The following is a 72,089-nucleotide window of genomic DNA, read 5'->3' on the forward strand; positions in this document are numbered from 1 at the left end:
CCTGACTCCATTCCAGAGACCCAGACCAGGGCCCTGGAGAGGTCCTGCCAGCATCTTCTCCCAGACCACTAAGCATCAGAATTACCAGAAAGGAGGCAAGGGAAGGAGTTTCTCAAACCTTGGAGGCACAGAGCATTGGCCCAGTATCCAAAGCTGCTTGGACTGTGCCACTAACCTCAGGCAAACCTTTCCATCTTGTTACCCATTGAGTCCCAGTTCCCTCGCTTCTAATGCGCCCCCACTTCCGTGGCAGAATAAATGTTTCTCTTCCAGGGAGCTGGAAGCATGTGATACATAATTTAATCTGGGCACTTCAACTGTGCTATGGCCGGCTAATTATGTATCTTTCTCCCTATAGGCCATCGATGTCTTAAGGCAGGAGGCACCTTTCAGTCTCCCCTGGTACCCTTTTAGCCCCGAGCCTCCATCATCTTGTCTTAGTTGTCTGAATGCACTGGAGGATTCTAGCAGACCAAAAACAACCACATTTCACACTTGTCTTAAGATGCCCACATTGCATATCCACCTGCTGCAGTGCCTCTGAATAGATAATCCCTGCCCCTATGTAAGACCAGAGGACAGTAATTGGAAAAGTTCTCTATGCTATAGATCTCTGTTCCACCCCTCCCAACTGCTGCTGCTGAATCATTTTCTGACAACGGCCTAGTAGTGTCCTGTTGACCGATGAAACCTGCAGTGCCCAGAATGCATAGCATCTCTCGGGAAAGATCGGGAGGATTTTGTCCAGATGGAAGAGGTGATGCTGGGCTCTGGAAAGAGGTGTGAGCTGCAGAGCAGTTCTGAGGGACGCTTGTGAGGAGTGAGAAGGAGGTGAGGAAACTGCTAGAAGCAGCAGTTGCTTCCCAAGACACTGTGAGAATTGAAGAAACTCGTGGAAGCCCTCAGAATTCGTGTCAAGCTCTTCTCAAGGATGACTTTTGATGGCGTTCCCTGGCACCATGGTCTTGAACCGTGAATGGATGAGGAACGCTTTGAGGACTGTGTGAAGTTGAACATCCCAATACGTCTGTACTCTGACATAGAACCTTACAGAGGTGATGTTAAATGAGGTGGCAAGCCTGAGGTCTTTAATACCACAGAGATTTCTCACTACATGTGCACAAAGGGAAGGCATCATGAGGGCCCAGTGAGCAGGCAGCCACCTGCAAGTCAGGCTTGGTCACCAGACACAGATCCTATTGCCACCTTGGTTAGACATCCAGACTGTGAGAAAACAAACATCTGCTGTTTCAGCTGCCAGTCTGCGGTTGCCTGCTGTGTCAACCAAGCTGACTAATGTGTCTTTGTGAGCCATGCCTGTCATGCTCCTGCCCCAAGGGAGGGGCAGAAGTCACAATGCAAGGGAAGAGGAGCAGGCTGTATTGAATTGGGGGTTTATAAGCAGCCAGTGAGGGAAGCTGCCCCAGCTCTTTCTCAACATGCAGTAGGGCCAGACAGTGAGAATTTTAGTTCCCACTTAGAAATTTTGTCCTCCCCCACCCCTCGTCATAGAGAAAGAAGCAAGAAAGAGACCTAATCAGGGGGAGAGTAATCAGATGACTTAGTGTACAGTAGGATGGCCTTAGGGACCAACATGTAGTAGAGTACTAGTTCCCAGTTCTTGGAGTTCCTGAGAGCCATGAAAAGCTCCCACTCTCTCTCTCTCTCTCTCTCTCTCTCTCTCTCTCTCTCTCTCTCTCTCTCTCTCTCTCTCTCTCTCTCTCTGTATGAGTATGTGTGTGTGTGTAACCTGGTCCTGAAGCCACAATAGGAAAGGGCTAGAAGGACTTGACCACGGTGCAAGCTGCCATGAGCATCCCAAGTCTTTATCCACATCCCCGGAGCAGGATCACTTAGAAGCTGAGGTAGAGACCGAGTCCAGGCTTGCCGCAATGACTCTGTGTACCCTGTGTCTACTCAGCCCTATGTAGACAGTCTGAGGTCTTGGTAGCCTCAAGTGCTATGGGGACGTTGCCCTGCGTGCAGGTCGCCTTCCTTCCTCCTCTGTACCTGCTTTCAGCACGGTAAGCCTACCGTCTCTCAAAACACCACTCTTGCTCCATATTTGTATAGCAAGTGGAGCCAAACTTGGGGCACTGAGTAGAGATTCCCATGTGAACTGTGACTCCTCAAATGTGTTTCTGTCCCCTGATAATGTTGGGGGCTTACGCATTATCAGGTCAGTGACATTGCAAAGAAACCTTCTGTGGTCTGCTCAGAGACTGGTCTCATAACTGTTGATTGTTTTATGAGTTAGGATTCAGTATCTCAACTATGGGCAATATGAACAGTTCCTAATAGCCACTTTCCTGGCACAGTGCTAAAGTGTGTTTTAAAAAAAAATCCCAGTCCAGTCTAATAGGAAAGCTTCACCCTGCACCACTGGTCCAAGCTGATTTCTAAGAGAGGACTGGGAACGGCTTTGTTATTCCCTGTCCCCTTTCTTTTCTATAGGCTGCAGTCCTGGCTCCTTGGTGTGGGGGTGGGGGAATACACATTCTCTCTGTATGATTGGTGGTTGTGTGGCCATGGGAACCATAAGTCCCTGAGTAGAAATGTTGGCTCCATCTCTTGGGATGGATTTTTTGGTGGATTCTACAGAGTCCCCTGTTGTCCCTTCCCTTGGCCTGGAAGACACAGTCTTGTTGGCATGCTCTAAATTGCCCTGGTCTCTGGGCTACCTCTATTCTTCTTACTGGAGTTGCCTTGCCTCTGGCAGGGAGTCCTCTTAGCTGGAAACCTTTTCAAAATCAGATCCACCCTACTGAAGCTTTGCCTTGCCCATGGGAATCACCTGCATTCTCTCTCTCTCTTCTCACTTTTGTCCCCTCCCCCAGCTGGGTCTCTCCAGACTCTCACCTTAAGCTTTCCCTAGAGATCAGCACCGTGGAGTGTTCCCTAATCAGGAGCTTCACCCTGGCTTCTGTCCTGGGCTTACTCAGTTTCGCTACTGGTAGCATTAAGACGCAGATTTCTGTAGGGTTCATGAGAGCTGAATCCAGCTTCTTCCTATGGGAAACCCCCACATCTGTCTGGAACTGGGGAGTCCCTCTCTCTGCTGTAGAGAGGCCATGGGAGGGTCACTGGATGCCTTTCCTCTCAGGGATCATTCCTATGAGTCCATCAGCAGTCCTCATCTACGCCTTGGAGACAGGGCGGCCTGAGAGAGCACTGTTTTTCAGCTTGCTGCTTGGGGAGTGTGCAGAAAATCTAGCTCCCAGGCATTTGTAAGTGGCTACCTGAGAGTTTCGTTTACTCTTCATCTCAGCCCTAAATATTCACAAAGTGTGCAACTTCTGGTATGTCGAACCTTTGTTTTAGAACTTTTTCATCAAAATCCTTTCAGAAAAAGTTTGTTTGTTTGTTTGTTTTTAAGAGAAGTCCTCAAAATGATGATGATGATGATGATGACGACAACGCTAACATGCTAAATTAGAACTTTAATTTTAAAACATGAAAAATTTGGACTTTCTCGTTTCAGTTTGATTACCCATACGTGTGATGTCCCAGAGACATCTGCATTTTGACCTAAAGATAGGCAGGTGGGCAGACAGGCTGATGGACAGGTGGGAAAGTGAGAGGTAGGCAGACAAGGAGGTGGGCAGGCATGGGGTGGGCAAGAGGACAGGCAGGGGGTGGGCAGGCTGGCAGGTGGGGAGGAACAGGGCTTGCAATGCTGTGCCACTTGAATAGTCCTTCCTTCAATTCCTGCCAGACTCTTTCTGAGACTCCCATGGCTGGTGCCCTGAGAATTTTACAACCCAGGGAAATGGAAAGTTCAGAATCAAGATGGTCAGAACCTTTATTTTGTGGGAAACTAGAGACCACCAGTATTTGCCTGGACAGATTGCCTTTAGGAAAGGGAGAGTGGCTAGAAAACAGTGTTCTCAAAGTGATGTCAGGGCAGCAGTTTTGGGAAAGTGTGTGTGCCTAGCGATGCCCCACTGGAGGAAGCCTTCTGGCCTAATAGTGGCTGGACCATCTCTGGTCCTTTGGCAGGTGCTACACAGGGGGCCTGGCACTGCTAGGTAGAATGTGATGCCTTAGCACACTCGGGCTCAGAACAGAGCTCTCTCATGAGGCAGAAATGACAGAAAAGTCCCCTCAGACCATCTTGCTTGGCTCACAAGGGGCTGAGTAAAGCCTGTGGACCACAATCTCACATCAGTGGAGAGTCAACCGTCAGAGCCCCTGCTGCCATTGTCCCTGCTCCTGCCCCTCCCTGTGTGGGAAGGGGTGTGATGGGGAATTCTGGACTGAGCAACCATTTCCGTGTGGTCAGGGCTTTGCTGTGGGCGGCAGTGGGAGGCACAGCTGGCCAGCAGGGGCTGGGGGATATCTCTAGGGGACAAGGTCTGGGCCAGGGCAGAGTGTGTCAGCCAAGTGGAATCCCGAAGGCCCCATTTTCAAAGCCATTTCCAGGGCTGAGCTATGTCTTTGTCTGCACTTGAGGACCTCCCACTTGCCGCCTCAGCCTGGGAAAAATGTGTGCAGCCAGGGCCACCACTGTGGCCTTGAGAAGCAGCAGGAGTGGAACAGGCAGCTGCTCCTCACTGAGCCCCTAAGGAATTGGCTGCCTGGCCCATCACCAACCTTTTGCTGGAGTTGGCTTCTGCTTGGGTGGGGAGAGTGGACAACACAAAGATGTACTGGATCCACATGGCCTGTCATGCTTCCTGGTCACTCACCATAGGGTTGGGTGCATGTCCTAGGTGGCAATGTATTCTTCAAAGGTTTGCTTAGGCTTGTAGAGCCTTGGTAATCCCCCTAACCACTCCAAGCCTCAATCTCCTTTCCAGAGTGGACCTGCTGTTTAGGATTCCGTGAATCAAATGAGATCAGGAGTGCTAAGGTATCTGGCTTACCACATGTGCCCAGTGACATCGTGTTTCTGAGGTGGAGGTGACTGTCAGGTCCTCTCTGGTCCAGTGTGCTGAACCCTGCACCCTTAGCAGAGCCTGAAGTGCCTGTGGCAGCCTCTATCCTCTGGAACCAATTGACAGGCCACCATAACCTGAAAGATTTATGGGCTTTCTTGAGGTTGGGAATGAGAACAGAGGGAGGAGGAGCTGAATTGTGGCCTAGCAGAGACTGGAGGGACTGTCTGGTGTGAGGCTGAGATTCTGTGGCTCAAGACGCCTCTGCCAGGCTTCACCCCATTTCATACTGTGCCAGGAAGTAACTCAAGCTGCAGGGGAGCACTTGTAACACTTCTGGTTTCATGGCTACAGGCTCAGGAAACTAGGGAGATGGCCTGGGCCATCATCAAGGAGATATCTGTCCTAACTGCCATTCCCATGGTGGTGGTCACTCTAGGTGAATCCTCATGGAGGCTTGGGTAGGGACAGGTTAAACCCATGAGGTCATCCTCCAAGGGTGCTCTACTAGGTGAAGACATCCCTAGTGCTAAAGATATGATGCATTCTGAAGCTACAGTCATAACAAGAATAAGTGGAGTGACTGTAGATAAGATGTGGGCAGAGGGAACAAGAGATGTGGGCTCCACCAATCCATTGTCATGGGAACACCAGCACTCAGTCTGAGCTTGGACCTGGGACCCGAAGAAGTACTGAGCTAACTCGTGTCTCCTAGCTGGAGTGGGATCCCTTTGATTTCTGCCTCTAGAGCTCTGCCCAGGCTCTACTTTGGACCACAAATCCCTGGGTCCTCCATCATCAGAAGGACCAGTCATCACTCATGCAGTCTCCGGGCTCCCTCACTAAGGGGAAGCATGAGGTCAGCAGTGCTGGTCATGGGCAGACACTTTTTTCCCTTCAGGACTGGATTAAAACCTTCCTTCAGGAAATCTGTCTATAATGGTTCCTCGGATCTCAGTTTACCATCTAGTTGTTTTGCATTGAGTAATAGTCTCTCTTTCTCTCCCTCTCCCTCTCCTCTCCTCTCCTCTCCCTCTCCCTCTCCTCTCCCTCTCCCTCTCTCTCTCTCCTCTCTCCCTCTCTCTCTCTCTCTCTCTCTCTCTCTCTCTCTCTCCATCTCAACATCTAGAAAACCTAGACTAGAATCTAATTCTACCAATGTGAAACTCTACAGCTGCCCTTCCTTCTCACCTAGCCTCAGTTTCCTCATGCAGAATTGTTAATCTTCTCTCATATAACCTGTCAAAATGACTAAAAATGATTAGGCCCTTGTAAAGTTTTTGTTTGCTTTTTTTTTTTTTGGGAGTGGATCTTTCTTGATGGATAAGTCAGGCTGTCTTTGGACTTGAGATCCTTCTACCTCCACATCTTGAGGTCTAGATTTTAAGACTATGTTCAGCATGTCTAACCTAGCAATTGAATTTATTCTTACAAGGCAGTCTGGACCTGAAGCCCAGCACGTGCTAATTACTGTGGTTGTTATTAATGTGTTTCTCCTAAAGCTTACATGTTTCTCATGTATCAGGTGCAAAGCCAGCTTCTGGAGACAGCTGAATAGGAACCTCTCTGCTATGGGACCACTCCCATGACAAGGATCACCAGGAAGATTTCGATAGGAGGATGCTATCCTCCATGGTTTGAACTGAGATCAGGGTCAGGGATGGACATTCCAGGGAGAAGGGAGAATACTTGAGTAACTCCTGTCTTGGAAGGGATGTTCCTATCCCACCTGGGATTGAACGTGGATGACTGAGAGGGGTCTGAACATCTGTTCAGTGAGAAGGATTCCTTTGTCAAGCCACAGGGACATGAAAACCAGTCCTTCAAATGGTGTTAAAAGCCATTGTGGGGGGTTGGGGACTTAGCTCAGTGGTAGAGCGCTTGCCTAGCAAGCGCAAGGCCCTGGGTTCGGTCCCCAGCTCCGAAAAAAAGAAAAAAGAAAAAGAGAAAAAAAAGCCATTGTGTCTGGCCTTGGGAAGGTTTGCATAGGGACTTCACCACATGTCAGCTAGCATACTTAAAATAGAGTCTCAACACAGTGTTCTGGCTGTGAACTGCCATGCAATTAAACCTACAGATAGAAGGCTACCTATGATCTCAGAAGAATAGTGATATGGGACATACAAGTGTCGGGTGACACATGGAGAGGTAGATTCGCTCTCTCTTTGCTCTTGTGGTCCTGTGATAATCTAAGGCAAGCGTCCTGGTGGTGGGCACCTGCCAAACAGCAGGCAGGTCTAGGCAGATCAGGAGGATCTGTGTCACTCTCTCCAAAACTAGCCATACTGCTAAAACTCATGCATCACATGCTAAATCAAACACTCAGTGTGGGGGAATTGGAATTCTTCAGTGTGAACCTTCCATGTCAGGTACATCAGCCTGCTGCTCAAATGTTCATCTTCCAATGCCATGGACTCCCGGTTGGGTTAGCAACATCACCATGGCATTGGAGGCACTTTGACTGAATCAGAAGCAGCACTTCTCCCACTAAGTCATCCAAACATTCCCTACATTACAAATTTGCAATGGCAGTCTCTACGGTATGCTTAACAGAGAATGTATTAGGGCTGCCGTAACATTTAAACAATTACCTGCAGAAACGAACTCAGTACACCTGTCACTGTACCCGGAATTACCACCCAGACACACCCCTTTGCACCCAGGGGTCCTTTCTCCTCCTGAAATATGCTGAGGTGAGCAAAGAGCCCAGGTCACAGCCCACGAGACACTGGTGGACAATCTCAGGCACCAGTCCAGATGTGGTGCAGCTGGCCAGCAGCAAACAGTTTTGCTTAACTTCACGGTTCTTTAATGTTTCAAGATTAGAAAAGTCACAGAAACACACACACTCTCTCTCTCTCTCTCTCTCTCTCTCTCTCTCTCTCTCTCTCATATATGCACATGCACATGAAAATAAAACAGTAGAGTTTTAGCTTCTTTTAACAAAATAAAACTTGGTAATAGCCACAAGTGTGCCCACTATCAGTTAAACCGAACAACAGGAGCCATGGCAGGGTGTGCTTTCATACACTGTTCTTGCTACATCATTAATGGCTCAAGACAACCTTCTGTGCTATCTAGTAACAGACTATTCGACTTGAGGATTCTGAGGACACAGAGAGGACATGTGACCCATGCAACTCACACAGCTGGTAGTGGGGGCGGGGGACACTGTGTAGCGGCTCTCCCACCTTGGGTGCTATAGAAGAATGCCTACTACATGGAACTATGACACAGTCTTACCACCATCTTCCCAACACTGAAGTTCACTCTCAGGGCTTATGTTAGTAGATTTATGGATGCAAGATTTTCTCTGTGCCCTCATCTGCCTGAGTCTGGTCAGCATTTGTGTACAGTGCAGTTCAGACACGTACTTCTGTCTGCTCTGGGAAGTCCTGAATGGGCTCTAGGGTGCCTCAGCTCATTGAGCTGAGAGTGTAGATCCTGTATCTCTAAAAAGCTGAAAGTATTCTGCAAGAATATTTCTCAAACAACACATCTGGCTAAGGCTGAGCGTTTAACTCAGTGATGGAGCACTTGCCTACCATGAGCAAGGCCTTGGTTTGGTCCTTGGCAGAAGAAGGAGAAGAAGGAAGAGGAGGAGGAGGAAGAAGAGGGAGAGAAGGAGAAGGGGAGGAAGAGGAGGAGAAAGGAGAAGGAGGAGGGTAAAGAAGAGGAAGAAAGAACCAAGCCTTTGGTAGATTAGGACGGGACAGTCTATTACAGCATGTGTTGGATGGTACAGATAAGGATTTGTTGGTCATGAAACCTGTTTCATCCATTTGTAGCCACTTTATTCTTAGGGTCGGCATTGGTTAAAATCAACCATCAGTTATAAAACAGGCAGACAGCCTGAATGGACAGTCCAGCCAAGATAGAGCCCCAGAGCATGTATTTCTAGAGTGCAGACAGGGAAGGTGACCCAGAAGCGACAATGAGAAGAAAGCTGGACACTTAGCTCCTATCCATGCAGAGGAGAACAAGGAACATGGGAGAATCATCAACACTGCTATGGGGTTAGCATAGAGTATCCATGGGAATAGGGATAAGGAAGGGGAGAAGGCTGAGCATGTGGGGAGAGAGCTTGTTAAAGACAGTCATGACTTAAACTGGTCCAGAGTTGGGAGCCATTGAATGGAATCAGATTAACCAATTAGAGAGCTCTGGAGAGATGAGAAGTCCAGATGGGGGTGGCCTAGAGATCCTGGACACAAACAGTTGACAAAGGGCACAATGAAATGGAAAGGTGGTATCTTCGATGTCCTGATTTCAGATGTGACATATTATTTCTGCCAGTTTCTAGTCTATAAAGTAGGCTCTGTCTGAAGGACACAGTGTTGGAATCCATGACCATTTCTGAGTGTGGGCGAGCCACTACTGTGTGTAGCTGCAAGAATGGAAGAAGCTGAGGTTTCAAACTTGGGACTGCCACCGTGGTTGACATTGCGTGGAAACTCAACTGGGCTGCCTGGAGAACTGACTGAGCAGATGCGAAGTGGGAATTAGGGGCCATTCTTAAGGGTAAATGAAGAGACTGGCCTTGAGGTATCCTTTCGGCAACAAATTCCATGTCACCATGCTCCAAATCCTTCTCCATCAGTAGGAACTCAGAGAGATGTTTCAGGCCAGAACTGTGTGTTCCTTTCAGAGTGGCCTACAGAGCTATAGGGTTGTCCTGGCAGATATGGAAGATGTGTGCATTATATATTATGTCCTTAATACCTGAAAACTGGAGTCCTACCACAGGGTATGGACCACTGCACTGCCCCATGTTGCCGTGCCTCTGTGAAGTGTTGTTTTTTCAAAGTAAACACTAAATGAAGCACAATTTATGACCCCATGCTCTGGTTTTGCTTCTGAATGTAGCAGAAACTCAAAAAAGGATGTGTTCTGGCCTCTTCCCCTGGAGATCCTGCCCTGGGCAGTCCAGTGGTCAAGGCTGTCACACAAGGTTCACCAAGGCAGTGTCTTCTTGAGTCTTACCTGTTCTATCTCCTTCTTTGTTCTGGCCCTGTCTCCCAAAGCCTTGAGACTATAATCCTAGGGAAACACAGCTAATAGCTTTGTGTTCCACTGCCAGTGGATGTCGCCCAGCTCTGGATGAGCTGAGTCAAGATGACAGGAAAGTTTTCAAAGAGAGCCTAGTGGAAACCAGTTTCCAAGCTCATGGTAGCTCCAAAACACCATGGATCTCCATGAGCTCTACCCTTAGGGTCTCATAGGGTTGTAGACAACCTGGATGGCACCATCGAGGCTATGAATGAGGACAGCCCTCCAGGGTCCTCTCTTCTCTCCTGCCAGGAGGGTCTGACCAGGCACTCCCCTGGGGAACATTTGTAATCATTTGGAAAATAACCCTTCTCAGACCACCATCACCATGTCCCCTGTGTGTCTGTCTTTTTTTTTTCTGTCAACTGTGACAAAAGTTCTGAGAAACAATTTACAAGAAGGGGGATTGGATCTGGCTGCCAGTTCAGGGTTTTCAGTCCATGGTGGACTTTTCATGGTGGACACGTGCACTTTTCACACAGTGGCCTTGGTCAGTGACACACAGATGAGTAGAACACACACTGCCATGTCTGGATGCTGCTGGGAGCGTGGGGCATAGCAGCCCTTTTGTGATCAGTTGTATAGCAGCCTCTAACACTCTTGGTTGTTAGTACAGGTCCACGATAACGTTCCTTTTCCTTTCTTTTCAGGAACATTCTACATGGTAAAAAATGAGTAGAAGCGTTCTTCTTTAGGTGGAGTCTTCCAAATAAGAGCACCTCCACTTCCTATCCTCTTCCTAGGCCCCTGTGCCTCTCATAATCAGAGTCATGGTGTTCTAGGGCTCTGGTTGTTCCTAAACGTAACCTGGATTCTGCCCAGAAGCTAGTCAGTCTTCCTGTTGGGTTTGAGCTGGGTCTGGTCCTCAGCTCTTTGGTCCTGTGGTCCCTCAAAAGGGTCTAGCAACAGGTTGCTCTAAGTAGTCTGTGACTGCACATAAGGGAGCATCAAGACTGGGTGCTGGTGGATCACACATACACACACACACACACACACACACACACACACACACACACACACACACACACACACACCAGCCAGCAGGGGAATGGAAAGAGGGAGAATTGGGAGTCAGAAACAGCAGGGCCAGGGCCAGGCAGGGGAGGCTAACAACAGGAAGCTGACAGGAGAAGGAACTGACAAGGAACTGACATTGCCACACTGGTCAAGTCAGTGCAAGGGATATGATGTCATATTTTCTCAACTCTTGCCACCCTAGGATCTTGACTTAGTCTCATGTCTACATTTTGTTATGAACTTGCTAAAAATTATTTCAATTTACAGACTACAAAAACCTGAGTCTCAAATGCATTCACTTGTCTAAGAAAGATCCCAGATTTAGCAGACTGGGTTTGCAGGCAGTCATGGACTTGACTTCTAGGACCTAGAAGTGAGTGTTGGGTCCTGGAACTGGTTCCAAATGTGCCTCAGAGGAGGACATAGACAGTAAGTAATGTCCAGGAAACAAACAGCTCCACTACCAGCTGTTTCCTACTTCCCTAACTGACCCTGGAAGAGAAGACTCATTCCCTTGAGTGCCTGGAGGTGGTTAGCTTGGTTTTGGGAAAATGGTTGGATCTGGCATGCTCTGGGGGCAAGCAGATTGTAAGTTCCTTCTGACTAGCCAGCCCCTCCCCCTTGGGTTGCAAGCAAATGCAGCTGGAGGCAGGTGGGTTTTGCTTAGTCTTCTACTGCCACAGGGCCCCAGCCCTCCTCCTTCCTTCTCTGCCTGTCCTCTGCAATTAGCAGTCTACCACCCAGCCACAGCAGACAGCCTGAACTTTTCTGCCTAGAGCAGCCTTCCATGCCTGAGGCCCCTGGAGATTTTCAAAGGTCACAAGAAAAGGGCTGCTTCTCTCGGTTCCAGCTTACTGGTCTGCAGGAGTGCTGCATTCAAGGTGCCCTGTTTGTACGGGAGTGTAGAAGGGATCTTACACATCGAGGCCACAGATGTGCAACTCAGAGGACATCAAAAGGATGTCCTTGGCCCTATCTGCCATGTCTGCAATTGGCCCTGTTGTAGGATCAGTGGTTCTCAACTATTGTTTAGATGTAGAGACTTAATCTAGTTGGTAAAAATAGACAGAAGTAGCCCATCCACCCTCTCTACAGATGGGTAGATGCTGGGAGACTGAGAGCGCAGAGCCTTTGTCTCCCCAGCCTTCCTAATAGCAGAACCAAAGGACCCCAGTCCAGTTTCCCAACTATCTAGAAACTGCTGCACCACCTCAGATCTTTCGATTTACCAGGGAGGAAACTGCATTCCAAAGATAATGGAGTGTTTCTGCCTTCTCAACAACAAATAAACATAAAACAAAACAAAACAAACAAACAAACAACAAATGAGGGGTGGTTTGAGTGTACTGAATTTGGAAATCCAAGTTCCTCTTCCAGCTTGGGACAATCTTGTTGGAACTCTTCCTTGCTTATGCTAACTTACCAGTTGTGAAAGACATAGAATCAGGTAGGTAGTCTCAGGGTATCCTGCATGGGGCCCTGTGAGGAGACAGGTCAGTGGCCACCAGAAAAAGAGACCCCCAAGTATAAACGGGGTGTTAGCACAGCTTGTATAAAGTGTTATGGTGTGGTTTGAATAGGAATGGTTTGAATAGGAATGGCCCATAGACTTATGTGTGTGAATGCTTTAGCTCATGGGGAATGGTACTATTAACAACCGTGGAACTTCTTGGAGTACGAGTGGCTTTTTTTGTGTCACTGTAGGTTCTGCCTTTGAGGTCTCAGATGCTCATGCCAGAACTGGTATGGCATTCAATTCTGCTGCCTTTGGAATCAAGATGTAGATGTCTCAACTCCTTTCCAGCACAGTATCTGCCTGTGTACCGCCATGTTTTCTACTGTGACAGTGATGAACTAAACCTCTGAAGTGTAAGCCAGATCCAATCAGATGTTGTCCTTTAGTAGAGTTGCCTTGATCATGGCGTCTCTTCGCAGCAATAGAACCCCTAACTAAGACAGAGGGTAACGCAAGAATCCCCGCTTTGGTCCAGCCTGAGCAATCAGGATAACTTTGTAACTTGAGTGGAAAAGAAGAGGAAGTCAGGGCAGCCTGTGAATGAACGAGGCAAAGGGCTTTCTTCCCAGGGAATGCTAAGGTCCAGAGGAGCCTGAGAGCTGAGTTCTGTGGATGAATCAACATGGCGGCAGAGAGGGATGCAAGACAGGGAAAGGCTGGGAAGGATGCTGAGGCACAGAAGGCCAAATGGAGGAACTCAAACTTCATTCCTAGGCAATCTAGGAAGCAGAGTTTTAGAGTCTATGCAGTTGAGGATGGGGCCTTCTGGCTGCTGTAGGATCTGAAGTTGAAGTGTGCAACTGGAAGGCAAGTTAAAAAACACTTGTTACAGTGGTGTGGTTACTGGTGAATGCTGGTGAGCTCCCAGAAATGGTTGACTAGGTAGAAAGACCAAAAATACTGACAAGATATTTTAGGGAGGTGAGTCTGGGTGTGGGAAGGGATATAGAGGAGAAGACAGACAGACAGACAGACAGACAGAAGATAGTCAGATACATGGCAAGTTACCTAGTCTTGACTATCATGTAAAATCTGGGACACAGGCAAACTAAGGAGGCCCATGGCTAGAGCAGGGACCCCAGGGCAGGTTCTATATGATGGGAAGGTCACCTAGGCCACAGAAGTATACCACTGCCCTTGCCCCAGACAACTTCCCAGCACACCTGGAAAGCCTTTCCAACATGAAGACTCTACCTTTCCTTCACATGCCAATCAATAGAAAAGCTCAGGCACTGGGGGCAAGCTGGAATGGAGGCCTGTGTGTGGCAATCAGTTCAGGGTTCCACTTGTCCTACTAGAACTAGCACATGTGTCTGTCACAGTGGCTCAGTACAGATATTCAGAATACAGTAACTGTCGTGACCTGGGGAGGTTTATACATGGTTACATTAATTTTTTGGTGCCAGAGACTGAGAAGTCCAAGGTCAAGGTGCTGGCGGCTCCAGGGTCTGGTGAGGCCCACTGACTGGCCGTGAGACAGAGAATGTACTCTCATGGAGTAGAAGGGCCTTGTTGTGTGAAGCCCATAACACCATTTGGACAGCTCTGCAGCTTAAATTACCTTGCAAATGCCCACGCTGTAATGGAGTAGCATCACACTGGAGATTAGGTTTCAGCACAGGAACTTGAGGGGACGTACTCATTCCAACCACATAATGGAGCAAAGAGAAAAGGTAAGCTGAGGTCCGGACCCTGGGAGCACATTTAGGAGCAGTTCTAGAAGCCCAGTAAAGAAATTGCTAAAGTCAGGTTGCCCCCGGTTGCCCTCTCAAAGCAAGGGGTTAAAGATTTCTTTAAAAACCCTACAGTGCCTTGGAAATCAGCTGAATGGCCTTTCTATACAGCTCCTAATGTCCCGGGTGCACTACCTGGCGTTCTGATGAGATATAAACGGTGGGTTTTATGGGCAGCGGCATGGGCCAGTGGGCTAAGGACAGGCCAGGGAGTCAGCAAGGACGCAGCCTGGGCGCCTGGTGACCGCTTGACTCAAGGTGTGACCTTGGGCTGGTTGCTTAACCTGTTTACACCTTAGTTTCCTTGGCTGAAAAATGGGAGTTCTGACACCACTGGGCCTCACAGGGGGGCCATGAGCAGATCTAATTGATGGCTGAAGTGCACCCTGGATGTCTGGTGCTAGTAAACAGCTAAGTAATTACGCGGCGCCTTGAAGCTGGCAGCCCACACGCAGGGCACTCTTCCCAGGCTGAGGGGCCTCGGAGTGAGGCCCAGAAAGCCTGGCTCAGCTAAACGTCAGCCACTCACCTCACCAGCACCTCCCTGGTGAGTCTCTCTCAAGGTCATTCTTCATCTCCTGGAGAGCTGTCTCCTCGGGCACTGACGTCTCTTCCCTCAGACCTGTTTTTAACCTTCTTTTCTGCAAGGTGTGGCATTTCTCTCTCTCTTTAAATTGGCAGCCTGATGAACAATACCATTCACGGAGTGGCCACTTTGTGTGAGACATTGTGCTTGGTGTTTCGCACCGTTCGCACAGTTTCTTTGACAGACTCTTCCCTCCGAGGACAGTGTAGGAGGCTCTGCTTTTCCTAATCAACAGACATGGGTGTAGAGGCAGGGAACCAGGGCTCTGGGCACTGTTTTCAAGAGTCTGTCCCCCACTGGGCTTTCTTCATGGATGAGCTTGGAACAGTAAAGAGTTTGCCCCCAAAGTTCTCTGGCTTCTAGGACCTTAAGCTACCCTTTTTGTCTTCCCTGTTAACCTTTCATTTCACGGGGTATAGAGGGTAGAAATAAGTGAGACGTTGTATTTCTGGGGTGCAAGTAACCATGCCATCCCTTCTTGTTTCTACCTGAACTTACTGTTAAGGCTTGAAGCAAGTCACCTGGCCTTTCTAAATGCATTTGTTTCCACTGATGTCTCTTTTTGGTTCTGTGCAATTCTGACTGCAGTAAGGCTATGAATTGTACCTGGGACACCTACTTCCTGTTTATTCTCAGATAAACTAAAAAAAAAAAATATTAGGTACTTGCTGTCCCTGGCTAGGGTAAGTGATCTCATAGACAGAAACTATTTTATGTATAGTTCTCCATTATATTGTGTGTGCCTATAAGCACACACACATGCTTGAACATAAAAATACATGCACACAACTCAAACACACACACATATGCTCAAACACACACATATAAACACACACACACACACACACACACACACACACACACACACACACACACACACACACACACACACACACACACACACACGCACAAGCACGCAATGTTAGGAGGAGGAGTATATCTCTGTCCCCAGGAACAGAACAGAGTCCTGATGACTAGGCAGAAACGTGAGTAGCAGTTTTGGGGTGATGTGTATCCTAAACTGACGGATGTGTTCTCCTACCATTTTAGGTCTACCTGATGAGATTGTCAGTGGGCAGGAGTTTCTGAGCTGTGTTCCAGGGAACTGCTGCCTGAGAAACCATGTAACCCATCAGTTCATCGAAGGAGAGATAAAGAAAGAGCTGGGCTCAGGCATGTACTGTTCAAACCTTGTGAGGAGGATTGCCTTGGCTATCAGGAAAGAGCCTTCTACTGTGTGTACCCAGAGTCCTAGAGGAGGCCAGCAGCCCTCCCCTCCTGGAACTGAGAAATGTCAGCAGCTCTCCCAGCTGCTCCAGAAAGTCATGGAGAATCTGAAGGGACAGTGGACGACACCACATCCCCACTGTGAGCAGGAAGACTGATGACAATGCTGTCTAGTTTCTTATTTCTCAATCTGTTGATGGCAATGTGACATTTAGACGCTAAACTGCCCAAATTCAGGACAGGCTGGGCAGCCCCGCTCTTTGTTTGAGCATCACCAGGATAGCAACAATAGCGCATGTATGCTGCTAGAGAACGCTTCTCATCCTTTTCACATAGCTCCTCCTCACTTCTCCTTAAACTCGGAATGGAAGGCTGGTGACAGCAGCATAGTCCTTGGTGACCCATGAGGTGGGTCCAGAGACCATCCCACCGCCCTTCTCTTCTCCTCCTCCCAAATTCCAATGCTCTGAACTACACACAGCACAGCCACGGTTCACATTCCTCCCTCTTAGCCCTGAGGAGAGGAACTGCAGGAATGCGAGCCTCTGTTAAAGCTTGCCTTCCTGAACCTTTCCAAGTAAATGGGATCAACCATCACTTCCTATTAGCACAACTTGGCCTTTCTAGCAATGACGGGCAGCCACAGGCTGCTTCCTGGATCACTTAGAGTCATAAAAACTGTGCTGTGGGCTCCTCCTGCATCATGGAGGCCTCCAGGGAACAGCCAGAGAAGGCTGGGAGGAGCAAAGCATTGAGAGCTCTGTGTCTTGCACTAAATTGCATGTTCACCCAGTGGCCCTCCCTGAGGCTCAGCCTTCTCTGCTAGCTTAGTTCCTACCCATAAGGTGGTACCTGGACTCTTTCAAAGACAGGAATAGGAAGTCAAAGCAGACAAGGTGAATGACTGTCACCTCTGGAGCCTGTGCCAAGAATTGTTTTCAGGTCCTATGTAATTCTGCATTGGCCTACACTAAGTTTAAAGACAAAATTAACTAAAGCGTTTAAAGGACATACAAGGGTACAAAACTGGGATTCTATGAGCCATGTGCTTCTTGCTTCCACAAAAGGCTGTGAGAACGCCTAAGGGGGAGGGCTCCTGTAATGTGTCTTAGGTCAGTGGGAGTAATTTCTTCTAGAGAGCAACATGAGGACAGAGTCACTAATGTGTGTTGTGTGGCAGTCACAGGAACACACCTGGGGCCTCCGTGGTTAGTGGTGAACACACGAGATGTGTTCCTCTTCTTCCCAATGGATCTATGTAGATACTATTTCCTTTTATGTTCCCAGTGAGGCCTGGCTAGAACTCCAGATATGGAGTGTACAGGCTTCTGCTGAGTGTTCGTTGTACCACTCTGCAACACAGATAGTAGGGCTGCTGCCTGACCGAAACGGAAAGAAGACTACACCGGAGCCCTGATGCAGTCACTGTAGCTCGTCTGAAAGCAAGGATAGGAGGGGAAGACCTGCAAGCCATCCCTCCCTTTCCACCACGTCTGTCCTACATCATAGGCACGTTGTACATGGAGGCCAGTAGCCAGGCCACTCTGACAGGAGTGCATTACTATTGCAGAGAGGTCCCACCTTGGCCTGCATCCTGGAATCCTTCCTAGAATGACCCTTTGATCCTTCATTCTTTGGGTACAAATTTCTGCCAAAGGAACACAGATGGAGGGAGGAAAAATGAGGGTTGGATTTAAATAGAGAGGAAAAATGTTCAGAATGTCAATATGTTCGTGCTGGCGAAGCTTATAGTAATATTGGATCATTATAATGTGTTTTTGTGAAATACACACACACACACAGAGAGAGAGAGAGAGAGAGAGAGAGAGAGAGAGAGAGAGAGAGAGAGAGAGAGAGAGTTTAAGGGGTAGGTTCTTATCATCTGTGAGCTATACCTGGAGTGTAAGTGCCCTTTGGGGACATCACATCCAAGTCCTGGAGGCTCCTAGACCTCTTATGTTCTTATGTGTTTTTCTCATGCAAATGCTCTCTCTTCCTTTTCTCTCCCCCCCCCCCCCCAAATCCATGACTGAAACATGCTGTCATGTGTTATGTAACTGGCTTTAGAGATGTGAAATTTGCATTTGATAAGCTGATGTGGAGTACCAGTTGGGGCAAGGGGGCATTTCTGGCAGTGGGAACCGCAAGCAAATAATGGGCTCCTGATTCCACTTATCTTAAAGGCCTGCTTTGACTATAAGGCCTCGTCTGTGTCTTTGGAATAACCCCCACAAGGCTTGCAGGTGCGGGGTGATTAGAAGTCCCGGATCCGGCTTCCTTCATACTCCAAGCATTCCCACACCCAGAGGAGGTATGTTGAGAAAGGGTGTGGATCTGGCAGTAGCTGAGTTTGTGGGGAACAGGCCTGTTGACCTAACTGGGATGTCCGGTCCTGCCCCAAGGGTGTCCAGAGCCCAGATGAGAGGGCTGAACCTGATAAACCGCACTGGCAGCAGAGAAAGGTCAGGCGGAGGAAAAGAGGAGATGTTGAGAGGAATGGACAGCAGGTTTTTGCCTTTGCCCTTTCTTCTCCTGAGCACCGGGGCTTGGAATTCGAAGGCCCTAGAATGTGACATGGCCTGACATTTAGCATCTGAGTTTATGGGAACCAATGAAGTGACAAGAGAAACCACTGTGCCAGAGGCTAACCCTAAAGTGGACGGAGCTTTCTCAGACCAGTTCATTGGGAGTTTATGGACTATGTGGGGAAAACTTCTCAATTCGTAGTGTTGGAATCTTCTTCTAGAAATTTAAGTCAGGGTTACTGTCAACATCATCAGGTATATAAGTGGCATAGTCGGGACTAGAACCCAGAACTTGAAACCTCTAAAGCCTTATCTTACTGACCCCCCCCCCAGAACTGTGGCAATAACCCCAAAGGTCAGGACTAAACTCAATAACAAATACTGTGCAGGCACCAGATGTAGAGACTCCATTTACTTAATCCACTTTCTAGGTAACAGATGTTCTTCAAAGGTATGTTTACTGAGATCCACGACACAGGGAATGAGCCTGGCACCCTCCTCCATCACCCTCTCTGAGTCACCCCTCCCCACACGACCTTCCCAGCATATTCCTTCCATGTACACACTGCACTCCCTCCGGCGGAATAATGCTTGTTAGCAGGTCAGGGTCTTTGTTCCCATGCCTATTTCACATCCTCCTTGTCTTGGGGGCAAAGCCTTATTGAAATGAAGCAACGTAATGAAATCTTCTGTAAACATCATGGAGTGAAAGCGGGAAGACGAGTCTTCACTCCTCCGTGAACCACATTAAATATTTCTTAGAAGATGAAATGGCCCTGGGTTGCTAGAAAGCATTGCTGGTGAGTAGAGCGTGGGTGAAATAGAATTAAAGATTGGGGGGGTGTGGTTGGACACATTTAGAGAGAATCTCTTCATCTTCCTTACTCTGAAAGCCTGGATTTCTGCACCACTTCAAGGAAATGGAAACTGGAAATGCTAAATGATGCATTACTGGGTGGGTGTGGTTAATTCAGGAAGACAGCTGGGCACGCCCATCCATGGCCCAGTACTCAAAGGAAAAGCATTGGATCTACATCAAAGGACAGTGAGTGGATGCACACTTATATGTTTTAAGTTAAAATGAAATGTTGAAGGTGGATAGTATAATTTTCTCTGATTTCTCTCTTTAACCAACTTTTTCCATTAACTGACCAACACCAGTCTATACCGTGTCAGATAAAAGGGATCTTGATCTAATAGCTAACAGTTATTGAGCAATTATTTGGTGCCAGACACTATACCAAGTGCCTTTCATGTAGCATCTCTTTTAATCCTTACAATCTGCCCACGAGTTAGATACTAATAGCATCCTAGGGTGGCACATGGGCCAGTTTTTACAGGTCCTGGGCTCCTCTACCTCCCACTTACCTTCCTGTCTTTTGCCAGCCAACACCCCATTACCGAACTGCACCTCTGCTCTCCAGCACCTTGACTCCTACAGCTGTTTGCTAGAAGGTATGGAGTTCCCAGACTCCTTTGGAAGAGCCTTGATGGAACCACAAGAAAGGGACAGAGTAGCTTTAAACTGCTTCAACACAGGTTCCAGGTTTCATGTATGGAGATGAGGAAGTTGACAAAGAAACCTGAAGGTAGGAGCTGTGGCCCAGAAGAGCTTTGGAAATAGCGCAAGAAGAATAAAGCTCAGAATTTGTCCCCTTGCTATGATGTGGGGTTAGGGTTAGGTTGAGAGAGGGTCTCTGAAGAAGTCCACCTTAGGCAGTCAAAGCTGGGAGGGATTTGACTGTTCCTTACAGCACGTGGTCAGAGGACAGCTTCCTGGTTCATCCTGGGATTTATAAACGAAGACAGTAATGTTAGCCAAATGAACAAAGAACAAATCTAGGGTCCTGTGGAGCTCACACTTCTATAGTAGAAATGGATTGAAGGAAGGAGTCAAGGCAGAGGTCTAATGCCCATTAAGGTCAACATGATAAGAATTAATGGGATAGTACAGGATAGCAATGGAACTACATGCTGGGGAGGGGGACATTTGCCGTATATGTCTCTGGCAAGGTACTTAAATCTAGGATGTGCAGTGAACTCTTACAGTACAGGATGATTATATACATATTCCAGTTAAAAATAGGCAAAAATTCTTTTTGAATAAATACCTCACAATGATTTCAACTTCACTGATGTTCTGGAAAAGGTGAAATCAAACTACAGTGAGATAGCCCATCATCTACACTAAAGTAGCTAACGTTGAAAGTTCTGATCTGACTGATGTTTATCAGCAGTGGTCTATGAAAGGTGCCTAAGTGAAACACTGTCCGTAGGGAACTTAAATACAACAATGAAAACCACTGGAAGAAATATGCTTTTCCTATCACCATGTATCCACCATTCAAAACAATGTCAGTGATAGGACATTCCTCTCCAGCTAGGCCAGGTTGCCCCACCCCCACCATGATCCCTACTTGGCCATCTAGACCAGGTGGTGATACCGCATAAGTGTGAGGATGCTAGCCAGGCCAAACTCCCCTTAGAGACTTGCTTGGCAGTTTCTTCTACAATGAAAAAGTCACACTTCTGTCTCAGTTAATTTTCTGTGCCTCTGATAAAGAACCATGGCCCAAAGCAACTCACATAGAAAAGAATTTATACTGGCTCATGGTCCCAGAGGGTGAGTCCATTACAGTGGGCAGCAGATAGCTAGAACAGGAACTCGAGAGGTCACATCTCCAGTACATACAGAAACAGGAAGAACAGGAAGCAGAATAAAGCACAAAACAGGAACAGGAAGCAGCATCAAAGCCCACTCCAGTAACATACTTCCTCCAACAAGACTGTGCCACCCTAAGGATTCCATAAGCTCCCGAAACAACACCACCAGAGAGGGACCAAGTCCTCACTTACATGAGCCTCTGGGGGACATTTCTCATTAAATGACAAACAATCTTTATATAGTTACCCAAGAGAACTGAAAACACATGACATAATGTTTGTAGCATCTTTGTAATAACTCCGAAATGGAAACAATCCAAACATTGGTGGATGGATGTATCAGCATGAGGTACAACCATATAAACCACTAACACATAGAGAGGAAGGAGCAAAGCATCCTATACTCACGGGATCACGTACCTTTGAAAGGCCACTCTGAAAGGACACTGGGGCAGAAGAATCTCTGTCATTGCTTCCCTTTGTTGGAAGACCAAGAGCAGGAGAAACTAATCTACAACGAGAGGAAAACAGGACAATGGTTACCAGGGAGCTTTCTGGTTTGGGAGTGATGTCTGCCTGGGAGCTACTGTTATTGCCATGAGGTTGCATGGGAACACTTTTTGCCCAAGTTCATCAAAACCATGTACCTAAACCGAGTGCACTTCATTGTGTGTGTAAGTTGTATTTTCATGAAGGTGACATCATTGAAATAAAGCAGGGAAACCCTCCTGATAGGACCAGGATGGAAATTGATTAAATCAGTTATGTGTTCCAGATGTGTGTGTGTGTGTGTGTGTGTGTGTGTGTGTGTGTGTGTGTGTGTGTGTGTGTGTGTGTGTGTGTGTACTCCTGATGGAATGCCATCAGCATTACAGATCCATCTTTGCATGATCCTATCTGGATGTGTATTACCTGTAACTCATGTGAAGAACTGTACATATTTTAACCCCTTCATGTGTTTCTCTAAGTAACTTTATGCTCTTTTTATCTTCTAATATTTTCAGTTGTTTCAAGTCCTGTTATTTGAGAGCTGGAGAGATGGCTCAGTGGTTAAGAACACTGGCTGTTCTTCCAAAGAAAGTTGATTCAATTCCCAGCACCTACACGGTGGCTCACAACTATCTATAACTCCGGTCCCAGGGGATCTGATATGTTCTTTTAGTCACCTTAGGCACTAGGCATGGTGTACAGACAGACATATAGGCAAAATACTCAAACACCTAAATTTCAAAAAGGCAGTGATAATGCTAAGTATTATTTAATCTATGATTTGAATTATGACAACAGCAATAATGATGACGATCATAATAATAACAGCTAACATTCAGAGACTACACAGGGGTCAAATACTATGCTAAGTGACCAAACCGTGCTATTATTACCCAACTGCCACATAGTCTTGATCCTCTAAGATATTGCCTTCTTGTTGTAAATGGGGCAAGAGTTCAGAAGTGACAACTGTAGTTCTATTGGACTGTGTAATCTTTATAATTCAAAACCCGCCTTTATTAACACAGTATTATACAGATTTATGATCTATGATGAGGTGTTTTAGCTAACTGTGCACATTGGGTAGGCATCTTAGAGTTTTAGTGCAGCATGGAGACTTGGTGCTGGAGAAGGACCTGAGAGTCCTGCATCTTGATTCGCCTGATGCAGAAAGAGATTGTGTGCCCCACTGCGGCATAGCTTGAGCATAGGAGACCTCAAAGCCCACCCCCACAGGGATACGCTTCCTTCAACAAGGCCAAGCCCACTCCCACAGGCCACACCTTCTAATAGTGCCACTCCCCATGGGCCAATCATTCAAACACAAGTCTGTGGGGGACATACCTATTTAAACCCCCACAATAGTTGACTAGCATGCCCAGCACCTTAAATATTTATTGTTTCTTTATGATAAGAGCATAGAGACGCCTCTTCCTGTACTATTTTGAGATGCAAAACATGTTACTGTTAATTCTACCCTAGCATAGGATCTTCCGGGTCTATCTACACTGTTGATAGTGGCAGGATTTCGAGGTTTGCAAATGTCTGAATATTATTCAGCTGTGTATGCGCACATCCTTTATCCACTGGCCTGTTGGTCGTCAGTGAGGTGGACGAATATCTTTGCTAGAGTATTAGTCAATCTCCTGTCACTGTGATAAAAGACCATGAACAACATCAACTTGGGGGGAGGGGGAAGGGATTTATTTTGAATTATGGGTCCAGAGAGATAGAAGTATTCACAGCAGAGGACGGCATGGTAATGGGAGATAAGTGTGGTGATGGCAGGAGCAGGGAAGTGACTGGTCATATTTTCCACACATGGAGGAGAGAGAGAGAGAGAGAGAGAGAGAGAGAGAGAGAGAGAGAGAGAGAGAGAGAGAGAGAGAGAGAGAGCAGGAAGTGGGATGAAGCTATAAACACTTAAACTCACCTCCACGGATACACTGTCTTCAGCAAGTTTCCATTTCCTAAAGGTTCTAGAACTTTCCCAAACAGCTCCACCAATTGGAGATCAAATGTTCAAAGGCACAAGCCCGTGGGAGACATTTCTCATAGCCACCGCAGCTAGTATACACAGTGCTGCAGTTGTCACAGGCGAGTTGGACATGCTGGTGACATTCCCTCTGGTAAAACTCCAGCACTGGGATTATTGGACCATGCCATAGATCTGTTCCTGGCTTGTGAAGATCTGATATATTATACAGATGGTTATTTTAATTACGTCCCCACTGTGTGTGAAGTTCTTTCTTCCTTCGTATCACCCTCCTGCCATATCATCTCTTTTTTCTTTGGTAATCTAATGCTGTGTTCATGATACAAAGCCCCCAGGCCTCCATCCCTGGAGGCACCAGACCTCAGAATCTGGTGCTAAGCATACATGTCACTAAGGAGCACATGTGGTTCTTGCCCTTCCCTTCTCCACATGAGCCCACCTCACTGTGTTTCTCCTCCTACAGACAAGGCCTCCTATTTCTTAGGCTGGCTTTCAATTTGAAATTATGCAGGGGATGAGGTTGAACTTTTAATCCTCTTGCCTCCACTTCCAACTGTTAGGATTACACACATGTGCCATCTGTGTCCGATCTCTGCGGACCCCAACATTGAACTGCAAGGCCTTGTGCATCTTACGCAGGCACTTTACCGACCGAGCCGCACTCCCACACCCTAAGCAGTAATTTTGTAGATGATGTGGGCTATTCCTATGCCTTACGCGTTCTACCAACTGAGCTACACCCTCAAGCTCCCACGTTAGCCTTCTTTCCTTCCACTCTTTTGCTGTTCTGTGATGCCCAGCGGGTATGCAGGCTCACTGTGTGAGGAGGACCTACTAGGTTCCTTTGCAGGATTGCAACCACCTGCCCAGTCAGATTCCTTCCCGTCCCAGGGAGGGGCTGGAGGCAGAAGGAATTCCTCCATGACCTCCTACTTCTGACTCTTGGTTCTACTTCTTTCTACCATTCCTCCCCTAGGATTCAGTGAAGTTTATTCTTTCAACTGTGACCCTGACTGTATATATCCCCTGGTACATTCTAAAAGGAGCCTGTGTTCCTTCCATGTCTACATTAGTTAAAGAAGTTATGCAGGACTCAGCGGTATCCTGGAGGAATTTTCTCAAATCCACTGTGGTTTGCACTCTGAGTCTTAAAGTGCCAAAGAGGCGACCAGACCTGTTTGACAAATCAAAGCTAGACATAAACAAAGGCACAGGGCCGGTGAGCGGGTCCGCACTTTAGGTTGGGCCAGCCTTGTATGTGAGACCTGTCTGGAGGTCTGGGAGAGGACATAACAGGATAGAGCAGGCCCCTTGCTGAGGAAGTTATATCCGTAGAAGAGAGGGGAGAGATAATGGAATCCAATAGTGTTCCTGCGAACGTGTCATCTTGCTACTGCTGAAACCCTTTGAATGTGTTAAATCCTTAATCAGAGTAGCCTAAAACTGCAATGACTACATGGAGACACGTTAGTCCAGATAAATCCTTGAAGGTTTCAAAGATCTGAAGGGCCCACGCACTTCTCTCTGCTGCAGCTGCCCTATGCCCTCGCCTTCGTGATGTCATTATTGAAGTTTCGCTCTCACCGTGCATGGTGTAAGTTGACATTGACAGTTGTAGCACTCTCACACCGACTCTGGAGGGTTATTAGCTTTGAAGCTATTTGGCCTTGAGCACTGAATTCTTTTTTGAGCTCACACTGGCTTATAATATCTGAGAAAGCTTGCTCCATTCTGGCCCCAGCTTGAATTAGGAGAGGAGGCCGCTTTCCAACTTGGAATTGACACCAGCAGGGACAGAATGGAGAATATTATCCATTTCTGATGGGCAACAAAGTTAGTGTTCTTGGGTCCCCCGAGACCTTCCCACTGAGTTTCCACTTTAACATCAGAGTTCGCACTGCAGCCTGGGCTGGCCTCTGACTGTAATCGCTGCACAGTCTCACAGCTGGACCCAGAGGAGGACTCTCGGAATACATGGTCCTCTGGCCTCTAATCTGTTTGTTATTAGGCAGTTGGAAACCCCTCAGTGGGGCTGGAAGCTGATGTCAGAAGAGTATAATTCAAGTGTATGTTTTAAAAAGAGCAGGAGGGGGGAAGGTCCCTTCTGTGATAATTTGCATGTGGTGAACATACGTGTCTGGAGGGATTAATTAGCTGAAAAAGGGACTGCCAGTGAATTGGCAAAAAGGGTGACCCTGGGAGCCTCTGACTCACTCTCCCTTCTCTCTATGGCTTTATGCAAATGTTCTGGAAGCTGAATCTAGGGGAAGTCTCCCACCATCTCCATGGCCCTTCATGACCAGGCTCCAGCTAGAATGGTTTTCCAGAATCAGAAAAGGCAAGCTTATCACTGCCCACGAACCATCTATTCTCCCCAAGCAGCTAGAGAAATACAATAGAACAGTCTCAGTTTCCCCGGGCACTGCCCATGGTAAAGGATGAGCCTTTTGGAGACTTCTGGAATGCTTTCTTACAAAAGAAAATAAAGAACTCCCAACTTTGCTGGCTGCTGATTTGGGGAGAAGAAAAGTTTTCTTTGGATTATCACTTATTTATCTGCATGTTCTTATTTGTCTCATGCCTATCACTTATTTATCTGTCTGTGTGAAGGTCAATCTTCCCCAATACTATTGACGTCCATAATTCATAGACTGCATCTCCCCTGATAAAACTGGTTTGGAGAATGTACCAGCCTCGGAGCTTAAAGAAACCCAAATTAGATAACTTCAGATTAGAGCCTGCCTCTCTGCTTCAGTTGCCTGAAATGAAGTCAGCACCAGGGCTGAGCTTCAAAGCTAAGGAAGTAAACATGCCCAGGAGAAGAAGCGAACGGAGGGGAGAGCATGTGTCCCCCTGGAAGCTGGGATCACGGAGAGCAGCTGGAGGGAGCGGGTTAAGTTCAGATCTCTAACAGAGCAAATGAATCCTCCTGGTAGCTTTCAGTAGGACTGTTCCTCCTCCCTGGCAGTAGTCAGCAGGGAGAAAAAAAATACCCTGGCATGTTATTTCTTTGATACTCAAGAAAATAAAGAGAGTATTTCTTAAATCCTAGCAGATGCCCCACCCATCATTTCTGAGACCGTTGAGGACATTAATTAAATCAAGGACTACCAAAGGCATGATGATGAGTCTTAGGGTCAGTGTGATTGCAGTAAGGAAATACATTAGAAAAGAAATAATCTAATCTTTAAAAACACGGATGAGACCCATGGCCTGTTCTTTAGTTCACAATCAGAGAAAGCCTGTACAAAACAGATGCCTGCACCCAGATGATTTGCATGCAGACTAAGGGAAGACCTGGCTGTCTGTACCTGCAGGACATCCATGCTGTGAGTGAGTGGTACAGTTGCTGACATGTTCTGCATTCACTTATTTAAGCAACTGATGGGTTGGGTGTTCATCATGGGTTTGCATTCACTCAGTGGGGCAAAATGATAAATTGCGCTCAAAGGTTTCTCTTTAAAAAAAAAAAAACAAAGACAAAACTCAAGGCAAATTGGTGAGCTCTGAAAACCAATCTCTCCTGTGTCTGTTAATAATTTCTAAAGAAAAGAACAGCCAGCGGTTGAGTAAATAAGCCATCCTTGATGGCAGTTGTAAAGCTGAGTAACGCTATGTGTGAACGTGCGTGCTTGTGCGTATGAACCCATAATTGTTGACTAATTAATCCTAGGACTTAGGAAGTACTACAGTGGAAGGTGATTTTGCACTTTACTGTGTTATGCATACACAGATAATGACTTAAAAAATTAACTAGTCTCTAGTGTTAGAGGTGTGATAGCGAACGGCAAGTGGAGGGTGAGAACGGCCTGAGAGTAATTTAGTCCTTTATTAGCCACAGCTGAAGCAGTAGAATGGGCCGCTGTAGGAGGCGGGGGGTATCTGACCAGCAAGTGTTGAAGGGCCACCCAACAAAAATGTTTTGCTTGGAGTCCTTCATCAAATGTGGGGAAGAGGACTTGGTGGATTTGGAGTCATTTTCGGCCAGGAGCATATGATTTTCTGAAATAGAATCTGCACTATTATCTTAAGTGGGAGCACACAGAAGCCAGGCGTTACCTCACATTTTAGGGCAATCGCTGTAAGTGGGAGCATGAAGGGTTGGGATCAGATGATGACAACTTCACATCTAGCATAGTGGTGAGAGTTGAGGAGTTGAGGTCCGTCAGACTAGGAAAGTAATGCACATGGACTGCATGACCCCCCCCATATACTTTATTTAATAATCTGGTCCCATTTTGTAGCCTGTGCTTCATGAGTCTATGGATTTGGGGGTTACCTTTGAGTAGAGTAGTTGGTAGCTTCCATTACACCTTGTTCTTACACATTTGTCAAAGTCCCCTACATCCCATCTAACACCTCTGCCCAGGGCCCCGGCCTCACCTTTTCTGTCTTTTAAGTAGCTGGACCCCTCTGCATCATGCAAAGCTTTGCTCACCTCAACAGAACGAGTCCTGGTTTTATAAAAAAAAATAAGATGCACATGCTCGCTGAAATTTGGTTGCATGTGGTAAAGAATGGAGAACCACCATTCTAAATGTGCTGTGCTGTGGAATGCCTGACCTATACACAGGAGCTGGGGCCAGCTGTGCTTTAATCTTCCCTGCTCTGGTCTGCAGAGAACCTTCCACAGAAAGTTCCTGAGGCCCTGTGTGTTTCCTTAACAAGCCAAGCTTTTCCTCGTGCTAGGTGTGATTTTCAAAATCTTTGCTGCAGAACAATGAAGCTGGCAGAGGCTGAATGGGCAGTTTTGGCATGTGGATAACTTAATCAATGAAGTCTATGATATTAAATGGTGTTCAATAACATTTTAGAGCTGACCCAACATGCATCTGTGTGCTCTTACAGTCCCAGATATGGATGGTCTCATAAACAAAGACCTGCAGGCCTCCAGGGTTAGGTGCAGATGTAGGTTGAATCTCCACTCACCAGCTCTGAGTAGCTGGAAGATGGCCAGCTCGTCATCTTTCTTCCTGGGCAAAGCTCTGTCTGCCTGGTTTACCATAACAGAGGTTCAGTTCAGACTTTACGAGAGCAATGGGCTCTCCTGATGTTTTTCCTTCCACATCCCCTACTTCCTCCTGACAACTGGCAACACTCTCCTCCCAAAAGAACATAGCCGTCCACATCCACTTTTGCACTGAGTATGAGGGGCTCAGCTAGTCTTTCCAAAGTCTTTGATTTTAATTCAAGGGATACACGCCTTGAGGACTTCTCAAGAGGATATCTTGAAACTTCAAATTGCTCTTGCCTTTTTTTGGGACATTAAAGCAAGTTTCTTGTGCCCCTAGGCTTCCCGGAGGACACTTCCAAACACCAAATTTGCTTTGACTTAAAGGGAGTTGACATGTGTGCACTCAATAGAATGGTAAGGAGCCATGAGGATAAAGACGTAGCGGGTCACAAGCTCACACTCCATCCACATGCACAAATTCCTTGTATTTCTAGACACTGATCCCGGCTTCCTTAATATCACCCCATTTGTCAATTAGCTCTATACATGTCTCCCCTAATTTAAACTTTTTCATTAATGTTTTTTAATTAAAAGTTTCGTTCCTTTTCAGAGATGGCTTAAGTATTCCCTTTTGGAAATCTCTGTCCTGTTTTGGATAAATGCTCCTTCTCCATTCCAAGGTGGAGTGAAATGATTAAGGATGCTTCAGAATGACTTGGTAGGGAGGATCCACATGGGGTCCTTTAGATCTTTACTGATGTTCACTGTTGAGTGGCCTCTATGGGCTATCTCTGTATACTTGGGCTTCTGAGGTAACTCTTGCCTGTGTTTCCTGGTCTCGGAACCTCTGAGAACACCTCTCTCCTGATCATAATATTCATCTACTGTCTAATACATACACAGCCCTAGACCCCCAATTTACTCTCCCTAGGGTACCAGGGAACTGTATTAATGGATAATCATTCTACCCTCTACTTTCACAGCTGCCCCATTGCTGTTCACTACGTTGGCTGACACTGTCTGGCAGACTTCTTTCAGCCTTGTAGTCTTCCTCTGGAATTCTCAAAGACAGTATGATGTTAGGCTCCTGATGCTGTCACCTTGCTTGGGTAGATTTAACATGACCTCTCACTGTCAGGACCCATTGCTGAAGGGGAGAGTGGAGGACCCAAGGACACACACTTCACTTCTCATCGCTATCCCTTCTGAATTTGTGATCCTAATCCCTCAGGCTATGAGCACCCTCTCCTCACCCTCTCACGATGGCCTATAGTAAATGTCTAGGATCTATTCCACCAGGTATGGCTCTCCATATACTAATGGGAGCTAAAGGAATTTAGAAAATCCCTTTCTTTCTCAACAATGCTTAGCTTTGAAGACTATTTTCTTGCTTAGGAGGTCAGGGAAGTCAGCTTTGAGATTCAAGCTGATCAATGGCCTCTTTGTTCTAGGCAGTATCCCTGGGGCCAGAGCCTCGTGCCTCAGCCTTGGAGGTGGAAGGCAGCAGGGGAAGGTGATTTAAGATGAAACTAAGAAGTTAGAAGTGTAGTATTTGCAAAATATGGTTCTTAGCTTTCATGAAGCACAGTTAAACACTCCCCTTTTAGGAAATGTCCATTTATACAATTTTCCTGTTTGAAATGGTCCATAATTTTCAACTTCCTTCCTAAACTCTTTCCCCAGAGTTCTTCCTATGTACTTTGAAAGACTGCCTTTGAAGGATTTCATTTCACAGGTTTTCACTGTTTTTCTGCTTTTTAGCAAACAACACGGAATCAACGGTATACACGATTTCTAGTTATCTGTGCTCTCCCAAGGACTCAAGCCTCTCCTTGTACCAAGTGCCCCTTATACCCCTGGGTCCTGTGTTATAAGGACACTGTGCAGAACAGAATTCCAGTCTTGTGCCTGACAGGAAGTGTGGTGTCTTGGTGGCAGCATGCTGGGTGGTAACTGTGATTATTGCTAAGAAAAAGCAGCCAACTTAGTTTTCAGTAGGGGAATCAGCTCTCCCGTTCTTTGCATGCTATCTCCATGGTAATAGCCATGACCCCAAAGAAAGGGGCCCAGCGTTGAGAGGAGCAGGTTTTCCTCATGCTTGTCAAAGCATGTCAGTGTTCTCCGGCGGAGTGTGGTACAATTCTCCTAATGCAATTAAGCAGAGCCTTCTTTTTTTGTTTTTTTTTTTTTCTCATGGAAATGCACACTTACAAATGTCAGGCTGGCTTTGCGGTCACCAGACTGGGAAGGACTTTTGTTACAGAACCCAAAACCTGGCCTAACTGCATGTTTTGCAACAGAACCCCAAAGTTCTCATGAACTTTTCAACTGGCGAGTCTGATTGGGAATGTCATAGATGCACTTGAGTTCTTTAACAGACGAGTTTGAGTTTGGTATTGTACTCAGTCTCTGCTTTCATTCTCCCCAAAGATTTCTAACAGGGAAGCCTCATGCTCAAATCACTCTCCCCAAAAGTCACTCTGTCAAGAGAATGTACTCTCCAGGAGGGCTTCAAGTAGAGACTGTTTGGCCTCTGTGCATCACAAACCACCAGTTCTGCCTGTGTTCTCTTACCTGGAGCTGGGCCCCCTTGGCACATACAAATCAGGCATACACTTTGAGGAACACAAATATTTGCAAACTTTAGCATCAGCTCTGGGTTAGCTACATGTGTAGAGCACAGTGCAAAGGCAAAGGGAGGGCTCCTTCATCAGAAACAGGGGAACATACTATTGATTATCGACATGCAAAGCTGCTTTTCCGCGTCATGGTTCGTTCTCGTCATCCCTCATGACTTGTGGGTTGTCTGTTTCTGTTGGCTGCTTGACCTCACTTTGCAACCTTGCTGGCTTCAGCCTTGTGCCAATCCTCCTTTCTCTGCTTCCCAAGTGCCGAGTTATAGATTAAACTACCACGTGCAGCCCCAGAAGCATGGCACTTGCTACTTGACATCATGTTAAATGAAAACAAAAACAAACAAACAAAAGCCCAAAGGGAACATTAAAACCTTAACTTTGGAAAACACTGTTGACTATTTCTGTTTTGTGTTAGAACATTAAGAACATTTAACTCACATGTCACTGTCAAAATCACACAATTCACATTTCAAAGCTTGCACATGCGTCTGGTCACTAACATAGTGGAAACACTGTGGACATCTACATCAACTGTTCTGCTTCACTTCTTGATCTGTGTGCACTATACTGACATGCTGCTCAGGGCTAAGGGCTGGGGGAAGAAGGGCTGAGAGGAGGAGGGAGTAGGGTTTTCCTATCCCTCCCTTACTTCAGTTACCACTTTTCCTGGGAGTGGTTGCTTAATAGACTGAGGCAACAAAGGTATGAAAGGGTACGATAGGGTTCATTGGCTGTTTGTGTTTCTAAGAATGTCATTGGCTCTTTCTGTGTTTGAAACAAACTCTGGTTCAAATGAAAGTGACATCACCTGTCAGGGCTGTCAGCAGCCCCCATTAATCTTAGTTGGAGATGTAACACACCTCACACTCACTCACCTTGGGTTTTGCTGAGCTCTCAGACATCACGAGCCCACTGAACGTCTGTGCCCTGGAGCACCCCAAATGCTTTGTGTCAAGGGCAGTAGAGAATTGTCTCTTGGGCTCACCTAGTTGCTGTTGTCCTGCCAGGTTTCATTTTCAAACCTCCAGATTAAGGAAAAAATATCAAGAATTTCCAAATGGTGACTGGAGAGCATTTAGCCATGTGCCCGCATACCTCTGAAATGCATCCTGAAATGACTGGGAGGTACTTGTTTCTCTTAGCTTGGTAGGACTCTCATTGAAAAACAATCAGTGGCTCCTGTCATCTGATGCCACAATCCTTAACATTTCTTCGAAGTCTCTCAAACATCCTAAAGACTGTAATGGTAACATATAAACACCTTTAAGATGACTATATACGGTGACACATTCCCTTCTATGACATGTCACCCATTCAGCACTGATGCAGTTGTTGACAATTGTGCTATGGGTAAATTTCTCATCTTATTTGCTTTTCTTGCTGCTATGACAAAATATTCTGATAAAAGCAAATTTTATATTGCTTTAGCTCATGATTCGAAGCATAGTCCATCATAGAGGGGAAGTCAATACAGCAGAAACTTGAAGCAGCCGGTTAGATTACATCTACCACGAGTAGAAGAAATGGATGTATGCATGGTGATGTTCAGCTTGCTTCTTCCGGGATCCTCTGTCCAGAGAACACCCCTGCCTACAATTAAGATGAACCGTCCCATATTCACAAACCTACTCAAGATAACTGTCACAGTTATGTCCAGAGGACCTCAGGTGATTCTGGATTCCATCAATCAATATTAGATATCACAACTTCATCCTTTGTCACCTTGATACCAAACACATCACTTTTAAGCCACAACCTTCCACATTTTGTCCCCATAGTCTCACGTTTATCTCATAATGTAAAATACAGTCTAAAGTCACTAGCAGTTCAAACACTTTAAAAACTCAAGGTATCATAGCCGTGAGCCCCCATAAAATGAAAATCAAGTTACATGCTTCAAACAGCACAAAGTAAACCTTCCTGCTCCACAAAAGGAAGAATTGGGGCACCACAAGGGAGGTCAAATCAGGACAAAACCTAAAACTCTCAAGTCAACGCCAGACCTGCAGTTTCATGTAAGGCGACGGGCGATGGTGGTAACACAGCGCACTAGGCTTAGGTGGTCCCAGGAGTCCTCTGGCTTTGCTTCCTGCTGCACATATAGATTTTCTCTAAGGCCACCTCCAATCCATGCCGAGAGCCTTTCTCGAGTACATGTCCCATTGTCCTGGATTCTCCAACATCCTGAGGTTTCTATGGCAGCTTAGACCTTATACAAAGGTCTCTCAGGGCCTCTTCTTATGGACTAGGACTCTTTCCCCATATGCACTGCCTGGCCTCAGTTACCTTCCACCTTCTCCTCAGTCTTCTGTCTTTCACAGCTTTAAAATCAGTAGCACAGGATGACACTGTCAACGTCTCCTGCCAGCTTCCCTTTAATGGTACCAGACTTGGTAAGAGTTAGAGCTCTTCATTGTCTGCACTCTGTGGGTCCTGAACTTTAACCTCTTCCCTCACCTTTCTTCTGCCAAGCAAATTAATCCAATGTCTTTAAATTCAACTTCACTCCAGTTCTCAGGACACACCAAAAATGAGAGCACACTAATGGGTAAAATGCCGCACTACTAGCCTCTGACCTGCACTCCTGCCAGAAGAATGGAAACTGGGTGAGCCGAGGCTCCACAGTGCATACTTCTCTTGGCATCGCCCCTGCCCTCTATTAACCACTCCTTCCAGCATTCGATCCCAGAATACCAAACGTCTCTACATTCCATCTACAAAACAGTTCCAAAGGCCTAAGAACCGTATGCTCAAATTTATCACAGCAATGGTCCCCCTGCTTGGTACCAACTTCTGACTTAGTTTTTTTTTTCTATTGCCATAATAAAACACCTTGAGGAAAGCAACTTAAAGGAGAGTTTATTTTATCTCATAGTCCAAAACATAGTCTATCATGGCAGATGTGGTTTGAATAAGAAAGGCCTCTCCAGGTTCATATATTTGACTGCTTAGTCACCAGGGAGTGGCACTATTTGAGAAGGATCACGGGGTATGAGGTAGGTGTGACCTTGGTGCAGGAAATATGCCACTGAGGGTGGGTTTTGAGTTTTCAAAAACCCAGCTTAGCAGGTCTCTCTCTCTCTCTCTCTCTCTCTCTCTCTCTCTCTCTCTCTCTCTGTGTGTGTGTGTGTGTGTGTGTGTGTGTCTGTAAATCAGGATGTAAAACTCTCAGCTACTTTTTCAACACCATGCCTTCCTACCTACCACCATATTAATGGACTAAGCTCTGAAACTGTAAGGAAGTCCCACATTAAATGCTTGTTTTTTAAGAGTTGCCTTAGACATGGTGTCCATGTTTACAATCACCCAGTCTAAAATATCTTCTTCTTCTTTACAAACTTTACCATTTAGGAGGGGACACCAAACTCGAAGCAGTATCAATGAAGTGGGAGCACTACCATGATACCCCTGTGAGTCACGAGGTCACAGGAGCATAGAGATGGCCTGGGAGGCTCAGGGAAGGTCGAGGAGGTCTGACAGCTCTGGTCTTGATAAGAGATCATTAACAAACAACCAGAGGTCCTTTCTGGTTCTTCCATTCTGTGAAATACTTGAGCCTGCAATCAGAAAAAGTTAGTGTTTTTCCTCTATAAGTTGGAGATAATTAGAACTGATTAGTTCATTCTTGACGTACAGTTCTTTCTAGGGAATCCGTAGGATGCTGTGCTGCTGGTAGATGCTGGGTTATACAGTCCTGAGACACTGTCACATCACCTGAGTAAGAATAGTCACTTCTGCTCTGTTGGGCTGTAACTAGAATACCTGCTGAGTGGACAGGGAAACCAGAGTATCTGCTCAGCCACCTCCCTGAGACTGTTCCTGACCTGCCCTCAGGCTGTGTTCAGTGGGTGTCAAGAGAACTGAAAATGATCCCCTGGCTCAGCCAGTACAAAGCAAATAATTTTTATCCCAGTGAAAAGAACTATGGAATCCTCCCTGCCTTCCACAGACAAGGCATCCTCCCTGTCTTAGTCTTTTCAGTCTGTGGAGACAAAAATGACATGGCTTGGGTGGCTAACTTCCAGCATGAATATATTTCTCTCCATTCTGGAGTCTGTCAGTCAGAGCTCATGGAGCTGGTATAACTGTGTTCTGAGGAGTGCCACCTCAGGATTGCAGTAGGAGGTCCCACCCTTTACCTGCTGGCTAGCAGACAAAGCTTTTTGGGGTTCCTTTTACATGGGCACCAATGCATTCATAAGGACTCCATTCTCATGGTTCAATTACACATGCAGCTATAATTCAGTCACACACTCCCCTATAATTCACACACATCCCAAAGGTCCCATTTCTCAATACTACCAATTTGCAGGTCTCAATTTCAACAATGGAATTTGGGAGAATACAAGCTATCAGTCCGCGATGTTCCACTTCCTGGTGCCCTGTGTGTATTGGGAACTCTGGTGGGCATCCCCACTCTATTCTGAAAGTGGATTGCCAACCTTGTTCATTTTTTCTTCATATGAGCAAACATGTTCATAGAGATCTGGTTATTTTTTCAAGGTCTCACAGCTAGTGAGTGACAACTCTGGGGCTCAGATCTCAGTCTATCTATAAGGTTCCCCCAAATTTTTTCATATCATGCATGCAATGTCTCATCTGAGCCTAATATTTGATTACAAGAAGAGCTGACAGCCAAGCATGCTTTAGACTTCTGCAGGCCATTCTTTCCAAGTCAAACCATCTTTGATTTCTTGGTTTTTGCTCATCACCCAATCCAATCTTATATCAATAGATAAAGAAACAGTAACCATGTACCTACATCTAAGTACCATTCACTTGTCACATGTGCTCTGGTGCTGAAGTGAACACACCATGTCTGTCATCCAGTTCAACGCTCACCAAACTGCACGAGATAGGTACCGTTGCAGCCCACTTTCCTGAAGAGTACAGCATTGTACAGAGAGTCTAAATAATTTTCTTGAGCCCGCATGGTTAGTAGATGGTAGAGCATGGGTTTGAATCAGGGAAGTTTGGATCTATGTTCTTAAGCCATTGCATTTGCAGTATGTCCAATCTACACTACCTCTGAAGCCTGCCTAGAATCTGTCTCTCTCGCTCAGTAGCGACATCTTTAAAGCAATTTCATCCTGTGCCTAGACTTCAGTGGGTCTTTTAAATCGATCCGTTTGTTTCCATTTTACATCTCCCCTATAATGTTTTCTTCACAAGTAAATAAAACAGAGCTTTAAAAAAATATAAATCAAATTCCACCATTGCCTAGCATAGCCTTGTGTTTTGCTTACACAGGTCTCAATGGTCAGCCTTCCTTATGATCTTATATCACTACTGTTTCTCTTCATTCTCTAACCCCTAACTCCACTGGCATTTCAGAATTCCTTGAATGCACCAATTCCTGCCACAGGGCTCTTGCACATGCCATGTTCATCCCTTGCCTTTTGTCTTTATGTTTCAGTTTCCCAGTTATTTTCAGGTCTTTGCTCAACTGTTATCTTCATCAGAAAGCAGGTAATTACTCACGGGAAGTAGATCAGTGTCTATGTCTCTATAATCTATGCCCACTAATACAATTCCTTATGCAAGAGAAATCAATAATTCACTGGAATACAGCCCCCACAGTGAGGCTATGAGTTACTTGACTTTTGGCTAATCAAAAGCAACACCATCTTGGTGGTGACCTAATCAGGATAAGAGCTCACGTGAGAAAGAAGAACGAATGAACTGTCTCCTTATATCCTTGGTGACACCGTCTCCTTGAGTGTCAAAGCTACAAAGACATCTCTACCCAGAAGCTTGGAAGAGGACACATAGCCTTGGGGAGAGGCCAGTTCTTGTGGACCTTTTGACAATATCTCATAACACTTAGCCAGAAGACACAGCTAACCCATGCCTGGATTCCTGAACCACGGGAAGGTGGAGTAATAAAGTCTTTTTGTGGTCAGTCATGGTTTGTGGGAATTTGCTTTGCAGCAATAGAAACTGAGTAGCGTCTGTTACAGGCCCCTTCACCATGCCCTACCCCTCACCCTGAGCCTTTCCTCACAGAGTTTTCTGTTGGCTGAGGTTATGCTATGCAATTATTTAATACGTCTGCCTAGCCCTCTGCTATTTCACTTCCTGGCAGGCAGGGACATTGACCTGCTTGCTATTGAAGGCCTGGATCCTCAGAGCAACAGTGATTTGCATGCAAAGGATATCCCATAAATATTGTTGAATAAACTCATAAATAAATGAGTGCGCTTTCCGTGTTTACCTAATTTATAAAATAGTTCTTATAGGTATATTTCAATCTAAGCAAACGTGGCATGTGAAATCTCAATGTATGTATAAAAAGAGGTTAGTATTGATTTTTGTTTTCTCAAAGATCGTAAAATATGAAACAATTTACCCCAAATTCCACTTCAGTGCAACTTCTTTCGGAGGCCGTGAGTGGCATAAAGTGAGGCCAGCCTGGCTGTCCAGAGCCTCGTTGCTGTTTCCTTTGACAAATGTTAGTGTATCTGAATGTCAAACATACAGAAGCAGGACAGAAGACAGGCAGCCCTGACAGCCCGAGCTTGCTGAAAGACATCGCCGTGAGAACAGCAGGTTGAGTGGAGGAACACAGGCAGAAAGACCATCAGTGCCATCCAACTGTCACCGATAACAAACTCACCTTAAAATTTCTTTAGGTGACGGGCAATATTCATAGCAGTTTCGTGAATTCTTTTAAGATCTTAACATGCCGAATTGTCTTATGAAGTAGAAACTCACAGCTACATGATGCTGGAAAGGCCTAAACTTGCTAATGCTTGACGCTCCCCTCTATCGGTTCATCTCTAGTGACAGCTGGCATACTGGTATGCTTTCGATACTTTTTAAGGGTATTTTAAGATTTGAAACCAGGAGTGCCAGAACCAAGAGCTTTTCAGGGCTCTGAGCAAAACACAGCCTGTGTAGTTCATCTGCTGGGCAGCTTCTGGGCCATTGTTGTGGTCTGGAGAAGGGAACTCACAAGTAAGAGTCTTCAGACTAGGCCCCAGGACGTCCCTTTGCCTCCAACAGGTACTTGTGGCCTTCTCCCTGCAGAGTCCCAAGGGCAGGAAGCCACTTCTAACTTCACAGGCTGCACGGCTTTTGCTGCACTTGTACATCCAATATGGGGAAACCTCACTCTGGAGCCAGGCAGTGTCACCTAAGCTCTCTGAACCTGTATTACTGGCTTCTATACACTCACCCTTTATAACGTTACAATCAAAGGACAAAGTGTTCTGTAAAATTACCTGCAGGACAGACCCTGATTGTTTACGTTATGGAGATCTGTTCAGCCCTGTAGTGCCAGTCTGACTATCCCCTAAGGCTCTAGGATGTTAGGACAGGTTTCCATGGGCAGCTTGCACCCCAACATGCTGCTAGAATTGTCCTCTGTGTGTTTTGTGGGTACATGGTTCCAGCGTGTCCAAGAGCTACAAGCTAGATCTGCAACAGAGCAAAGCCGGGATGTGTTGCAACCTTCCAGAAGAGAGGTCCAATGTAACACAACTAGACCGCTAGCTGCTCTCAAAGGGATGCATGCTAGCTTTGTGGAGCAAACTAGTTATTCTTGTAGAAGTGAGTTGCTTAAAAATGGCAAATCTGACCTGTGACTCTCGGGCATTTTGTCTGGTCATGTGATCTCTCCCATACTTACGCTATATCATGGCACCACCTGCTAAAGCACACGTAGTCAGAGGAACTTCATCGGAGCCAAACATAACTAGTGTCATGCTTTTGGACCTCCAGAAAGATAGACTACATTTAGACTTCTTTATAAATTACCCAACCTCGAGACATTGTGCTATTGAAATGTGAAACCTACTAATACTGTATTAGTTGATTTTCTATGGCTGTGATAAAATATCGTGTCCAAAACAACTTATAAAGGAAGCATTGAATTGGGTTATAGCTTATAGCTTCAGAGAGGGTTAGGGTCTATGATTGCGGAGCAAGTACGTGACAGTAAAAGCAGCTAAGACCTCACATCTCGAGTCATAAGTGAAAGGTGGGAAGTCTTTTGAAACCGCAAAGCCTCCTCCTTCTTAGCCCTCTTCAGCTCTGCCCTGGAGTACCAATTACATATCTCCCTTTTTGCCTCCTATTCTAGACTGCATGTACTTCTAGGGGATGATCTTCCAAGAGCCCCGAGAGGAGACTACTCAACAATGTGCATTGATCAACAACGACAATACTAACAGACACTTGAAAGGGCTTGGCATGTGTGAGGCTTACCCCTGAGTGGTGCTTGTCCAGTAACTTACAGCAATCCTACAGGGAAGCACCATTATGCTGTGCCTTGGTTTCTTTTCTGTTGCTGTGCCAAGATACCCTAAGCAAAGCAGCTTAAGGGAGGAAGGTTCATTTGACTCCCAATTTCAGATTATGGCTCACGGCTGTGCATAGTCAGGGCATCGGAAACATAAAACAGATAGTCACACTACAGCCAACGACGTGAAGAACAGAGAGCAATGAATTAACACACACGCCGGGGCTCGGCTTGCTCTCTCTATTCAGTCCCAGGTCCGACTCACAAAAGGCTTCTGCCCACATTCAGCATGGGTATTCTCACCCCAAATAACACAGCTAAGTAAAGCCCTCACAGGCAGGCCCACAAGTCATCCACACAACTTCTCAGGGGTGTGCCTAGAGATCTGACTCCTGGGTGACTACACTAACCGTATTCCTGTGTTTCAGGTGAAGACCCTGAAGACCAGAGAGCTGTTACTTGCCCAAATTGGCAGACATGAAACTATGGAGTTGTTGGAGCGGTGGGGTGGGGTGGGGTGTAGTAGGATGGGGTGGGGGGTCAGTGATGATGGAGAGAGGGACAGTAAGATAGAATGTAGCCAGACGTGCCAACTTCAAGCTTCATTTTGCCTTCAAACCTGATGCAGCAGGAAGTGCCAGGAGGTTTATCCAAGGCAATGGCCACCATTGTGATCAGGTCCTGTAAGAGTTCCACAGATGAGACAATATCACACAAGGCAGGGTGGATGCCCTTGTAGAGATGCCTACTTAGGTCCTTCCTGAATACTGGCTCTCTACTGCCGGCTAGAGGAGCAGTATCTAAGTCCTTTACAGGAGCTGGTGAACCTCCAAGAAGTTGTAGGGCTAGTTCCCAGAACAGCACAGGGGGAAAGTGGTACCTTAGCCCTGGGTCTTGCCAAGGAACTAGAACAAGGTGGCCCTTGTTGGTCCCTGCAGCTCCCACTGGAGGGGAAAATACACATTTGGGGCAGCAGGAGCTATGGCCCTCATGGGAGTGGAGCTGCGTCAGGGAAGCCCTAACCACAGAGGGTTGAAATGGTGGTAAAGCAATAACAGAAACAGATTGCAGCTTGGCAGTGGACTAGAAGGCAGGAAGAAGAAGGGGGAGCAAGGGTGTAAGAGGGCAATTCATACATGAAATACAGATGCCCCATAAGCATCGGAAATACACCCTGCTTTACTAAAAGGAATACAGACAGAAGCAAAGCAAAGCAAAACAAAACAGGGTTTCAAAGCAGGTTGCTGGGATGAAGCTTGACTGTGATTGTTAAAAGAGACAGACGGGCCCAGGGGAATTGCTGCATCGTGCTCCTTTTCTTTCATTCTTTTGTTTCTTCAGGGTCTTTCCTGATCACTAGTCCAGCACTCCATGTCTGAGCCACATCCCCAACCCAGGTGTTAAACCTTTGGAAAGTGCCTGCCCTAGGCAGCTCTCTTACAGAAATGATGGCATATGGTGGCTCGGATGCATGGGCAATGATGTCCAATCAGAGCAACCTTTACAATTCTATGAAACCTAGAATAGAATGTGCATCTATTCACAAAGGCATGGGCAGGTAGAAGTGGGTTCTTTAATGGTTACTATGTACACTCATGGAAGAAAAACAAAGTAAGAACATAGGAAAGAACTCATTCAGTAAAGAATACAAGGCTTATTTTTTAATTAAAAAAAGAAAACAGCAGCATACATTCTTACATGGAAAAAAGTGTTGAGAGATTAATGATATTGGGATTGACCCAAAGTTCCATGACTCTGTGTGTGTGTGTGTGTGTGTGTATGTGTGTGTGTGTGTATGTGTGTGTGTGTTGTGTGTGTGTGCACGTGGGTGCATGTATGTGATGTGAATGTATGTGCTTGGCAGTCACTGTTAACTACCCACATGAACCTGCTATCTGCTTCTTCCTGTCATTACCCCAACATTACCTAGATATCAACTCCTCAAAGAAAGAATCCTTGTCAAGTTCTATGTTGCATCCTGACACCGATTCTAAAAGTTTCATCCATGCCTTGTGTTGATTGCTTACCAGAGGCCAAGTGATTAGGTTTCAACCAAGAAGAGGTGAGGGAAAAGTAGAGTTGTGTCTTCTCCAACATGGACTTGCTACTAAGAAGGTCTATAGATGTTTTGTAAACACAAAAAGAGCAAACCTAAGGACCAAGTCACACACAGAGAAGAGCACCTGGGCTCTCATTGCTGTGAGTTGCTGCGTTGCCATATCTGGAGCTGGTGGCTTACAAACTCTAAGGACAGAACCACTGAGGTTTACCCGCATCACTGCAAGCCGTGCATGGTCTCTTCCACATGTTAACTCATGCTTGAAGAATAGGAGCAGAAGGACTTTTGCTTCCTATTTGCAGAGAATGAGTATAAAAGACCATGAGGTTATTTATATAGAGAATTCACTTCTGCTTTTGATATTTCCATAGCTTATGAACGAGGAATAAAATGTAAAACTAAGTATGAATCTGTCTTCCCACACCCAACAAAGCACTGAGGTTAGCCCTGACTCTGGGGTCAGGGAAACTTTGCCTCTGACATACAATGTTTTGTCTGGGGCTGAGGATAGGCAATGGTTGAACACCTGCTGTGCAACCCTGAGGAACATTTGGGTGCCCGGCACCCACATAAATATCAGGGGCCCGGGGGGGGGGAGGAGAGGAGAGAGAGAGAGAGAGAGAGAGAGAGAGAGAGAGAGAGAGAGAGAGAGAGAGAGAGAGCGCCACCTTTGGCTTTACACACACATAGATGCCCACATACACACTTGTGTTCTCTTCCTCCGTCTCTTTAATTCCTCAGTTTTGGCCTAAGCATGAGAGTAACCCTAGCCACTGTACTCTATATTACAGCAGACACCAAGCTGTTCAAGGATGAAACATATCTGACAACTCAGGGATTCTTCCTGTTCCAAAACCTATAGTTCTAATTTTATAAGGACTTTCACTGTCCTGGAAAACTGGAGATTAAGAGTAAAAGGTAGGAAACCAGGTTTGATAAAGGATGGGGTTCTTAAGAACTGGTGGTATAGCTCAGTGCTAGAGTCTTTGCTTAGCATGCACAAGGCCCTAGCTTTGGCCCCAAGGCAGAACACTGTTAAACAGACAGAGGAACAAACAAACAAACAAACAAATAAATAAATAAAAGGAAAGAAAGAAAAGAAAGAAAGAAAGAAAGAAAGAAAGAAAGAAAGAAAGAAAGAAAGAAAGAAATCAAATATCTGCCAGACACGATTTAAAAGAGGAAGAATGTATTTGGGTTGTGATTCAGGGGATACAGTTCGCTGTGGTTGAAAGGTATCCTGGAAAGACAGTTTCTTCTGAAAGAAGGGCCCAGGCTACAAACATCTGTGCCCACTTGTCGCTGCCCCAGCTACCCACTTCCCCCAGCAATGCTGTATTTCGAAGGCTCCATCAACAGTTGAGGTCCAGCCAAACTCCGCAGCCTGTGGGAGACATTTTACACTCAAACCATAACAGCGATCAGGTCTTGCTTTGACCACAAAGGCCCAGGTTATGAACTCAAATTACACCTGTCAGGACCTCATAACACAAGCCTGTAATCCCAGATACTAGGGAGGCAGATTCCAAGTCAACCTAGGCTACAGAGTGAGTTCAAAGCCAACATGGACAGTTCAGTGAGTTTTATTTTTTTTTTTATTAAAAAAATAAGAAAGAAAAGAAGGATTGGTTTTGCACTTGGTCATGTCCCCACTCCCAAATAAACAACATGTAAACACAGTTTATTATAGCTGTTTGGAGGTTGTGAGTATAGCAGGCCATGCCTGGTCCGCGGCTCCAGCTTAGGCCTTACCAGGGAGCCTAGGAGCTGACAGTCTGCTCTTTGCAACTTCCACATGATTCAGCTTCAGCTAAGCATGTGGACTCCACCCACTTCATGATTGGTGCCTCACATGGGTTCAGAGGCAGCAAATCCCCCACAGCTCCTGGGGCCCTCTGCTCAGTGGGCTATAAAACACTATTACTCTCAGCAAGCCTGGTCATCAGTAATAATGAGACGGCTTTGAAATTGCCACTATGAAACCCTAAACCAGGCACAGACCTGCATGTTGGGCCAAGCACTTGGGAAAGGTTGGCCAAGGTTCGCACACACTAGCTTGGGTTTGTAGATGGCTTTCTCAGCCTGGGTTTCTTTAGGGCCTGGGTCTGTTTCATCAGATGCTGGGCTGGGTGGTTGTGAATGGACTGATTTACTGGGCTTGCGAAGAAAACAAGCAAAGCCTGGGGCTGGGAGTAGTTTTCGCTTTGAGGTTTTGGGGGAAGTGATTGAAGCTGGAGTTTTGCCTTTGGAGGGAATTCTGGTCCTCCCATTCCAACCACATTCCCATAAGTCTTATATATTTCTCTCACCCATACCCCAACCTTCCAGGATGCAAGGCGTGAGTGAAGGGAGCTCTCTTGAACAGATTGGCTTTTCAATAAATTGTTAACATATTTTTTATGTGATTTGGATATGGAACCTCAGAAGGGGCTGGGTTTCTCTTAATAAGATTGTTAAAGTTAGGCTCACAATGGTCCAGCCCAGCACTTCTTACTTTGAATAAAATTTGACAAATAATATCTGGGCTGCTAGTGGGTGTCAAGAAAGATTTGCCCATGGCTAGCCTATATGTCCAAGCAGTAGGGTGGTCCCACAGACAAACTGCATAGAAGTGGGAATACAGTGTTCCCTTTACATTACATCCTGTGGATGTTTAGAACCCCAATTTTACAGATGAAGTTCCAATCAGAGTCCTGTCAGGAAACAGATATCACATTCAAATGGGGAAACTAAGGCAAGAAAGGAATGATTCCAGAATGGGGAAGAGAGGGCGACAGTAGCCAAGAGGGCCATCTGAGAAGCCATAGCTATGGTGGTCCTGCAGTACAGTAGGAAGAGAACTGGGCATCAAAACCTCACTTCTTTCTCCCATATCCTGATCAGTGCCTCTTTAGAGCTAAGCACCATCAGAGCGAGAGGGCAGGGAAGCACCCAGTAGTGTGGTCTCTAAAGTCTTGTTTCCTGGCACAAGAGTGCAAACAAATGTAAATCCTGGATGCCTCTGTGGTTTGGTAAGAGTCTGCAATTCATTACATCCTTACATCACAACAGGGCATCTCTGTTCATGTTGACACCACTCCCCTCCTGATGTCCTGCTCAATGCTGGTAGCAAGATCGATGCGTCAGTCAAGCACTGGCTGGTGTGCCTGACTGTCTTCTAGGCACTTTGCTGGGTGAAGTCTGGTGGAGAATCAGAAAAAAAGCAAAAGCAACCTTCACTGAACAGACTTTTCAATACCCCTTGCTTCTGGGGAAGAAAAAAATCTCTATCACTTGTATCAAAATAATGACTTCTGGAACATTCTCTTGTATTATGAGAGGCTTTGATTGTGATGTGTAATTTCTCTGTGTTTTAACTCCTTTACTTGCAAAATTGACACCGTCAAGGTAATCTGCACCCAGAGTCATAATAAAGAATGAATGAGCTGATATGTGGATATATGTCCAAAGACTTTCATGCCATACATATAATATTGTCATACATTTTACAGTTTTTTTTGGTAGGTCTTTGCCAATCACTGCTTTCATCCAAACTAGCAAATAACTGAGGAAATACCAGATCTGGAGCTCTACACTCACCATTTTTGAACATTTCCTTCCGTGGAAATCCTTGCTAAGTCTGTGCATAATGGGCTGTAGTAACACCTGAATGGCTACCCTTTTCATGCTTTTGCTCTACATATTTTTGTGTAATTTTACGATACAAAGGATGTTCATCCAGATGCTAGGAATTTGAAAATGATTTGGGAGTAATGATTTTTTTTTCTTTTTTTTTTTCTTTTTTTCTTTTTTCTTTTTTTCGGAGCTGTGGACCGAACCCAGGGCCTTGTGCTTGCTAGGCAAGCGCTCTACCACTGAGCTAAATCCCCAACCCTGAGTAATGATTTTAATCAAAAGAAAACAGGACTAATCAGAAAGTTGAAAAGGCTGCAAGTTTGACCATTACTCAGAGTAATGGTTAAGGGGGCATTGTCTGCCATGGAAGGATTGTGAAAGAATGTCAAAATCTCTTCTTCAGGAGAGAGAGAGAGAGAGAGAGAGAGAGAGAGAGAGAGAGAGAGAGAGAGAGAGAGAGAGAGAGAGAGCAGAGAATGTGGCAAGAGAATTTCCCTTCTGCCTTGGGGACCATTCCCCCAACAGAGATATGTATGCAAGCTAGGGAGCCCTTTGCTGGCTCAGAGGCACCCAGGATTCTCGGAATGGTGTGAAGTCTTTCCCTGTGGGGCCACACTTGAGTAGATCAGGAGCCAACCTGTGCATGATCTGAGGCCTCTGGTCCCCATCACTTAGAAGTAGGGAATCCGGGGCTGTGCTACAGGGAGTGTGCAGATCCTTAGGCCCACCTGAAGCTCTTCTTCCCCAGTGGTGTTAGCCCATGTGGTGCACACCTTGCCAGCTGGCACATCTCCTAAAACTCTGAAGTCCACTTTGAAGATGAAGAGTCTTTGTTGACTGGTCAGTTGAAAAATCATCAGGCACACATGTGGAAATTGTGTATGGCTCTAGACACTTTTTTGGCTCAAATCTGATCCATATTGCAATGTTTTCGAAGGCTTTCTACCCGAAGGTGAATGCAGAAGTGCAAGATGAAGAGTATTGAGATTAAGACGTGACACATCTTTGGTGAGTTAGGGACAATAGCTGTTGTCCAGGATGGCCAGGGGTCTTTAGGTGGCAAAGTGCTTCTCTGCCTTTGGTGTCCTGAGGTCTGGACATGCAGATAGGAGGTGAGAAGAGAAGTCTGTGCTAAAGCATTGGTTTAGAACAGTACAAAAGGTCAGGGTGGCTGGAAGACCTGCTTATCTGATAAGACCATGCAGTGGGATCCAACCTTAGGATTCACTTCTCACCTTACCAAAGTCATGACACAAAAACCCGAGTCAAACTGAAAGAATGAAACAGGAGGAAAAAGGGAAGAATCACGGGGAAGACATTTACAAGGGAGAAAAGGCCTTGAAATCTGAGAGGCTGTGACAAGGTCAGATACTCACCAAGAAAGGCTTATCTCCATGACTTGGGATGAAAACAAAATGAAGAAGGAGGAGAAGAGGAGGAAGAGGAGAAGGAGATGGAGAAGGAGAAGAGGAAGAGGAAGGAGAGTGGGAAGGAACAGAAGCAACAGGGCAGATGTAGAAATTCTGAATGTCTATTCCTTTTGCAGTATGTCTGCAGTATTAGGAGTATCCTGTTGAACCTATAATAAAATGTGTCTTAAAGCCTTCTTGCAGACCAGGGTTGGCCAATTCTCTATAAACAGCCACATAGCAAGTATCTTAGTCCTAGCAGTCATTTCAACTACTCTGCTCTGCATTCTAAGTGAAGGCAGCCATAGATGATATAGAAAAAAAATAACTTATTTTCCAAAAGCAGGCTGGCTGGGTTTGCTTGTAGACCACCTCCTCATCCAGGATCTGAGCTTTGTTGTGTATACATACTGATCACACGAGGAGCTTGCTAAAATCCCAGTATCAGTAGGTCTCAGAGAGTGCACTTGACGATAGTCCTGGGTGCTGCTGCTCCAGACACAAGACTGTAGGAAGTAATGGCTTAGAAGCTGCTACCATCCGTGCTGCTAGCACAAAGGCCAAAGTGACCCACAGCATTCAGGGAGTAGAATGGGTTCGTGCTGGCCAAGAGTCGGGAGCGATGAGCAGCCTCTGGCCTTTCACGGGTCCTGCTGTCTACTGCTTGTGTGAGTACTGTTTTGCCTGCCCAGTTATTCTCATTCAGAAGAACTGGGAACCCAGGTGTCTACAAGGCCAACCACTGATTTTTCTAAGAGTTGGCTCTAGGGTTTATAAAATCTGTACACATCAAATAAACACAGATTTGGAATGGCTGCTGCTCACGCTGCCACCCAGGCCTTCTGGCTTCAGACCCCTTGACCAGCCACCCCAGACAGTGTTGTGCTTCTGATCCATGACAGGAATGTGGCGCATCTCTCAAGCCAAGGCCGGGCAAAGAAGGAATGGCTTTAATTTTTTCTGAATAACGTTGATAAGTCTCAAGAAAATCCAGGCAAAAGTGCTGCAACATACTGATGGTGGTGGGAATTCCAAAGGCAAAAGCTTTGGCAGGTAAGTATAAATGTGCAAACATTGTAGACAGACTGACTACCCAAAATCTTTTTGTAGGGATCGATACTTGCCAATAGGGTGGTGACAAGCAATTTCTCCAATACTCTTGGGCTAGTAACCTAAATGCTAGGACTTGAACCCAGATATCTAAGATCCTAAAGTCACTCTCATGCACTCTCTTTAGTTTTAATGGAGATTTGAAATAGAAAAGGTACAACATGCCACTTCCCCCAAATTTGGACGTAAGCCACATTTGTAAGACATAGGCGCAGCCAATGGGATATTATTATCTGAAATATTTACAGGTGGAAAGGATTAAAGCGAGTGATGGACTATTGAAGGTTAATACCATCTTTTAATATGGAAAAACTACTCTCTCCACAAGAAATATACTTGTGGGATAATCTTGAGATATGTGTGTGCGTGCTCAAAATGTCATCCAGAGCTTCATTAATTTCAGCCTCCCCCTAGAACACTACGTTATGGTTCCGAGCCTGCGTGTTGGCATGCTGACACAGGCGAGACCCACGGCGCCTGGCCCTCAGTGAATTTATGGTGTGATGTGTGAGGAATCCATCATGCCTTTGGCCTGTGCCCCCCGTTCATACTGGGAGATAGGAGAGTCGAGACAAATGCTGCCGCTGTGGCTTTGGGTGGTATGTCTCGGCTTCAGGATTTGTGCCATGGGGACAGACGCTCCCACCAAGCAGGTCAATTACTGAGATGACTTAGCACCCAGACTTTGGGAACATGGAGAAGGGGGAGCGTGTCACCCTCCCCTCCTCCTGGGCTGCCAGTGAACTGTTGTTTAGGCTGAAGGTTCATGTTGTAGCATTTTTCTGGAGATCAAAGATTCTGTGAAGGTGTTTAAAGCACAGCTTTTTTTGTTCTGCCTGTTTGTGCACGCCATGTACAAGGCAAAGCTCAGTCAATGTCTGACAACCCGCCAGCAGTTCCATCACGGACACTGGTTTTACAAGCTCATGTTGAAGGGTTTTCTTTCGCCAAGTAGGACACCAAGACTGAAGGGGCCTCTAAAGCAATGACTCTTAACTTGTAAGTCATGACCCCTTTGGCAAACCTCTATCTTCAGATATATTTACACTACAATTCATCACAGTAGCAAAATTGCTCTTATGAATAGCAACAAAAGTAATTTTATGGTTGGGGGTGGGTGTGTGACACCACAACGTGAGCGGTTGTAGCATTAGGAAGGTTGAGAACCACTGGTCTAGAAGCCGCCGAATCAGAAAACCACTAAGATTGTGATTATTTGCAGGTGCCCCCTGTTCCTGTTTTGTGTCATGACTACGGGGACCAGCTCCTGCATAGCTGGAAGCCAGGTTTGAACTTCTGGTCTTCCCCTCACCCGCTGTACACCTTGGGCAATCCCTAGCGGATAATCTTGTCTTCTCCATGATGAGGTGGGCTTCCACTTGCTTTGGAAAGCTGTAGTTAAGACTGAATGGGCACCAAGGTACAGAAGTGACAGAGCTGGGACTGGAACAGTATGACACTGAGTCCTATGCTAATCCCTTTCCTGGCTTTCTGGAAACACCCCCACAAATTTGTTCCTGCCTATTTGTAGAGGAGGAAAATACCATTCAGACAGATTGGGCCATGAGTATGTGCTCAAAGTGTCAGACAATCAAAGACGGGACTTTATTCTCTAACAACACCAGTCCTGTTCCTCACTCAGAAGCAGAACTCAGTACTCACGGGCACGTGTGGAGCAGAGAGCAGAGGTGTTTATCTAAGTGTCCTTAAAGAGAAAGTTCATTTTCTGTTATTGCCCCCTCTGGCAGCCTGGGCCATCCTGAACAGAGACTTAGTGGAGAGACTTGGTGTTGTTGCTGGTGTCAGCCACAGAGAGCAGAGTCCTCTGTGATGAGAGTCAGGGGCAGGGTTGGGTGGGGGAAGCACATACTTCTCACCATAAAGCAAACAAGCCGACTGGCAGAGCACTGTAGGGAAAATGACATCACTGCAGAATTTTAGGGCTAATCATTTAGCTGGATTAGCCCCAAAGTGCTGTGTCTAAAATCAGCATCCCTGCCTCTTTATGCACTCCAGATGAAACACATTAGCAGAAATATGGCAAGGGACATTCACAATACACGGTTCTACACTCTCAGCAGTTTTTGCAAATCTGCAATTAGTCTAAAGGGCCTGGGTAAATTAGGCCTCTTGATAAATGAAGCACCTAGACAGGCCTCAGATTTATTGGATCCTGCTGTCCCGCTGTCCAGAGCCCTTGTCAGCTCCACTGCAGACTGGGGACTGTACAGAGGAAAGAAAATGGAGCCAAACGGAGGTTCAGAAGAGCCCGCAAGCTTTGAAAAGCCATTCCAGGTCACTCCTTCTTTAGGCTCATAGGTTTATGCCAGAAACACGGTGGGTGAAGTAGGGAGCCTTTGCCAGGAAGTTGGTAGGGGAGACGGAGGACCCTAAAGACAGAAGAAGCGATAGGGAAGGCAGTTCTGTATAGGACTTGTTTCTGTTGTAACTGAGAGGGGTGATTTCTTCCTCTTTGCCCATCCCACTCGGGCCTGCCCAGCTGCCTGCTGATGGATGCCAGAGATTAGTGATAAGGAGCAGTGGGTACCACTATCCTCCCCTCTCAGGGCTCTAAGTCTGCCTTCTGGATCTTAACTCCCCACTTTCCTCAGTGCGATTGTCCACATGCCTCATGCAGTCAGAATCCTGTGCATTATAATTGCACAGAGGGGCTATGTGGGTTCCAGAAAAGCATCCCCCAAAGTTAAGGAGTAGTTCACAGTGCTCTAAGGCAAACAGCCAGGAGCCAGAAGGCTGTCAGTGCTGTGGCTTCGATGAAGGGGGCCTATGGGGCAGGGATAGCATGGACCTATTATTCTGATTTATGTCTCCAGATCACGAGAAGCAGTTCATAGCCATATTGGGGTGACACCTGCTAACTGCTGCCGTTGCTGCTGTAGGGGTGCTGAAGTCAGCTGAACTAAGCGGCAGAGAGGCCAGCAGATGCACAGATGTTTTTGGGGTGTTGAGAGTTATTTTTTTGTTAAGTCTCCTGCTTTGTTTATGCTGGAGAATTCTCTTGCATGGATGTGTCGAAGTGGTGAGTGGGTACACAGCCTGAATTTTTTTTTTAATTAAAAAATAGGAAGTAATATGGTAGATGATGATTTGAAAGGGAATACTGTATGTGTGCTAGTTTGTTCCTTCCCATCTATACAGTCTTTACGGTCCCATGCTCTCCTGATTCCTCTTATCCTGCAGTCAGAGCATGCTTGGCTCGCTCCTCCCATCTCTCCTTTGCCACTCAACCCTTGGTCGCCCAGCCAGTCCTCAGGTTTTCTGGGAGTCAGAAACAGCCTGGAGTGTGAGCTCTGCAGAGCCACCCTCTCCCAGAAGCACAGCCTGGCTGCCACCTGCCTTCAGCCTGCCGTGATTCAGTGTCCTTGCTTTGCAGATCAGCCGGGTGAGGCCTCTGTCAGTCCACATTGATTTTCCTGTAGATTACATTACCTCCAATCACAAAAGAAATTGTGCTCCGCTCCTGGAGTGTCAGGGCAGAATGGATAGCAAACATTTTCCCAGGCAGCTTTGCTCTCTTGTCCAAGGCTAAGTCCTTCTTCCCCTGCCACCAAACCTTTTCTCTCCACTCAGGGGACCAGTCACCAGGCTAAGATGGGCATCACATCCAACTTGGTTGGGGCAGGATACCCAATTAGACCTCAGTGAGATCATTCAGTGTCTTCATACCTGCTAAATTATGGAATTAAGAGGGCTTAGAGGGGGAGGAGAGCTGGTGGCACCAGATGTGTGAGGAATTTAGAATGTGCTGTCTCAGAATTAAAAGGAACCTTTGAATAGCATCAAAGAGATTGAGTGATTTTTTTACTCCTTTTAAAAGTTTCTTTGAGTACTGATTGGGGTTTCCTGTATGTGTGTGATGTGGGTGTGGGTGGTTTGAGTGTATGGTGTTCTCTCTCTCTCTCTCTCTCTCTCTCTCTCTCTCTCTCTCTCTGTGTGTGTGTGTGTGTGTATGTGTTTGTATTGTTTTGTGTGTGTGTGTGTGTGTGTGTGGTATATGGTTTGTGTATGTCTTGTGGTATATGTGTGGTTTGTGTATATGATGTAGTATGTGTGTAGTGTGTGGTTTATGTGCATGGTGTGTGGTGCAATGTACTGTCTAATTTGTGTGTGCTTTGTTTGTGTGTGTAGGTGTTTCTGTGTATGGTGTGTGTATGTGTCTGGGGGGAGTGGCTTGTATGTATGTGTTGTGTGCATGGTTTGCATGTGTGTGTGGTATGTGTGGTGTGTGCATGTGTATGTGCACACATGTGCAGATGTGAGGGCTGAAGCCCAGGGACTCACTTCTTGTGCCTGGTTGGCTGTAGGTCCGTCTTCAGCAGCCCTGATGTGTCTGGAGAGCCTTGCTCAAGTGGACAGTTTTGGCCCTAACTCCAGGCGCTGTGGATGAAGAGCTGCATCAGCACTTTTCGCACAACGCACTTGCAGCAGAAGACAGGTGCTGACCTCAAAAGTGGGCTTCCTGGGGGAGAGAGGTTGGTGTCTTGGCAAAACAACTGCTTTATAGGAGAAGCTGGACTAGGAAAAGCAGAGGGCCCTTGACAAAGAAGAGATGATCTATCTCTGAGGGCACTGAGCTAGCCCATGAACATAGCTGTGTTTGTGGCTGAGCTCAGATTGTCACACCTCCCACGGGAATGCATTCAAAAGTCATGGCAAACATTTTGGTTGATAATTAGCCACCACTTCTGAGCAAATACCGAGGGACAGGCACTGAGAAAGTGCTCTGCACCTATCTACCTTCCATGCGGTGCCTGGATTTAATCCTAACAAGGGAAGGAGTAGTGCTATCCTGTTGACAGCACTGGGAACTGAGATCCTCACTGCATGACAGTGGGTAGTCAGGCTGGGCTGATCTGGGAACAGAGTGTGGAGGAATATTCTCTGTGACTTGCCAAGGTGTTATGGGTTGAATTCTGTTTCCTCTCAGCATTATTGAAGTCCTAACTGCCAAGTTCTGTGGCTATGACCTCATTCAGGAAAAGTGGATGGTAAGTTCTTTACGATGTAACCATTGTGGTTTGATGGGAAACGTCCCCCACACCTCATCTCTGTCTGGGGATGCTGTTTGAGGTGCTTTGGGAGGTAGAGATTTTGGGGGACATGTTTCACAACAGGGGGGCATTGAGACTTTATGGCTTGACCACATTTCCTGTCCTCACTCTGTGTGCTGAGTGTGAATATAGTGTGACAAGTCAGCTTCCTGTTCCTATTGCCACACCTTCCAGATCTTCCCCCTCAGTCTTCTCAGCCATGGTGGACTGTATCCCTCAGGAGCTGTGAGCCAAGATAGACCAGTTCTCCCTGTGATAAGTTCCCTTTATCACAGTGTTTTGTCACAGTGACAGAGAAGGGGTTCAATTTAATTTTACTGGTTTCATTAAAACAAACAAGAAATAAGACAATTTGGATGCAGAAGAAAGACCATAGGAGACAGAGAGAAGGCTTTCTATAAAACAAGGAGTGCCAGTCATTGCTAATAAACTACCAGAGGCTTGGAAAAGGGTAGAGACAGATCCATCTTCTCAGCCCCTGGAAAGACCCAGCCCAGCCAACTCCTTGTTAACAGAACTGTAGCTTCTAGAGTGGTTAGAAGACACAGATGTGGTTTTGAACTCACTTAGTTTATGGTATTTTGCTTTAGTGGCTTCAGGAAATTAGTGTACAGGGTTACAAAACGAGGGCATGGTAGAAGCCTAGGCTTATACTGACTGTCATGCAGTGAGGATAGCATCTGCTTTTGCCTTTGAAGAATCTAGCCAGCACCTAGGTACACTCAAGATGACTGCCTTTTGGAGTCTCTGTGGAGATGGCTTGGGGGAGCAGATTTATGCACTATTTATTGTGATTGGTGTTTTTATACTTCACATAAGAAACTTAGAAATGTATCTATTTACTCCTTCATATGAAAGATCTTAAAATCATTTTAATGTCTTTGTAAAAAATACTTGCAGAACAATTTAAAATAAGATAGTAGCAAGCACAGGTACGCGCTTACACGGGGTCATTTACCACAGAACTCTTACGGCAGAGGAAGGTATGAAATGTTACACTTCCTCATTCGTCTAAGTGAAAGGAAGACTCAGTGAAGCCAACACCAGCTAAGGGCAATGAGACAAACTCCACACCCTTCAGTTCCCTTGTCGGGGGAATGCAACTACTAGCTGTCAAGAGTGCTGTCTGAAACGCAATGCCCACTAGATCATGTTCTTCCTTAAAGAAGGAAAGCCTTTAGATACACACGGTTCTCTCCACATCTGCATATCACAGCACATATTAAAGAGAGCTATTTCATCTTTCTCTCATGGGATCACAGAAGCCAAAACAAATGGACAGCAAGGCAAGAAAGCAACATTTACTTTGCTTTTACTTTGAAGGAAAACTAATATGTAAACCCTTGGAGTGGCAATTTGCAAATGTACAATAGCACCAACTGATAACATGATCTTTTAACTCAATACGCACTAGATGTAGACCCTCTGTCTCAGTTAGGGCTTCTCTTGCTGTGAACCGACACCATGACCACGGCAACTCTTGTAAAGGAAAACATTTAGCTGGGGCTGGCTGACAGCTCAGAGGTTTGGTTCATTAGCCTCGTGGTGGGACGCATGGCAGCAGGCAGGCAGGCACAGTGTTGGAGAGGTAGCATCTACACCTAGATCAGCAGGCAGCAGGTAGAGAGAATGAGCCATTAAACCTGGCTTATCTCAAAGCACATCTCCAGTGACACACTTCCTCCAACAAGGCCAAGCTGCCCAGTAGTGCTAGTCCATAGGAGCCTATAGGGCCATTTTTATCCAAACCACCATCCCTTTAAAATTTTAGTTTGCCACACAGAAAGTAGAAATTGGAAAAAATAGAGCACAGTATTCATTTCTATTGCAGATAACATGTGTTTTCAGCAGGCTTGACTGGTTTTTCTGCTCAAGGTCTCATAAGGCAAAACCAATGTGGGCCAGGCTGTCCTCATGGACATCAGAGTTTTTTTTTTTTTTTTTTTGACCTAAGTAAGATTTAAGATTTTTGGCAAAATCAATTCTCCTTGTTTCAAGGACTCCAGAGTTAAGTTTAGTTCTTAGAAGCTTCCAGTATCCTTCAACAGAATCATACACCTCACTACCTTCAAGGCCACCAATAGAGAAGTTCCATCATCTCTAGTACCTCCCATGCTTTCAATATCTGTTCTCAGGAACAGCCTGGCCCTTTGGAGACACCTCTAGTTCAGTTGGACCCATCCAGGAACATCTCCATTCCTCTACATCAACTGTGTCATACCACATCACCATTCAGAAGAATGATCCCTTACGCTCACATTCAAGGGTCTCTTTCAGAGCCCTAAAACAGATTACTGGCAGCATGTGTGGCCAGTATACAGCTGTGTAATGTGCATGAGCTCATAAGAACTCCAATGTGCTATTTCCCTTGGCATAAAGGCTTTTCTATAGACTAGGGGTATGAAATTTCAAATTTTTTCTTCTTGATACTTTCTTTTAAAGCATTTTATAATGATCTCGTATGACTTTTACAATAAAAGAAAATCTCAGTATTAGTTGGATAGAGAATTGGTTCTCAAGCCACGATAGGAATATGTGACCGATATTGGTACTGTCCTATGGAATTAAATGTCTGCAGCTGGCGGTTTGCTTTCTGTAGCTGTTTTTCATTCATTCATCCATCTGTGGCAGTTCGAATCGGTTTGGCTCCCATAGATTCCTGTTTTTGATGGCTTGGTCTGCAGGGAGGAGCATTTTAGAAGGTAGCCTTGTTAGAGGACACTTGTCAATGTGGAATGGGGTTTTGAGGTCTTGAGTGCTCAAGATATGCCCAGCATGAAGCAGATCAGTCTCCTCCTGGCTGCCTGTGGATGAAGACATAGAAGTCGCAGCTTCTCTAGCACCATGTCTGCTGCACATTGCCATGCTTTTCACCAAGATGATAATGGATGAAACCTGATCTGTAAGCCAGCCCCAGTTAAATGTTCTCCTTTATAAGAGCTGCCTTGGTCATGGTGTCTCTTCACAGCAATGGAAATCCTAAGATACCATCCATCCATGCATCCACCCATCTATCCATCCATCCATCCATCCATCCATCCATCCATCCATCCATCCATTTATTCACATCCATCCCTTCACCATGGATGAGCGGAGTTACAGGCTGACTTTTTTCCTATGGAACCATCTGATATTGAACTACATTTATGGAATCTCTCTGGAATAACTTCAGATTTTTTTTTGACAAAAAAAAATTCCCAAAGGCAAAGTGGCATTTAAAAAAATATTATTCCTGGGGGAAAATATTGAAATTAAGTTGTTCGAAGTGCTTGAGAAATACTTTGTGATTTTTGTTTCCCACTGATGCCCAGACAACTTGATAATGTTGAGGGTTCTGAAATTTCCCATTTTCTCCACAAGCAGAAAATACCAACTTCTCAGAAATAGCCAAAATGAAGCAGAAGAACTCTTGGCTCAAATTTACTTTGCAGCCTGACATGTCAGAAGGAGCCTGAAGCCAAAATTCTCTCCCAAAACAGAAGTGTGGTCCTGGGAAACCCAGCAACACAAATGATGCAGAAGCCCGTGTGGTGGGAAGCCCCTCCACTATCATTCGAAACAGGAATTTATTGCTCAAGGATGGAAAAGGCAGCGTGAGGCAGAATCCTGCTGGGTACATTGACTGACTCTCTCAGGGAGCCCTGTGCTGCCTACAGTCTGAGACTCCAGTGAGAAACGAAAGAGCAAGGCAACAGAGGTTTGGAAATGCTAGTCAATGCCTTCAACCAGGAAGTAACAGGGATATAATTTGCCTGTGGAGTTGTTGCTGTTTCTCCTCCTCCTCCTCCTCCTCCTCCTCCTCCTCCTCCTCCTCCTCCTCCTCCTCCCTCCTCCTCCTCCTCCTCTTCCTCTTCTCCTCCTTTTTTCTTTCTTCTTCCTCCTCCCTCCTCCTCCTCTTCTTCCTCTTCCTCTTCTTCTTCTCCTTATTTCTTCCTCCTGCTTTCTTCCTTCTTCCTCCTCCCTCCTCCTCCCCCTCCCCACCCTTTTGGCCACTTTCCTTCTGCTGTGGTTCCACTCATGCTCAGGCACCTCTCTGGGTCTCACCTACACATCTAATACAGAGACCATTATGGATTGTTTTTTGACAAAGATATTTTTAAAAAGGGTGTTACATTTTAATATGTAGTTGTAAAATGTGGGAAAGTCTTGATAATAGCAAGATACTATTGTTTCTAGTAGTGGAAGGACCAGTAAGAAGGTTAGTTTTGCTCAAGGATTCTGTTCATTTCCGTTCTGAATCATCCATCATGTCCAGGATACCTACCACGATTGCTGGATATATTTTTTGCCTACTGTTGTTCTGGCTCAGGCATAGGCTGAAATGATTCTAACTTGTGGAAGCCTTAAATGGTGTTAATAGTGGGAAGCAACGTTAAGAGATTCGGGAAGTTCATTCTGAAATGACAGTGAAAATGTCATGCATCTTCCACACTTTTCTGATTACAAATTCAGTTAAATTTTATGATTTCAAATTTGGGCTCTGATGAGGCCCTGGTGATTTGGACGTGGTGTTTTTATACTTGGTCTCAGTTTGTGGCACTATTTGGGGAGACATAGGAAGTGGGTCTTTGCTTGGGGAACTGTTTCCCAGAGAAAAGGCTTTGTGGTTTTACAAAGTCATATACCATTCCTACTTTGCTCTCTTTGCTTCCTATTTCATGTTTGAGATATGAAAAATCAGCTCTTCCTGACACCGTGCCTGCCTACAGCCATGTTTCCCTTTCATGATGGCGATGGACTCATTTCTCGGGAAACATAATCCCAAATAAACACTTTCTTCTGCACTTGGCCATGGAATTTTGTCACAGTGATAGGACAGTATCCAAGACAGAGGTGGGTGCCAGGGCATGGGCAATTGCTGTGCCTGACTTGATTACGTTGTTTTTGGAGGAATGTTGAAGTTTTTGGAACTTTTAACTCAAAAAGCAATAGACATCTGTAAGCCGAGCTTATTGGGACATCCTAGCGGGAGTTTGAAAAGCAATACTGAGAGCAACATAGACTGTAGAGGCCAAGTACAAGAAGTTCCAGAGGGGATAATATTAGCAGCTGGAATTGAGACCACTGGTGATATTTTGGCAAAGAATGTGGTTGATTGGTGACCTTGCCCTAAGAACTTGCCTGAGACTAAATTAAAACTGATGGACAAATTTCTTTGGCAAATGAAATTTCAAGACAGCACAACTTGTATTGACTCTGCCATGTTGTTATTAGTAATCAATTGTATTAAGGTCTACAATGGAAAACAGTTAAAGAGAAAATGAGCACAAGAAAACTTAATGTTGCATCCAAGGCTTGTACTGAAAGAGACAAGGAGATGAGGAGTGGCCTGGCTTGCAGTGGAATAGAGAAGGAGTCCCCAGGGCAAGAACCCACCGATATGTCTTTATCTTGTAAAGGGACATGGCTTAAATCAAGCTCCATTCTACTCTTCTCAATGAACTTGGTGACATTGCCCAATGTAGTGCTAGCTTTAGAGTTATGAAGGATGCACAAGTAATGGGGTCATGGAATCTTCCTCCATTGATTCAGAGAGCTGCTGAGCCCAGGTTTGGGGAATCCCTGTATGGAGGCTTTGGGAGGACACCAGGTGAAGTTTTAAGCTGGGACAGTGAAGCTTCAGTCGTATTAGAGACCCCAAGATGTTGAAAATGCAAGGGCCCTGGTATATCTGCTGAGGAGAGCTGGAGTGGAATGAGTCTGAGAGAGCAGAGAACATGGGAGGAGGAGCTGGATATTTTAAAGACAGCAAAGCTAGAAGGGCAGAAACATGTAATTTTTACATTAGACTAGAGCTGGATAATTTAGTGTTTGCCCTGTTGAGTTTTGGTCTTACTTTGGCCCAGTATTTCTTCACTGTTTCTATTTCTCCCTTTTGAAATTGTAATGCATATTCTGTGTCATGATATGTTGAAAGTGTGTGATTCGCTTCTTGATTCTGTAAAGGGCTCCAATTAAGAGACTGCCTTGAATATCAGAAAAGACTTTGGATTTTTAAACAGTGTTGAGACTGTGAAAGACTACAGGGACTTTTGAAGTTAGTCTAAATGTGTTTTATTTTATGATACGGCCACAAAACTATGGGGGCCAGGGAGTGGTGTGCAGTGATTTGAATGAGGTGCCTCCATAGTCTTGGGAATTTGCATACTTGGTTCCCAGTTTGTGGCACTGTTTGGAGAAGCTTGGGAGGTATGGTCCTGCTGAAGAAAGTGTGTCACAGGGGGCAGGTTTGGAGGTTTTAAAAGCCACACACTATTCATTCACTCTGCTGCTCCAGTTCAAGGTGTGAGCTCTACCCAGTCCTGAAACCATGGCCTATAGTGGTGGTGGTATATTCCCATCCCTCTGGAACCACAAGCCCAAATAAACTCTTCCTTCTCTAACTTGCTTTGTTCTTGATATCTAATCACGGAATTAGAAAACTAATACAAGGGCTTGCTTTTGGGTTTCAGTGATAGAGTGAGAGAGCTCTCCTGGGCCCTTTGATAAAGACACTAATCCCATGAGAAGGTTCCCTAAAAGGCTTTCTAAAGTCTCTACCTCCTATCGTGATCCACTTGGGGGTTAGCATTTCAAAATATGAATGGGTGTAATCACAGACATGCAGCTAGAGGAGAAAAGGAAAGGTATGTTTGAGGACTAAGTTCCTGAGCAAATGGTTTGAAAGAAGTGATTTGGGAATGTGCCAGTCTCTTCCATTCTCCAGCTCTTCGCTCTTCTGGTTGTATAGCTCCACTCTTCTTAGAGGTATTTTGGTGCTTAAGTAGGGAGTTAAGTTGATGTGATGGTGAGAATGAGAATGTCCCCACCCCATAGGTTCCCATGTTTGAATACTTGGTCCCCAGTTCATAGAACTGTTTGGGAAGGATTAGGAGGTGTGGCCTTGTTGAATAAGGTATGCCATCAGCAGTGAAGTTTGTGGTTTCAGAAAAACTCCCACCATTCCAGGTGTTTCTCTCACTGCCTCCTGCCTTTTGGAATAAAATGTGAGCTCAACTGTGCTGGGAATTGGTTCTAATGCTTTGTCTTAATACAACTCCCAAAAGCTGTGCTTCCAGACCTGAGGGTTCCTGCCCCAGGCTTTGATTGGGAATATAGAATTGTCATACATAATGGCTGGGCAGTGAGATGGAAGTGGGACTTTTCGATTGTGTGGGCAAAGGACCAAAGGAGAACAGAATTGTCATGACTCAGAGGGAGAGCCATCAGATTTGAGAGCTGCAGGAGAGAAAGCATCCAACAATGTAGGTGGAATGTGACCCTATGGGGGGCTGCCCAGAAGGGCAGCAAAGATAAAATATAGATTTAGAAGATGTTAAGGCAGGAACACCGGAGGGGAGTGTACACTAGTAGCAAGGAGGTTTAGAAGTGCCCAGCATTGAACTAGTGAAGGTATATCAAAATTAGTTGGCACGTAGAAGAGTCTTTCATTGGAAAATCCAGAGCTCATGGGAAGATACAATGAGCATGCAACCCGCCAGGAGCATCAAATGGTTTAACTCACTGCTACACAACTGCTCCTCTTCTGAGACAATCAGCATAAATTAAATACTCTTTTGTAAGTTGCCTTGGTCATAATGTCTTTGTCACAGCAACAGAAAAGCAACTAAGACAGTTGTTAACTTCAGAGTTTCTTCTAAGGCAAGGCTTTATCGTGATGAGTTAATCACTTGTTTCACATACTTGATGTTTGTTTTCACTGCTAAAAAGTCAGTATGAACTGTGTCATCATGGCACTTTCAGACTTTAGCAGGTGCCAGAGAGAAAAGTCCTCAAAGCACACAAAGAGGTGGTGGGTTTGGTTTTACCTATTTCTTCATCTGTGTTATGTTCTTTAGCACACTGACTTCCATTTTCCCATGCTTTCTCAAGAGCATAAGACTGTAGTATATCAGTTCACTATTGGAGAAACACATATGGACCTGCAATGTGGGGGTCTAGATAAACCCCTTCACTTTTTTCCCTGAGAAGTTTGACAGTGTTCCCTGGAGGGCTCTGTAGCTCACAATCTTTTCATCTCCATGTCCTGAGTAGCTGGGACGTCAGACATACACCTCAGTGTGCAGTTTGGAGTGGTTTTCCTTAGACAGAATAGCCAAAGGAAGTCCGCCATGGATGGAACTGAGAGGACCCAGCTGGATATTTAAGAGAAAGAACATTCTAGAACAATGTCCTATAGAGTTGTTGGCTTCTGGGAGTAAGACCCCTGTGCTGGGCTAGGTTCAATGGTTTGTTCTGTTTCACTTTGTCAACTTGACACAAACTAAGTCATCTGAGAAGAGGTAACCTTAGTTGAGAAAGTGCCTCCATCCGACTGGCTTTAGGCAAATCTGAAGGGCAGTTTTTTGATTAATGATTGATGAGGGAAGGCCCAACCCATTGTGGATGGTTCCACCCTGGGCTAGTGGTCCTGAGTTGTATGCATAAAAGAACCAAAAACTGGGCAAGCAATGGGGGACATACCAGGAAACAGCATTTCCCTGTGGTCTCTGCTTCACTTTCTGCTCTGGGTATCCTCAATGATGGACTAAGATGTATAAGCTCAATAAACCCGTTCCTCCCTGAATTGTTTTTGGTCAGTGTGTTATCATAACAACAGTAAGCGAATGAAGAGAAATACTAAATGTTTATGGGACTGGAGGAGGTCCAGGGTCAGACAGCCTGGCTCCAGATCTCCCTCACTGGACAGGGTGGTGTGGTGCACTGAGATCCAGCTGCAGGCCTTACTGTACCTGCAGAGTGAAGGAGCCAAGGGCTCGATAGAAAGAGGAACAACGTGGTCAGATCTGGGTCCCAGTAAAAGGCAGCCTGTTTGGTATGAGGAGAATGCATAGGAGAGAAATCAAACAGAAATGCGACTATTGCCTCTTGTGGGAAGCAATGGAGTGTAGACCAGAGAGGCAGTCATTGTGAGGAGGAGAGCCCGTTGGTTCTTAGTGGTGTTTGGTGACACTGAGGACATTGCACTGGCTTGTTTTAAGTGGCAAGTGTAACCCCCACTGAGGATAATGAGGGAACATCAGATCCCAGCTCCCTTCACTAGAGGGAATGTTTGCAGAAAATTGGGCTGGTCGGCCAAGAAAATAATAGAAAACTATAAGCCTTTAATGAGAGACACTACAGATGTTATATATCTCCTTCCTTCTTCCCTCCTTCCTGCACTCTCTACATCCCTTATCCATATTATTAAAAAAAAAAAGTCTCTGAAACTTTTATTTGAAGATACGCTTCTCTCCAGAGGCAAGTAGGAAGCATCTTCCCCTACCTCAGGGGGAGGGGGGAGAGGACATTTGCCCCAACTCTTCCTCCAAGTCTGGGATAGTATTCCCAACTTCAAATCTCCACTCCTGGGGAGCCTTCCTGCCTGGAAGAGGCGCCTGAGTTGTTTAGTCAGTCCCCAACCTTGGCATGGGCTTTATATCTCCCTAACAATATACTGCCCGTTTAAAGTACCATAAAACCTGACCGAGTGGGGACTGTCGGTGGCTGTTTAGTATGCTTTAAAATTCTTTAATTTGCTGTACCACAATAACTTGCACTTTAATAAAAGCAATCTCTCGTCTTAATAGCCACACAATAAAGAGTTATTTATATGAGTCACTGTGCAGGCCCTCGCCTTCCAGGTGTGCCCCAGATTTTCAGCACTCCAAGCGCTTTGCAGGGACTGGCGCTGCCTGACACAGCCCATACAAACCTAAAACATCGCCATTCTGCAGTGTCACAGCTCCAGGGCCGCAGGCTGCCCCAGGCTCCTGGCCCTACACCGCCCACTCACACTGATTTATTTCAGTATTACGTTTAATTGTTTCCTTCTTGTTGAAGCCTTAACATGCGATGCTTGTAAATCTGACCCAAACCCTCCATATGGTACTCTGGTTTTCCATTTTCAAATGCATTCGCCCTGGAATAATGACTGCGGTATAACTCAATTTGAGCTCTGCTGCTGGGGACTTTATTACATAATGCTTTCTAATTGACCCTCATAGTTTAATAAGACAGAACATTTCACCAGAACATTGACAAAAGTTATTAATTTTCACTTCAGCAGAGACCCATGTCCCAATTAAATCCCCTGATAATGCCTGACTGACTGACCTCATTACGGCTAATGCTTATTAGTCCTGCAGAGAGGACAGCATCACACACTGTTAAAATGCCTAAATGAGCACATACGACCGTCCAACGTGATTACAATTTACATACATGACAAATTTTACTCCCCTCTGCCTTGTCTGGTGCAGTGAATGTGGCCTGCTGCTGTCACAGCACAAGATCAGCCACTGAGAAGGTGGAGGTGCCATAAAGATGCCCTGGAGTGTGCTGAGGTCCCGAGTGAAGTGGTGTCTGTCTCTCTAGGAAAACTATTTCAAAGTGCTGGTGTCCTTCTGCGAGGAGATCGCCCTGTGCCTGCTTCTCCTTTAATATGGAACAGCCAGTACCCGTTTGCTTGGTGGATGCTTGCTTGTTTCTGTGATATTTTTTCCCTAGTCCACTCTGGGAAGAAAAGGAAAAGGGGCAAAGAGATGAAGCAAAGAAAAAAGCTGCCAATAGGACAAGCCCTACTCTGGCTTCCTATAGGGGAGGCTCGCTTCTTAAGCAGGTTGTTTTTCCTTGATATATATATATACACACATACACCACATATATATATATGTATATATATATGTGTATATATATATGTATATATGTGTGTGTGTATGTTTCTATATATAGATAGGTATGTCACTGAGAGAGGAAGTATATATTATATAATATATTAATATGTATTACATATAAATATACAATTAATATATTATATATCAATCATATATAACTATGTAACTAATACATTGTATATCAATTATATATAAGTATATATTATAATACATGATATATCATAATGCAATTATATGGTATATGTTATATTCAAATAGATGAATATATGGATACAATATTCATATGTGTACAAATATATGATACTTATAGAAATTTATTGTTTATATACCATGTATTTATATATGAATAAAATATATACATATTTAGTATATATCAGATCCCTCCTCTCTCATATTATTTTTTACTGTGGACAGGGTCTTGCCTAATCACCACACCTGACTTGGCTGGGTCGGTTTCATGTATGAACATTGTGTATGTCATCCCACTCACGAGGGCTAGAACCACAGACTCAACCTGTGCGAGAAGCAGCCTGCAGTCAGTTGGAAGAAAAATGGGTGTTTGCGCACACTGGCAAGATTGAAGGCTTGTAGGGGCAAGAAAATAAAAGTCACTCAGCCTTACAGTGTGGAAGGAAGCACTCAGCTTTCTGTCTTTGCCTTCCTGGTCTACAGGGCCAGGTCTATCTTGTAGGTGGTCTGACCACGGCCCAGTCTGCCTTTGCTGTACATCATGGTCGTTCCTCTGGGCTGGGCGATTTGACACATGCCAACAATCTAACAGCAGAGATCAAACTTTCCTGACTCACGCCAATGTGACATGTAAACTGTAATGACACCCAGGAAAGCGCATTCTGAAAAGCAGGGTATTGGGCGGGAACTAGGCACTCAGGCTGAGCAAGAGATACCGTAAATCACAGGCTTCGGTTACCCACAAAGATAAAGCCTGCATTTTAGTAATCATAACCAGCTGGGAGCTGTCGTCTGCTGACGTTGCTGCCTTTCACTTCTCCCCCTTTCGGTACTCTAATATGGAAAGCAGGAATTCTGCGGGAAAAACAATGATAATAATTGCAATAAAAAGAAAATATAAACTAACCCTCCCCCAAGGATGTTTTCAATTACTCCTGGTTTTGTTGGGTCATACTTTGTGCAAGTATTTCCTTTGTGTTAGGCCCTGTGTTTAGAACTCTGTAGTCACTGAGCAAGTGTGATCCTATTCTCCCACCTCAGTCACCGGCTCAGACACGGGACCTCATTGAAGCCTGTGGCTTAACACGGTCTTGCATAAAGGAACTGAACGTTTACAGCTGGATTAATTCTACAAGTTATAAGGTCTTTGAGAACTTCCAAAGAAATAGCTAACTACTATTATTGATTTCATGGGTTAAGATAGTCCCAGAAGAGATTGGTAGAGGAGGCGACATTAAAACTGAATGCTGGATAGCACGTGGAGGTGGTGCGAGAAGTTTCTGAGTAGAGAAGACATCATTTCTTTCCTCCTATGCATCTGACTAAGCGGTATCTAGCCCTACTGTGTGCCGGCTGCTCTTGAAGCTGTGTGCTCCTGGTGTTAAAAAGTGACTCTTGGTGATGGTATTTTCTTCCATGTGAAGAGGATTCAAAAAGGTACCAGGGCTCACCCGGGGCGCTCATTGCTGGTGTGTGTGGTGAATGACTGAGGGAGTTGTGTACTGGGGAAAAGCGAACTCCTTCACTCCAAAGAGAAGAACTATCTAAAGGCAGTGTGAACTGGGCGGGGTGTGTGTTGGGGTGGGGTGGGGTGGGGTGGAGTGGGGAGGGCGTGTGCTGTGATGTGAATGGGGAGGATGAAAATCAAAGCAGGTGTGGGGAGAGGAGGCTGCTAAGCCTTGGTCTGAGTGCTCAGACTTGACTCATCACCCTCTCTCCTAGGGTCTCCTGCTGATGCTTCTAAGGCAGGTCCGTGGGAGCCAATTGTGCCTAACTCTCACTGTGTTTAGAGGCAGCACGTTAATTAACCAGGATGGGAGGAGTCATACTAGAAACTGGTGAGCAAACTAAGACTTTTCTCTTCCAGGCCTTCTAGTGGAGACAGTGGACAGACATGAATTAACACTCACTGTTAACGGACCAAAGCCAAGTCACCAAGCCAAGTGTGACGGTCTATTCTCACAGTGCCAGCCCTTGAGAGGCTGAGGCTAGAGGATCAGGAGTTCAAGACCAGCCTGTGCTGCATAGGGAGCCTCGGACTCAAGACAAAAAGCTCTGTGAAATTAAATAAAAGTGATTATTAGAATCCTAGAGGATGCTTTTCCCACAGCGCGAAGCTCTGGAAGAACCCATGATGCCTATATGCTGTAGGTGTGAGACGTCAGAGCATTATCTGGGCTTTCACTCTCATGCTGTCAGCACCAAGAAAAAGGGTCTCCTAACTCTACTGAGAAGATTCTGAATTAGTCAGCTTCCTGAAGTAGCTGTGTTAATAAATTACAGAAATGAAGAGAGGGTGGTCGGGCTGCAGTTCTCAGAGCCACATTACTCAAGTGACAAGATGGAAAATAACAGTGTGTGTGTGTGTGTGTGTGTGTGTGTGTGTGTGTGTGTGTGTGTGTGTGTGTACGCGCGCGCTTTGCAGGGGTGGGGATGATCCAGAGCCCCATGGGTAGAATAGCAAGTAGGAAGTAGAAACCTATTTGGGGAGCTATGCTCTCTTTCAACTCCACAACCTTTTCTGGAGAATATGGCCTGGTTTACAGTGAGATAGAATGAGCCCCAAGCAACCACACAGAGCCACTCAAAACAAGACCAAGATGATTCAAATTCAGTACTGCCATTCTCCATCCTTCTTGAAGGAAGAGCAGTCACACGACAGGGTTCTGACAATGGGATCAGTGCCATGTGCTGAGTGTGAGTTCTACTTCCTGAAGAGAAAGTGTACAGGAGGGTGTGCTTTTGCCCAGTACACTCCCCTTTCTTCCTGATGTGTGAGAGGAGCCAACAATTTTGTAAGTGAAGAAGCACATAGATGACAGCACATGTCAAGGCTGATGGACAGGACAGAGAAAAAATGAGGGCCTTATTGGGGGGGCAGCGTGGGGCTTCCACGTGGTTCTGGATCTTTTGTAACAGAAATTCTCATCATGTGAAATAAAGTCCAAACACCAGGTAAGCTACAGGAAATTTGACTTTCCCTTATACCACCTAGACATATTATTCATTTGGTTTTGTTTTTAAGTTTTTGAGGCAGGATCTCACTGTATAGCCCTGATTGTTCTGGAAGTCACCATGTAGACAAGACAGTTCTCAAGTTCACAGAGATCTGCCTGCCTCTGACTTCCATGTGCTGGGCTAACAGTATGCACCCCCAAAAGATGTATTTCTTTTTGGTTTCTGTGTTTAAGTGTTTGTCTACATGGATAGATATTGCCATCCGTGTGCCTGGTGCCTCTGGAGGCCAGAAGAGCATGTTAGAGCCCTTGGAACTGGAGTCACAAACAGCTGTCAACCATCTCTCCAGCCAGACCTAGTCCTAACTAGTCTAGGTACTGGTTAACAGACACAACATTCAGATCCCAGAGACCTGAAAGACAGCAACAGCGGGTACGTGACAAGGGGAGGGCCTACTCTCAGGAGAGCTGGAAAAAAACATGCTATAAATAGAATCAAGAAAGATAATTTTGCGGGGTTGGGGATTTAGCTCAGTGGCAGAGCACTTGCCTAGCAAGCGCAAGGCCCTGGGTTTGGTCCCCAGCTCCAAAAAAAAAAAAAAGAAAAGGAAAAAAAAAAGAAAAAAGAAAGATAATTTTGCTCCTGAGACCAAGTGGCTAGAGAGGGCAGAGATGGGGCAGGATGAAAAAGATACGCCCGCCGGGGACAGGAGCACAGCTTGTGGTAGGCAAAGTTTGAGTGGGTGGGGCATTTTATGCACAGCCAGGAAATGGAGCAGCCTGCAAGAGGAGTCTGACAGTTCTGGCTGACAGGTGGCAGTTTCCAGCAAAGACATGGGAACTCCATGGGGCAGGATGAGATCACTGGTGGAATTTAAGTGTGAGGGGTGGAGTCCCAGGGGAATAAAATCGGTGGCCCTTCCTCGGTGACAGAAGTGGCTGACGATGGACAGTCTGCAGAGATGGATGAGGAGCAAGAGACTTCCCAGGGGCTGGAGCCCCCGAGCCCAGAGCAAAGACAGGTTTGAGAAGAAAAGGGCAGTTAAGAGTGCCAAGCGCAATGGAGTTGTCAAGGAGGGTGAGGAATGAAAATTAGCCTATGGATTTGGCAATTAGGATGTCAGTTTTTCTACTAAAACGACTCCCACTGAGGTCACTAATGAAGCCAGAAAAATAGAATGATTTGCCCAAAGTGGCATTGTTAGAAATGAGTCTATCGTTAGAAATCGAGGCTCCCGCCCCCTGCTAAGTGCCCTTTCTCTTTCATTACACATACTTTTAGCCTGCTCCAAATCGCAAAGCCCAGCTCCTCGTTTCGGAAGACCTGCTTTGGAGTCGTCCGTGGTCAGATGCGAAACAACTGCAAGCTGTCTTCATCGATAAGACGTCCTAAGTAAGTGTCATTTTTGTTCCCAGATTGAAGAATCTCCTCTACGATGTTTGATGCTGCACAGAGTGATGGAACCAAGGCGACCACATTGCCATGTCTTGCTCGCTAATCCCTCACCCTGATACATCCCCTGGCCCGGGACTGCTTCCTTCATCTCTGATTCGAGGAAACAAAGAGCCTTTCCAGACACTCCTGAGAAGACTTGAACCTGGTCATGCATCTGCACCTCTCGCCACAGGGTACACAGGGGGACATTTTAGCCAGAAACTCTGGTTCTGCATCCATATCAAGCCACTGAGCTTGTTTAAAATACAAACAAACAAACTAAACAGTATTAGCTGCAGAAAAAGCCATTTTGCAGTTCTTAACACTAAAGCACAGGTCCGAAAGTTCACAAAGCAAGTGTCAAAGGTGTCACAACCACAGTGTATTATTAACCTACTGCCTCCCTAGACATCCTTACCTATCACTACCAAGGCTAGAGTATCAGAGGCACTGACATAATAAAAAAAGACTTTTAAAAAAAACCTTCATATTTGAGAACAGGGTAATGAAACACAGAGACACCTCAAGGCTGTGAAACTCAACTCTGTAGCCACCTCCTGTCCCAGGCTGACCAGGTGAGTCAGCAGATCAGATACACTGCAGGTACACTGCTGGCAGGTCATCCTGCTGGACTGGCTGTGGGCACTGAATAAAGGGTTCAGCGAATGGGGAGAGCCTGGGACGACGAGTACTGTCGTGAGTGCTGTTACTTCTTCTCTAGAAACAAACTACGATTCTATCTGTCATGTACAGTAGCCACTATAGATCTGGAGACAATTGTTTTTTCCTAGCGGACAGGGTAGCCCTTATTTCTGGCTGACGCAAGGAAGTAGCTACTATTTCCTCCCTCTCGGAAGAGAGAGCATAAAGAAGGAGCTGCAGCCAAAATAAACAGATGGCTGGATCAGGTGGGGGACGCTGTCACGCGGCGTCACACAGGTATCTCAGACCCCAGGCAACCACACAGAGCCATTAAGAGGAGCCAAAACTCAGCAGAGAGTTCTAGAACCCCAGGAAACAGCGTGAGCCCTGCCCGAGGGAGGTCGCGTCAGAATTGTCACTGATCCAAGGGTAGTGAAGTTTGCACAGAGCAGGGCAACCCAGCAAGATAGCAAACCTGGACACCGGGAGGACTGAAAAAGAAGAAAAAAATACAGAAGTGAGAGGAAGGACACATTAGCTGAGGCAGCGTAAATTAAGAGTCCCTGATGGCTGGGTGGTGGAGCCCCAGAGAGGGTGCTGTGCCAGCTGACAGTTGGTTTCCACAGTCACGTCAGAGCCATTGAGGCTGCTCTTTGGACATTTGCTGAGCATATTGGGGTGTCAGTCACTTCTAGAGATCTCTGGTCCAGGGAATCCCTGTGAAGTGCTTAGAAGAGAGAAATGACAGGATAGCACAATAACCATGAATCATGTCCTGAAAGATGACTAGACAGAGCCGTTAGCCAGGGATTGCAAGAGAGCATAAGGCTGATGGTGAGGCTTGAGCCTGCATTTACCAGATCAAGATACAAAATTTATATCATGAGCCTGTTGTTGGGTAACTGGGTGGCTGTAGTTAAGATTCTGGTTGCAAAACAAAGGAGTTGAGTTAAAGCAGCAAAGCTTTAGGGCACATTACCAATAAAGTGCAGCAGACGATTTTACAGAAAAGTGAGAGGCTCTGAGAGAACTATTGGGCTCCCTGAAGACTAGCCAGGAAATCACCAATGTCTCACGTGGCACAAGGACTTTCCTTTTCCTGAGACAAGTCTCACTCTCTAACCCAAGGTTGTCTGGAACTTGCCGTAGTTCACGTCGGCCACAAGCTAGTGCTAGAAGTACAGGCCTGGGGCACCATCCTGGGTCTCATCCCCTTCTTTCTGAAGTCTGGCTTGCTCAGATGTCAACTTCAGGACCAGTTGTCCATACCTTCTGGTTCAAGAGCCCGAAGGGTGTGCCTCAGCCCATCTCTGTGTTCTGATTCCAAATTCTCAGGACAGATAAGTGGTTCATATCTACTAGAACCATGACATCTGATTGGTGGATTGATGCCTATAGCTCAAGTGGGGTATGTACAGATGCTTCACGATGTCTCTCTTCAAAGTGTAACAGAGTATGGGTAGGAAATGGAGACTGGCATGTTTGCTGCTATGAGCTTAGTCATGTGATAGGAGACCTTCATCTTAAATGCTCTGGATGGACTTCTGGGTCCTCCTTGGTGCTCCCATTGGCATTGGTACAAGTATTTAGCTCATCACCAAAAATACTTTGATAAAAATTATCTTATTGGGACCACTCTTCATAAGAATTTAAACTATATTATTAAGGATTAATACTATAATCATGTTCATTGCTGAAGTAGCATAATATCTGGTAAACACATAGCTGGATACAGTTTAGTTGACTGTTGAAATCAACTGTCACCTTCATTGTCGATTTTCCCTTATACAACCATGAGCATGTTGGGAAAAAGTCATGCTGGGAGACGCTGTGTCCACTGACAACTGACAACATAGTATCTATAGTCCACTGGTCTAAAATGATGTTCAGAATCCAGAATCCGAATGTATACACTGGAGTCAGAGCCCATGAGCACTATGGGAGAGCATCCTTTCTGACTCAAGATATTGCAACAAAAATTCCAATTTGGACTTGGTGGCTTACCCAGTAGACATACATTCCTCCCATTGCTTCAGAAGTGGAGGTGCCAGCATGCCTGGTGAGAATCCACTTTCTGGCTTACACAGTCTTCTGATGTTGCCCCCTAATGGAAAAGAACAGAGGGAGATGTCTTTATATAAGGCCACTAGCCCCATTCATGAGGGTTCCATCCACATGATCAATTTCCACCTCCTAATATCATCATTCTGAGGCCTGGGCTTTTAAGATGCTAACCTGGAGAAATAAGGTCCAAAAAGGATCAATACAAAGACTATAAGCACACTTGAGTGTGTCAGCTCAAACTATCCTCACAGAAGGTATTCAGGGACTCCCTGTGGAGACCTCATCGCAGTGACAGATAGACTAAGTAGATGATTGTAGATGATTGTCGTCTCGATGGCAAAGAGGCCAAAAGATCCTGAGTGTACCTGGCCCGATCCACAGGAACTGCTGCCTAAGTGCCAGAGAAGGAAACTGGAAGCTACTGGAAAAAGCAGGGCAGGGGACAGGATGGAAAGGGAGGGGCTTCTTCCCAACCATGGTGTGGCTCTGAGACATTGAAATCTTCAGTTTGGGCCAGGGCAAGGCAGGGGTCTGGCAATAGCCAGATGACAGATTCAAACCATGTGACAGTGGCCAGCACAGGAGGTGGCAGGGCCCAGCACTGGCAGCAGTGCCCAGTGAACACAGAGGATAAACACGGCTTAAGGAGCCTGTCAGGACACCACCTCATATTGACAGGTCATATGCTTGCTAGTTTTACCTCAACTTATGCCTCCTTAGTCATTGGAGAGGAGGGAGTCTCAACTGAGAAAATGCCTTCATAGATCAGGATGCAAGCAAGCCTGTGAGGCAGTCTTGTAGTTAGTGATGCATGGCAGAGGGCTGGTCAACCCATTGTGGGTGGCCCTTCCCTGGGATGGTGGTCCTTGGTGCTATAAGAAAGCGACATTCCTCCATGACTTCTGCCTCAGCTCCTGCAACCAGGTTCCTGCCTGTCCTGTCTGAGTTTTTGTCCTGACTGTCTTCATAATGATACTGATGTGTAAGACAAATAAATCCTTTCACCCCTAGGTTGCTTTGGTCATGGTCTTCCATCATAGCAATGATAACCCTGACTAGGGACGTAGTGGGAACACAGGATTTATACCTTTATTCATTGGTCTACCCATAGGAGTGATGGAGAAAGGGCTGAGGCCTGCCTGTAAATTATTTCATTTACGCTGATAACATTTTAGATCATGGAAACTTGATGCCATGTAAATTGTGGCATCTAGTTCTCTATCTTGACTTATACTCCAATGTCGGGGGTACTGCTCAGCTTACGGGCCAAATTCTATTTCTATCCTCAAAATTCATGTTGTATTCCTAACTCCTTTTACCACAAAATGTTAAAGTGTTTGGAGACAGAGCCCTTCAAGAGATGATGAAGTT

Source organism: Rattus rattus, chromosome 1 (genome assembly GCF_011064425.1).
Source record: "Rattus rattus isolate New Zealand chromosome 1, Rrattus_CSIRO_v1, whole genome shotgun sequence".
Taxonomy (NCBI): Eukaryota; Metazoa; Chordata; class Mammalia; order Rodentia; family Muridae; genus Rattus; species Rattus rattus.